Source organism: Ovis canadensis, chromosome 1, assembly GCF_042477335.2.
Source record: "Ovis canadensis isolate MfBH-ARS-UI-01 breed Bighorn chromosome 1, ARS-UI_OviCan_v2, whole genome shotgun sequence".
In the NCBI taxonomy this organism is placed as follows: Eukaryota; Metazoa; Chordata; class Mammalia; order Artiodactyla; family Bovidae; genus Ovis; species Ovis canadensis.
Genome location: NC_091245.1, coordinates 200,121,750 through 200,193,838, shown reverse-complemented (window position 1 = coordinate 200,193,838; position 72,089 = coordinate 200,121,750). Strand labels below are relative to the sequence as shown.

Genomic DNA, 72,089 nt, shown 5'->3' with positions numbered 1-72,089 from the left:
GGAGAAGGGGATGACAGAGGATGAGATGGCTGGATGGCATCACGGACTAGATGGACGTGAGTCTGAGTGAACTCCGGGAGATGGTGATGAACAGGGAGGCCTGGTGTGCTGTGATTCATGGGGTTGCAAAGAGTCGGACATGACTGAGCGACTGAATTGAACTGAAAGAGATGTACACGTCTTAGCAACTGAACAACAACAATGCTAGGAACCAAGGCCAGAGAACTAAGCTTGAATGTTTATGTATAAATATATATATGTATTTTTCCTATTGTCTCAAATACAGTATTTGTCTTTTATGACTGTCCTGTTTCAGTTAGTATAATGTTCTTTAAATTTATTCATGTTGTAGCAAAATTTACTTCCTTTTTTAGACTGAATAATACTTCATTGAATATACTACATTTTGCTTATCCGTTTGTCCTATGATAGGCACATAGATTGGTTCTAGTTTTAGCTGTTGTGAATAAATTTGATATGATCATGGATGTACAAATATTCTTGTTTTAATTCTTTTGCTTGTATACCAAGAGGTGGAATTACTGAATTATATGGTAATTGTAGTTTTAATTTTTTGAGGAACTGACACTGACTGTGTCATTTTACATTCGCAACAATGGTTCACTAGGGTTCCAGTTTCTCTACATTCTTGCCACCATTTGTTTTCCATTTTTTTAAAAAAGTAGCCGTTCTAATGGATATGATGTAGTATCTCATTGTAGTTTTGAAATTTGCATTCTCCTAGTGGTGGCATTGATTTTATTTACATGTGTTTATTGACTATTTATGTATCTTTTCTGGAGAAATGTCTATTCAAGCCTTTTGTGTTTTTAAATTGGATTATTTGTGGTTTTTTGTTGTTAATGAATTTCAGAAGTTACCTATACTGTTTGTCTTTCGTATCTGTTTTATGATTTGCAAATATTTTCTCCCTTTCTGTGCATACCTTCTTTATTCTATCAATATTATCTTTTGATGCACACATTTAAAATATTCATGAAGTCCATTTTGTCTATTTTTTCTTTTGTTATTTATGCCTTTGGTCATATCCAAAAAATCAAAGTCAAATCTAATGTAAAGCTTTTATCTTGTGTTTTCTTCTAGGAATTTTGTTTCAGGTATTATATTTAGGACTTTGGTCCATTTTGAGTTACTTTTTCTATATGATATTAGGTAAGAGTCCAACTTCATTCTTTTGCATGTGGATATTGTTTTCTCAGTACCATTTGTCAAAAAGCCTGTCCTTTCTCCACTGAATGGTCTAGGAGCAGTTAAAATCATTTTTACATATACAAAAGGGTTTATTTCTGGTCTCCCTATTCTATTCCTCTGGTCTAAATACCTGTGTTTATGTCAAAATCACATTGTTTTGATTACTGTAGTTTTTTAGTAAATTTTGAATTCAGAAGTGTGAGTCCTCCAGTTTTATTCTTCTTTTTCATAATTGCTTTGGCTATTTAGGGCCCCTTGATATTCTATTTTAAGATAGATTTTTACAAAAACCATCATTGGGATGTTGATAGGGATAATATTGAGTCTATTGATTGCTTTGGGTATTGACATTTTAACCATATTAAATCTTCTAATCCATGAATATGTGATGTGTTTCCATTTATTTGTGCCTTTTTAATAGTAACATTATGTCTTAGTATTTTATCTTCTTTATTTTAGCAATGTTTTCTCGTTTTCATTATACTAGTACTTTACTTCCTTGGCTAGGTTAATTGCTAAATATTTTATTTACTTTGATGCTATTACAAATGGGCTTGTTTTGTAATTTTATTTTTAGATTGTTCATTATTATTTTAGAGGAATGCATTTTTTCCATTGACTTTGGGTCCCACTACTATGGTGAGATCATTTTAGTTTTAACAGGTTGTGTGTATATATGTGTGTATGTGTGAAATCATTAGGGTTTTCTACATGAAAGATCATATCATCTGCAAACAGAGATACTATTTACTTCTTCCTTTTCAATTTGGTTGTCCTTTATTTCTTTTTCTTACCTAATTTCTTAGGCTAGAACTTCCATTAATCTGCAATCTCTATCTTTGCCAGGACTAAAGTAGTCTTAGTTCTTTTCCTTGTTTTTATTTTATTTTTTCTATCCTCATCTCAGTTATTCTTCCACACTTTACTTTGTTACAGAGTAATCGTTCTACATTTTAAACATGATCTTTAAGGGCCTCTGATATCCCCAAAGCTGAAGTCCAATTTCTTAGCACTACACTTAAAGTAAAAGGACTCCTACACCACACCCTACACTCTTTGGACATAGATGGCGTTTCTATTTTCTGACTTTGGTGCTTTACCCATGGTTTTTTCTGTCAGCCTAGATTTCAAGTCTTTCTCTTTCTTGTCATTCATAAATCTCTTCCTTTAAATTCCAGTTCAAACATCTTAACCTGTCTAGAACCATCTCTGAGTCTCCCCGTCACTTACATTTCTTTCTAATTTATCCCATGGCACTGTATACTGGTCTCATGGCTCTTTTCACACTTTAATCCATATTAGCATTAGTTTATCTCTCTCTGCCACACCCTTTAAATTCCTTGAGGGGAGAAATTGCTTATTTTACTTCTTTTCCAGGTTATAGGGAGTAGCACGTAGGCCTGTTAGTATTATTAGTAAATGTTCAATACATAGTTGCAGATTGGGATTCTAAACATATTTATACCTGTTGAGGAATAAGAAGTATAAAATAGTAGGGATCTGAAATTTTTATTTCTGTTCCCTGAGTTCCCTCATCTTTACATTTCTTTCACAAATGAGACTGAATATATTTTTTCTTGGTGATACGGGAAAAATTATTTTCTTCTTGTTTCAAATTCGTCTTTTGTAAGCCCAGAGAATGACTGTGAATTTTATATCATAATAAGGGCCACTGAGAGATGCTATAAAGATAAACCAGAAATAGAATATATTTTATAAAGCAAATTTTCTCTCACAATGTAAGAAGAATATCTAACCACCAATGCATTCATTTCTCCAGTTCAGCAACTTTCAAGAAGTTCTGCATATAACTGAATATGTAAGTAGAATAAAAATCTGACAAATCCCTCCTGGGTACAAAAAGATGGATCAGTCAGAGAAACTCACCTTATAAATTCTGCAGCACACACAAAAGTTGGATTGGAAAGTCAGAGCATCTCCAGTGATACCACCACTTGCAAGAGGGTTGTAAATTGTGTGGGATTTTGAGATGAGAGCTAGATGCTTATTCCCAGGGTGTCATAATTAATCTCTGCAGTGAATTTTTCCTGAGAAATTCAAACATAAGTCTATTGTTTGAGACTTTTAAGAAGTCAAGATTGTATTAGAAAACAGATGATGGCCTGACCCATTGTTATTGGCCTGTCTAAATTGAAATTCAAAGAATATAGTCTTTTAATTAAATCAAACTCTAATACAGATCAGGTGTATTTCTCCCAGTTGTCATTCCTGGAAAGGCTTCAGTAGTTATTGAAATTTATAGTTCAATTTAGTTGGTAAATTTACCTGAATGAAAGATATTATGGCCCTTCCTTTGGAAAATATTTAAAAACCAGAACATTACTAAAAACTTATGTATTATTATTCTTTTTAGAATACAATTTTACAAATCACAGGTTGTCTCATTCTGGAATAACTTCCTAATACTGTTATTTTGATACATACATGTATTCAAATTAGTTAATAAACTGTTATTGAATAGAAGCCTTTTGAACTCACAGCACAGTATGTTTTATAATAAGGGTATCAATTTTCTGTATATAATTGGATACTTTTAAATGCTAGAATATGTTGAAGTGTTATTTCCTCAGTCTTGTTTGTAGTACAGTTTGCCCTATCTGTGCAAAAGTTTTAGCAAGGAATCATTATTACCAATTTTGCTTTTGAACAAACATACTTCAGATTCAAGTTAAGTTCAGACAGAGAGTAAAGCGTCTGCCTGCAATGCTTGAGATCTTGTTTCAATCCTTGGTCAGGAAGATCCCCTGGAGAAGGAAATGGTAACCCACTCCAGTACTCTTGCCTGGAAAATTCCATGGAGGGAGGAGCCTGGTAGGCTAAGGTCCATAGGGTTGTAAAGAGTCGACACGACTGAGCGATTTCACTTTTTTTTTATATACCTTATATGAGAGACTTATAAATTTGACCTCTATCTATTTTGTATTATTAATCATAAGTTCCTTCCCAAGACTCTTGGACTCTAACGCTATGTAAGTTCTTAGTAAATTCTGCTTGAATTAAATAAGTGAATTCAGTGTAACTTTCTTGTGCTCCTACAGTTGTTTCTAACCAGTTGGTGGATATAACTCTTCATTGTTTTTTTTTTTTTTTGAATCGTTTTCTTGTTCTAGACCTGACAAGATACTTGTTTCCTCGACTATTATTTAGTGAAAATCTTTTAAATATTAATATCTGCATTAGTATTAAGAGCAAAGAGGATACAATGATAAGATCTTGTTCCTCACAGATTGATGGTTGGAGCAGGCATACAGTTCTTTACGATTTAATGTGACATGTCCTAGTTCAAAGTAGCTTGGGACACTGAAGAAGAGAAGGTAGTCTGACTCTGTTTCTTATAGTATCTGTGAGATTTCAGCCATGATTTAGAGGAGCAGTAAGAGTTCCCAAAGCAGAGAAGAGAGTTAGGGTATTTCAGAAAGAAGAGAAAAACATAAAAATGCAAACAAATGACATGGGAATCTTGTCCAGGGGATTTCTGAAATTTTGTAGCTATAAAATATAGTTTAAGAAGGAGCTGTGAAGCATGACATGAAGGAAACCGTATAGTCGAGTTTTGACAGTGCAACATTTTTGAATTCTCTTGCTGGGTTCGATTCCTGGGTTGGGAAGATCCTGTGGAGGATGGCATGGCAACCTACTCCAGTATTATTTCCTGGAGAATCTCCATGGACGGAGGAGCCTGGTGGGTTACAGTCCCTGGGGTTGCGAAGAGTCAGACATGGCTAAGTGACTAAGCACAGTGCGTGGCTGGCCAAGCTAGTGTATTCTGACCAAGGATGGGATTTTGAACTGGGTTTAGCTGCCTTTGTTGGGTTGGGCTGAGTTGAAATTGCGGCTTGGTTAACCTTTGGTCTTTAATTATGGAGCAAAGAAGAAACCGACTGCAGTATATAGGACAAAAGAAAACCTTTAGGAAACCTACAGGAAACAAAGAAACCTTGCAAGCCAAGTATAGATGCTCAAAGAACTAGAGCAGGCACTCAGAAATCTAGTCCACAATAAAGGGTCTGCAAATGCTGGTATTGATGTAGCACGTGAGAAAGTTGAGACAGGATGACCATTTTAGAAAGCCTTCTCAGTCGTTAAAATAGAGATGATAAGAAACGGAACTGGTATAATGAGAGAAAAAAATGGAGCGGACGAATGAGGTAAGAACAATACGTAGCTAGAGCTTTCAGGCCACTTACATTTAATACAATTATTAGTTTTTAATCTTTCTAAAAGTTTTAATTATTTTTATTTTAAAATTTTAATTGGGGTATAATTGATTTACATTGTTAGTTTCAGCTATACAGCAAAGTTATCAGTTATACGTAAATGTATATCCACTCTCTTTTAGATTCTTTTCCCAAATAGGTCATTACAGAGTATTGAATAGAGTTCTCTGTTATACAGTAGGTCCTTATTAGTTATCTGTTTTATGTGTAGTAGTGTGCATTGATTTTGTGTGACTTAAGTCTACCAGCATTCTATTTTTTAAAAAAAATTTTTCCTGTTTTTAAGGCCTTTTCTCCCTTTGCTGCTTTCTTTAGATGAGCTATTTTTTCTTAGAGTTTCATGTAATTTTCTCTATTACTTTTTTGACTGTGTCTTTTTTATTTCTTTTTTCCCCACCAATTACTCTAGGGATTAAAATATATATTCTTAAAATATCATAGTCTTATTGTTGCTGTTCAGTCACTATGTTATATCCAACTCTTTGCGACCCCGTGGACTGCAGCACACCAGGCTTCCCTGTCCTTAACTATCTCCCAGAGTTGGCTCAAACTCATGCTCATCGAATGGTTGATGCTATCGTACCATCTCATCCTCTCTCACCCGCTTCTCCTCCTGCCTTCAATCTTTCCCAGCACCTGAGTAGTTTCCAATGAGTCGGCTCTTCTTATCAGGTGGCCTAAGTTTTGGAGTTTCAGCTTTAGCATTAGTCCTTCTAATGAATATTCAGGGCTGATTTCCTTTAGGATTGACTGGTTTGATCTCCTTGCAGTCCAAGGGACTCTCAAGAGTCTTTTCCAGCACCACAGTTCAAAAGCATCAATTCTTCAGTGCTCAGCCTTCTTTATGGTCCAGCTCTCACATCCATACATGACTACTGGAAAAACTTAGCTTTGACTAGACGGACCTTTGTCAGCCAAGTGTTGGCTCTGCTTTTTAACATGCTGTCTAGGTTGGTCATAGCTTTTCTTCCAAGGAGCAAAAGTCTTTTAATTTCATGGCTGCAGTCACCATCCATAATGATTTTGGAACCCAAGAAAATAAAATCTGTCACTTTGCAACTGTTTTCCTTTATTTGCCATGAAGTGATGGGACAGGATGCCATGATCTTCGTTTTCTGAATGTTGAGTTTTAAGCCAGCTTTTTCACTCTCTTCTTTCACTTTCACAAGAGGCTTTTTAGTTCTTTGCTTTCTGCCATTAGAGTGATATCATTTGCATGGCTGAGGTTACTGATATTTCTCCCTGCAATCTTGATTCCAACTAGAGCTTCCTCTAGCCTGGCATTTCACATGATATACTCTGCATATAAGTTAAATAAGCAGGATATAAATATACATCCTTGACGTACTCCTTTCTCCATTCAGACCCAGTCAGTAGTTCCATGTTCAGTTCTAACTGTTGCTTCTTGACCTGCATACAGATTTCTCAGGAGGCAAGTCAGGTGGCTTGGTACTCCCATCTCTTTAAGAATTTTTTTATGGTTTGCTGTGATCTACACAGTCAAAGGCTTTGGCATAGTCAATAAAGCAGAAATATATGTTTTGTTTTTTTTTTTCTGGAATTCCCTTGCTTTCTCTATGATCCAGTGGATGTTGGCAATTTGAGCTCTGGTTCCTCTGACTTTAAAACCAAGATTGTGTATCTGAAAGTTCTCAATTCACATACTACTGAAGTCTGGCTTGAAGGATTTTGATCATTACCATGTTAGCATTTTAAATGAGTGCAGTTGTATCAGTCTATTTTGGGATAATATTATAATACTTAGAAAAGTAAGACATTTACAAAACATACATATATTTACCCCTCCTCTTCTCTGTGCTATTTTCAAATGTGATAAATCCCATATTAATTTGTTACTATTCTGCTTTAAACCATCAAATGATTTTTAAATAAATTAGTTTAAGGCTTCCCTGGTAGCTCAGAAAGTAAACAATCTGCCTGCAGTGCAGGAGACCTGGGTTCTGTAGAAGGGAATGGCAACCAATTCCAGTATTCTTGCCTGGAGAATTCCATGGACAGGGGAGCCTGGTGATGGTGTCACAGACTTGGACATGACTGAGCTACTAGTGCACAAGGAATTTAAGGTGTTAGGTTTAGTGTGAATTTTCTGAGAGGAACGAATTCCCTCAATTTTTGTTTATTGCAAATGTCTTTTTTCACCTTACTGGTATTTTTTTCTGATAAAGGGCAAATATTTATTATTATAATCACACAGACATTAAACACTTAAATGTAATGAGATTCTTTCATTCAGCTAGTATTTATTGAGTGCCTACTACATGAAAGTCACCTAATTAGGCACTGACATCTTAGTCTTTATACTATTGATGAAATGCCCATTATGAATTGAACATTTGGGCACAGACATCTAGTCGGTCTAGTCAAGGCTAAGGTTTTTCCAGTAGTCATGTATGGATGTGAGAGTTGGACTAGAAAGAAAGCTGAGTGCCGAAGAATTGATGCTTTTGAATTGTGGTATTGGAGAAGACTCTTGAGAGTCCCTTAGACTGCAAGGAGATCCAACCAGTCCATCCTAAAGGAGATCAGTCCTGGGTGCTCATTGGAAGGACTGATGTTGAAGCTAAAGCTCCAATACTTTGGCCACCTGATGCAAATAACTGACTCATTTGAAAAGACCCTGATGCTGGGAAAGATTGAGGGCAGGAGGAGAAGGGGATGACAGAGGATGAGATGGTTGGATGGTACCACTGACTCGGTGGACATAGGTTTGGGTGAACTCCAGGAGTTGGCGATGGACAGGGAGCCCTGGCATGCTGGGGTTCATGGGGTTGCAAAGAGTCGGGCACGACTGAGCGACTGAACTGAACTATCTTACTTAGTTCTTATTTTAACTTCATGTTAGAAGACTATTTTAATTGGATTAAAATTATAATTTGACTTCTTGTTTTGACTTGCTTTGTTTCAACTCTTAATATGTCCTTCTATTTTTTTTTACTTGTATTGTTTGACTGAGAAATCAGTCATCAAAATAGTCATTCTATTTCCCTATACATTATATATATTTTATTTATGTTTCTTTTTTCTTTGCTTGTGTCTTCTTTCAAGATTTTCCCTTTATTTTTGGTTTTCATGAAAAACTTGTCTAGGTGTAGTTCTTTTTGTATTTTTCCTAATTCAGTTCAGTTCAGTTGCTCAGTCGTGTCCGACTCTTTGCAACCCCATGAATCGCAGCACGCCAGGCCTCCCTGTTCATCACCATCTCCCGGAGTTCACTCAGACTCACGTCCATCGAGTCCGTGATGCCATCCAGCCATCTCATCCTCGGTCGTCCCCTTCTCCTCCTGCCCACAATCCCTCCCAGCATCAGAGTCTTTTCCAATGAGTCAACTCTTCACATGAAGTGGCCAAAGTACTGGAGTTTCAGCTTCAGCATCATTCCTTCCAAAGAAATCCCAGGGTTGATCTCCTTCAGAATGGACTGGTTGGATCTCCTTGCAGTCCAAGGGACTCTCAAGAGTCTTCTCCAACACCACAGTTCAAAAGCATCAATTCTTCAGCACTCAGCCTTCTTCACAGTCCAACTCTCACATCCATACATGACCACAGGAAAAACCAGAGCCTTGACTAGATGGACCTTAGGTTTATTGAATTTTGGGGATTTGTACATTGATATTTTTTCATCAAATTAAAAAAAAAGTTGAGCAATAACAACATATTTTTGCTTGCAATTTATTTTTCCTTTCATTCTATGTGAACACTTACAACCATGTTACACACTGATCATTTATTCACAAGTTACTAATACCTCAACCCCTAGCATTTTTTCTGTTTCAGTTTAGGTGATTTTTATTGACTTATCTTCAAGTTTGCTATTTTTTTTCTTTTACTTTCCAGCATGTGAGCCCACTCAGCATTATAATTTCAAATATTGATTTTCTCAGTTATAAAATTTCCTTTAATTCTTTTTAGAGTTTCCATTTCTTTCTCTCTGACTGTATCTATCTTTACCTATAAATGCTTTATCATATTTATATTATTATTTTGAAGTCCTTGCTACTTCCAATAAATAGGTTTGAGTCATTTGTTAGACTGTGCCTATAGTCTATATTTTCTTTCTGTTATCAGTCACAAGTTTCTACTTCATTGACTGTCTCATACTTTTTAATTATGTTTTTACCTATACTTCAGATATTGTGAATAAAAATGCAGACTAAAGTATAATTTTGCTTTGTTTTGTTTCTCTCCTCTGACTGGAAATTAGAGTGATATACTGGTCAGTTAGATTTCTCTAAGTCTTGAGTTGAGGCTATTGCTGGAAACAAGTTATACTTCCTAACTGATGTCAACTGCCTATTTGGTTTTTCTATTGCCTCTTTCATGACATATGTTTTCTGGTGCACGGTAACAGATGATCCAAGAACCGCACTTTGTGCCCAGCCCCATAGACCTGTCCCTAGACCTCTTTTTCCCCAATCTAACTTTCTTCCAGTCTCCTAGCCAACGATTTGCTATTGTTCTTGAGTTTATGTATATTCTTACTAAGAAATATTTCTCTTATCATACATAGTGAATGATTACTTGAACCACCTGAAGTTCTGCCTATAGGAGGATTTCTCCTCAGTGCTGTTTTTAGTGTTGCCCTGAATAAGGCTACAATGTGAAGTGGCCCATTTTCATTCTTACCACATGTTGAGCCAAACTATCTGTGATGGAAGCTTGTCCTGTTTTCCTCTTACTTAATCCAGCCAGATGTAAGAAGCCTCCATGTGAACATAGTTTTGACTCAAAGACAGGTGCCAGTACTCTAGAAATGTGTGGCTTGGGAGTCTAGGCCACCTAGCTCTGACCCTGTTCATGCCGTCTTGGACGTGCCTCTTCAGTCTAACAATAAAATTACTGTGCATATTCCTGATATTATGACCCTGCGGTCCTGATAGATATAGTTCATGATGGGTTGCTCTGGTCAATTGTCTTTTTATTGTCCCACAGATATATATTCTTTCTCTACCAGGCCCCAGTAGCACATAAGGACTATTCTCCAAAAGGTGTTTACTTGCATGGTCTTTTACCAGAACTTGCTTCATAAATCTAGGTATTTATATGTTATTCTCTTTTTGGAACTTGTCATACTTCTAATAACACTAGAGTTTGCTTGTTCATATGACTCAGGTGATAAGATTACCTTCACTGCTCTCTAAATAACAGAATCCTTTACGATCCGGGCCCATTCAAAGCTGGCAGCCTTGCAAATAATTTGGTAAATGAGGAAGTATGTTGCCTTCAAAGAAGGCTGCTCAGTGTTTTTTGTTTGTTTATTTCAGAGAAGTCTTAGAAAGTTATGGGCTTCCCTATTGGCTCAGATAGTAAAGAATCCACCTGCAAGACAGGTGAACCAGGTTCAACTCCTGGATTGGAAAGATCTCCTGGAGAAGGGAATGGCTACCTACTCCAGTATACTTGCATAGAGAATTCCATGGACAGAGGAACTTGATTGGCTACAGTCCATGGGGTCGCAAAGGGTTAGACACGACCGAGTAACTGACACTTTTGCTTAGAATGGCATGCACCAGAGAGTCCTTCAAAACTCCCCTGGATGTTTTTTAGATGTTCTCACTGGGGCCTTGTCTCTCATTTCTTTCCTTTAGCCAATGGTTTATGGTCTTGAGAACTGGCTCAGATCTGGAAACTAGGACTTTTATTGGACAGTTGCCCCCAGCCCCTATTTCTTCATCCTTGATTTGTTTGATTGTATAAATTAAGCAGCACTCTTTTGACGACCCAACTATCTTGCTCCTGAGAACACTATGGCCTGTTAATCATGTTTGTAGGTGTGCACATCTCTCGTTGCCTCTGGCTGCCACTTTGAGCTTTGCAACAATGATCACTTTGCCTCAGATGGTCAGTTGCCACCACTGGGCTGTGGTCTTTTGGAAATCCTCATTATCCTGTAACTGCCTCTCCTGCCATCAGTTTTGATCTGACAGCCATGACTGATCTTTTCAACCATGCTGATGCCTCACTCATCCCTTAGTATATTGGTAAATGGAGCATCTTTTAGGCTTTTCCACAGAAAATAGTTGGGTGGTGGGCTTCCAGCCTGAGGTAGTATAACTATTCGGGCATGCTCACGTCTTTGAACCATTTGATATCTCCTGCCACCATCCTTCGTGAGAGTTCTCATATTTTCACTTCATCTAATAATGAGCCATTTCTTTCCTCAAGCTTCCTAGAGCCATTCTAGAAGCTTATTAGTATTGACAAAAAATTAAAACTTGTATCAAAGGATGGCGATCCCATATCAATCAAGCATTGAGTTCTGCCCACCCTCTTTGATTTTGCACGCTTAGGGCTTTGTCCTCTACCTACTCTTTCAGCTCCAGCTCCCATCACTGTACTTTGGATAAATCTAGCAATTTTTTTCAGCATTGTGTCTCATTCCTCTCTTTTGAGACCCAGTTCTTCCCAACAAAATTATGTTGGTATTATTGGTCTAGAGGAGAAACCTTGATAATATTCAAAGTTAGAGAGGGTATATGTTGCTTTGCAAGCCAAATATCTCTACATAGTTCTTAAATAGGGGTAAACTGAGCTTTTAACTTGGAGGAGTGGCTACTCTTACAGGTCCAGAGAATTCAGGTTGGAGAGTTGAGTTTTTCAAGTACACCAACTTAGTTATTTCCATTTCAAGTCTAAGGCTCATACTCCATCCCAGTGAAGACCCTGATCTTGGCATAGAACACTCACTAGTCAGCAGTTCACTCTTTGGAGCTCTTGAGTACTGAATTGCTCTTACTGTATCAAACTTCCAGCTATAAGAGATAAGAATCTCTTTATATATTGCAGCTGCTTTATAATTTAAGTTGATCATTTAAATAAATAATGACCTTTGGCTTTTAGTTGTCTTTCTCCAAATGTATGATAAATTATACCATCAGGGTATTCCATTCCAGTGTTATGCCATCCAAGTTAATCACCAGTGAAAGTTTTAACCATTTCACTAATGTAGTATACCAAAGACTATACTTACTCCATCAGTAGGCCATCTGGCTTCTAAAGTCCCATTGTCAAAATCTGTCTTAGTCCCACTCTGAATACTAATAGTCTTAAGTTCCCCATGAACAATGGTTCCAAGATGGAGAGTGGAAATCAGTTTACTAAGAAATACTCACTGGAACATCTCTGTAAGCGGTGAGGAGAGAAGATTGGACAGAGGGAGAAGCTGAACTGTGATGTAGTTGCAGCAAGGGTTTGGCTAATCCTATAGGGAACTCCTGACTTTGGATGCCTGGATTGTCCCAAGCTAGGGAAAGGGCCCATTAATTTGTTTCCCTACATCCCAAGATGTGAGCTGCTTCCCTGGAAGGAGTATGTGTTTGGTTAGGAGCTCCCTATAACTGAGAGAAATACTAAAAGAGGGGATTAGTTAGCTATGATCCACCAGTGTCCAGCACTCCCAGAAGCTTAAGGGAATGAATGCTTTATTTTTCAAGAAGGTTTGGGCAATATACCACAGCTTCCATTATATTTGATATGACATGAGCTAGGGCCTCTAAAAATAAGAATGTTTGAGGATTGCAAAAACCTTAAAATTGCTCTAGGGCAGGATGTGGGAGTGTTCAAGGAACAAGATAAATGAAAACATACAAAATGTTCAACACAAGATTTGAAATCCTGAGTTATTTTTTAATCTTCTTATTTAAGTGAAGACTATCTTTCATATCCTGCTTCCTTTGAGTAGGAAGATGAATTTTTCATTCTGAAAGAAAAGTTCCTTTTCTTCTTTGTTTTATGATGGGGTAATACATTCTGTCCTGATAACTACAAATGTTTGTATTTGACAATGGCTATAAAAGTGCATAGTGGAACTTAGAGTGTGATAGAAAGCAAGATAATATATATCATTATTACTTCCATGCAACAATCTTTCCATCCTGTGACCTTTTGGAAAATTGATGATGCCTAGGATTTTAAATTATAGGCGTAAATTATCTTCCTTTAAGAATTTACTCACACATCAGCCGAAACCTAGCAAATAGTGAAACTTGGCATGTGAACTAGAGACTCAAAACTACTATTCTGGTATGAATTTCTCCACTGAGAACATTCAAGTCACACTTGTTGACTAATCAAGGAGTATATAATATTTTAGGATTAAAGGGGAAATCAAAGTGAAAATGTTCTCCAAATGTCCAATTAAGTTTTGCCAAAGAGAATTTCATAGAAAACAGAGCCTACAGAATGTTTTGTTTAAAAAGAATTTTAATATCCCCAAAGAAACATGCTAATTTTGTTGCTTGAACCCTTCTGTTCACAGACATCAGTTTATTGTGGAACTTACAACCCATTAGAATTAGAGTTTCATGGGAACACAGTGAGATTTAATTATCTTAGATTCCTGCATGGTGTTATAGAAGCTGATGCTGCTCCTGGCTACAGAGTGCTGATTATGATTGTGGTAGCCAGACTCCAATAAGCCCCCACTTTTCTCCTTGCTCCTGGTATTTATATCCTGTGTAGTTTCCTCTTGCCTTTTACAGGTCTGTGTGACTGGCAAAATTTGGCAGAATTGATGGTACTTTTGAGATTAGGTTATAAAAATGGTTGTCACTTCTTTCTTGAAAGCACTGTTTCTTTTTCTCTCCCTGACCACTCATCTGTAGGCAGTCAGCTGCTGTGTCTTGAAGACACTAGGAAGCCAATGGATAGGCTCATATCATGAAGACCTGAAGTGATCAGAACTAGGGCCTGCCAAAAATAATGGAGTAGAAGCAGATTTCTAAACTTTGTAAGTGTTTCATGATGTATGAAAGTCGGATCATTATGCTATACTTAAAATTTATAGAGAGCTGTATGTCATTTGTATCTCAATAAAACTGGAAATATATATGTGTGTGTGTGTGTGTGTGTGTGAGTGAGCCAGTGAAAAGATATACTGGACCTGGAATGTTAGTGGCAATCACCACAGAGAAAAGAAAAGGGATTGTCAGGGTGAATGGACCTGTACAATAGACCTGACTTCAGACTTGGCCCCTCAAAGGAAGTTATGATCAAGACATGCTGTCTGAATTAGAGAGTGGAATACGGAAGCAAGATTTTCTACTCAGGACACAACTTAAATGGGAGTGAACAACAGTGTTTTATTGAAAGGAATTCTTCTGTCAAGAAGCAAGCCTCAAGACAGTCTAATCCAGAGGAAGGGAAATGTGAGCTAATCAGGTTGCCAAACCCTCTGACCAGATGTTTGAGATCCAGAGACTCAGGATGTTTTACAAGACTACTCTTTGTGCTGTAATAATAAGTTATAAGCGAAGACGCTTGTTAAGGTTTAGAGACATGGTCTTGTCTTTGCCTGTGTATACACTGAGATCTTTTTCTTCTTTTGTTATCAAGTTGACAGAAATCCCAAATCAGTTTAAACAACAAAAGGGTTTGGTTCGCTTGCATAAATGAAAAGATATAGAGCTAAATGCAAGCTTTTTTTAAAAAAAATTATGGTTCTGTGTACCTCTCCATGATTCTTTCTGTTCTACCTTCTTAAGAATGACAGCTTTGTCCTCCAGGTGGATTTCTCATCCTGACAGAATTCCTCCAACATTTACACCTGCATATTTTACCGTCTGGGACATAGGGGACTCTCCATGTACTTGAATTCACACTAGGAGTTCTGAAAATCACCCTGAATGCACCAACTCAGATCAGTTCCCACTTCTAATTCTATCACTATGGCAGAAGAATGAACTTCACAGATTAGATTAGCTTAAAATATTGCATTAGGTATCTACTGTTTTGTAACAAATTATTCTCAAATTAAGCAGCTTAAAACTCAATATTCAAAAAACTAAGATCATGGCATCAGGTCCCATCACTTCATGGCAAATAGATGGGGAAACAATGGAAACAGTGAGAGACTTTATTTTCTTGGGCTCGAAAATCACTGCAGTTGGTGACTGCAGCCATGAAATTAAGACATTTGCTCCTTGGAAGAAAAGCTATGACCGATAAAGGCAGCATATTAAAAAGCAGCAACATTACTCTGCAGACAAAGGTCCATCTAGCCAAAGCTATGGTTTTTCCAGTAGTCATGTGTGGATGTGAGAGTTGGACCACAAAGAAAGCTGAGTGTCAAAGAACTTGATGCTTTTCAAACTGTGGTGTTAGAGAAGACTCTTGAGAGTCCCTTGGACTGTAAGGAGATCAAACAAACCAATCCTAAAAGAAATCAGTCCTGAATATTCATTGGCAGGACTGATGCTAAAGCTGCAACTCCAAAACTGGCCACCTGATGCAAAGAGCTGACTCATTAGAAAAGACCCTGATGCTGAGAAAGACTGAAGGCAGGAAGAGAAGGGGGCAACAGAGGATGAGATGATTGGATGGCATCACTGACTCTATGGACCTGAGTTTGAGCAACCTCCAGGAGTTGGTGATGGACAGGGAGGTCTGGCATGCTGCAGTCCATGGGGGTCACAAAGAGTCAGATATGAGTGAGCAACTGAACTTAAGCAGCTTAAAACAGTAAACTTTGTGTCCATGGATCAGGAACATTGAGTCAGCTTAGTTGGATGGTTCTGATTCAGGATTGGTCAGGGGTGCAGTCTCATCTGCAAGCACAATTGTATTTAAATGTATATGTGTGTGTGTGTGTGTGTTTTGAATATTTGCTGTTCAGTGGCCAGGTCATGTCCAACTCATTGCGAGCCCAAGGACTGCAGCATACCAGGCTTTTCTGTCCTCCACTATCTCCCAGTATCTGTTCAGTACAGTCACTCAGTCATGTCCAACTCTTTGCGACCCCATGGACTGCAGCACGCTAGACTTCCCTGTCCATTACCAACTCCTGGAGCTTACTCAATCTCATGTCCATCGAGTTGGTGATTCCATCCAACCATCTCATCCTCTGTCGTCCCCTTCTTCTCTCACCTTCAGTCTTTCCCAGAATCTGGGTATTTTCCAATAAGTCAACTCTTCGCATCAGGTGGCCAAAATATAGGAGTTTCAACTTCAGCATCAGTCCTTCCAATGAAAATTCAGAACTGATTTCTTTTAGGATGGACTGGTTGGATCTCCTTGCAGTCCAAGGGACTCTCAAGAGTCTTCTCCAACACCACAGTTCAAAAGTATCAATTCATTGGTGCTCAACTTTCTCTATAGTCTAACTCCCATATCCATACATGACTACTGGAAAAACCATAGCTTTGACTAGATGGCAAAGTTTAGATTTGCAAAACCATAGCTTTGACTTTGTTGGCAAAGTAATGCCTCCGCTTTTAATATGCTCTCTAGGTTGGTCATAGCTTTTTTTCCTCGGAGCAAGCATCTTTTAATTTCATGGCTGTGGTCACCATCTGCAATGATTTTGAAGCTCAAGAAAATAAAGTCGCTCATTATTTCCGTTGTTTCTTCATCTATTTTCCATGAAGTTGTGGGATCAGATGCCATGATCTTAGTTTTTTTTTTTTTAATTTTGAGTTTTAAACCAACTTTTTCACTCTCATCTTTCACTTTCATCAAGAGGCTCTTTAGTTCTTCACTTCCTGCCATAAGAGTGGTGTCATCTGCGTATCTGAGGTTATTGATATTTCTCCCGGTGATCTTAATTCCAGCTTGTGATTCATCCAGCTCAGAATTTTGCATGATGTACTCTGCATATAAGTTAAATAAGCAGGGTGACAATACACAGCCTTGACCTACCCCTTTCCCGATTTGCAACCAGTCTGTTGTTCCATGTCCAGTTCTAACTGTTGCTCCTTGACCTGCATACAGATTTCTCAGGAGGTAGGTAAAGTGGTCTGATATTCCTATCTCTTTAAGTATTTTCCACAGTTTGTTGTGGTCCACAGAGTCAAAGGTTTTGATGTAGTCAGTGAAGCAGAAGTAGATGTTTTTCTGGAACTCCTTATCCAGCAAATGTTGGGAGTTTGATCTCAGGTTTCTCTGTCTTTTCAAAACCCAGCTCAACCATAAAAAGAATGAAATTTTACCATTGGTGTCAAGAGTGATGGACCTCAATAGTTTTATACTAAAAGAGAACTTCTGGCTGTTTCAACTTTGGAGTAAATTATCCTAGCCTTTTTTAAACAAGACTGTATATTTACTTTACAAAAATGAACCTTTACTATTGGGCTTCCCTGGTGGCTCAGAGGTTAAAGCATTTGCCTCCAATGCGGGAGAGCCGGGTTCAATCCCTGGGTCAGGAAGATCCCCTGGAGAAGGAAATGGCAATCCACTCCGGTATTCTTGCCTGGAGAATCCCATGGACGGAGAAGTCCATGAGGTCGCAAAGAGTCGGACACGACTGAGTGACTTCACCTCACCTCACTATTTATTAATTGGCTTTTTGTCATTTAAAATATATCTTGAATATCTTTCCATGTCAAAAGAATATAAATATGTTAATTTGTTTACTGAGTTCAATGTAATAAAAATCATTCTGTTATTTATTTCTTCTATCTTTAGGAAAAACAGTGACTCACCCTCCTTATGATAAACAAAATCTTATGACAGAATGGATGGGAAAATGACTAAACCAGCTTTGGCTTTGTCAAGACTTGCTAGAGGGAAGTACTAATACTATTTTTCTTTGCTCAAATAAAAGTAGGTGTGGGTAAGTGAAACCCGTGAAGCTTCTGTGAACTGAGTCAGAATTAGCACAAAGTTTCAAGACAACTTTTATACTCTGAGAAAACCTGAAGCATAGAGACGGCGTGCTGAATCCTTCACCCTAAATGGTGACATTCTCTGTATGAAGGTCATGGTAACATAGTGGACAGAGGACCAAATGGGCCTTCAGAAATCTGGTTTCTGAATCTGGGGCTGTCACTTGCACTTCTATAATGTTGGAAGAGTCTCTTTTCATTTCCCATGCCTGTTAGAGGTGTTCTAGCTCTGCTAGTTTATGAATCTTTAAGGTTTGTTTAAAAGATGTGGACTTTTTTCTTTTAAAAACATGTGGAAAGTCAAATTTTGCTTCTTCAAGTATTTTTATTTAATTTGAAAGTTCCTCCTTTCACTTGCATAAAGACAGAAGAAATATGAAATTTCCTCAATTTATGCTTTATTTTTAGCAGACTACTTTTCAATTTTCAGTTTTTATTATATCTTATTATAAGGTATTAAGGAAAATTCCCTATGCTATAAAGTAGGACCTTCTTTTTATCTGTTTTACATGTTATAGTTTGTATCTGCTAATCTAAAATTCCCAATTTACCCCTCCTCATCTTTTCTCTTTGGTAACCTTGTTTTCTATATCTGTGAGTCTTATTCTGCTTTATAAATATGTTCAGACTGAGAAAGACAAACAACAAATGATACATTTATATGTGGAATCTAAAAAAATTATACAAATGAACTTAATTATCTCTTAGAAAAGTTTAAGACTGCTGTATATGGCCATTCAAGCTGTGAGCTGCATATCTGTAAGGATGTAATTCACATAGACTACGATCTGAATGATGAACTAGACTTGTGTAATGTGTAACCTGCCTTAATTTCTAGTGTGTCTATGGATGTTCTCATGATCATTGAACTAATATAGGCAACCAGATAGATATGAATAGGTCATATGCGTGTGAGGGTTACATTATTCACAATGTTTTTTTTGTTGTTGTTCAGTCACTAAGTTGTGTCTGGCTCTTTGCAACCCCATGGACTGTAGCACTCCAGGCTCCCCTGTCCTTTACTGTCTCCTGTGGTTTGCTCAAACTCATGTGCATTGAGTTGGTGATGCTATCTAACCATTTCATCTTCCGCCACCCCCTTCTCCTTTTGCCTTCAATCTTTCCAACATCTAGGTCTTTTCCAATGAGTCAGCTCTTTGCATTAGTTGGCTAAAGTATTGGAGCTTCAGCTTCAGCATCAGTCCTTCCAATGAATATCCAGGTATGATTTTTAGGTTTTGTTGGCTTGACCTCCTTGCAGTCCAAGGGATTCTCAAGAGTCTTCTCCAGTACCACTATTCAAAAGCATCAATTCTTTGGTGCTTAGCTTTTTTATGGTTCAATTCTCACATGTGTACTTGACAACTGGAAAAATTATAGCTTTGACTATATAGACTTTTGTTGGCAAAGTGATGCCTCTGCTCTTTAATATGCTGTCTAGATTATTCATAATAATTTTTAAAATATACACTCTGACACCAGTAATGACTTTCCTGCTGTTCTACCCCTCCAAACTCTACACTTTACAGGTTCAATATCATTCTAGGATTTAAGAACAAGTATGGCTTCTCTGGTAGCCCAGCTGGTAAAGAATCCATCTGCAATGCAGGAGATCCCGGTTCAATTCCTGGGTCAGAAAGATCCCCTGGAGAAAGGATAGGCTACCCACTCCAGTATTCTTTGGCTTCCTTGGTGACTTGCCTGGTAAAGAATCTGCCTGCAATGCGGCAGACCTAGGTTCAGTCCCTGAGTTGGGAAGATCACCTGGAGGAGGAGGGCATGGCAACTCATTCCAGTATTCTTGCCTGGAGAATCCAAGGGACAGAGGAGCTTGGTGGGCTACAGTCTATGGGGTTGCAAAGAGTCATACATGACTGAGTGACTAGGCACAGTGCAGCACATGTTCCTAATAGGAAGAAGCCTTTTAAGTCTTAGGATAATATTTCAGGCTAAGAGAATAGACTCAGGCTCTCTGATGTTCTCAGTTTGCCCAATAAAACCTGCTCTTCTAATTACATTCTTGCTTTGTTCCGTGGGACCTGAATTACTTGCTACTTTCTTTCTTCCAGTGGAAGGTAAGTTCTATGAAGGTGGGCGTTTTTGTCTGCTTTGTTCACTCAGATTATCACAGGCTAGAACAAGAGTTTGAAGTCAGTAGATACAAAATACATTATTGATTTGAATTACTGGATGCATGCATGTGTGCTTAGTCCTGGCTGATTCTATGTGACCTTGTGGACCGTAGCCCACCAGGCTCCTCTGTTCATGGGATTTTTCAAGAACACTGGAATGGGTTGCCATTTCCTACTGCAAGGGATCTTCCTGACCCAGAGATCAAACCCACATATCCTGCATCTCCTGCATGGCAGGCAGATTCTTTACTGCTGAGCCATCAGGGAAGCCCCTAATTAATGGATAGAACCCTGGATTATCCTGTCCAGGTCAACTGGCAGCAGGGATTTTGCCCACTCCTAAACCTGAGTTCTAAGTCAGACACCCAGACATCTGCCCTCACATCTGCCATTCTTGATCTGCATGTTTCTAGACCCCAGACTCTGAGAGTGGAGCCTATGTGCATGCTGCCCCAGGTAGTTGAACATCTGCTGAACTAAACTGCTCCCTGTCCATGGCCAACATGATTTTTTTTTTCTGACTTATGCCTTCTGAGCTGTTTACCTTGTTATCTCTGAGGGCTTAATCTGGCCCTGAGCACCTACTGTAATGTAAAGCATGTCTCATCTCTGGGTCCTAGGCCTCCTCAATTCTTCCCAGCCTTCCTTATTTCCTACTTAGCTCACACCTTGGCAGGACTTACTATACCTGAAGTCTGATTATTGTTAGATTTTAATTTTGACAGCATTTGAAGTTATTTCCATGCCCTCCCCTCAACCTAAAGAATTGAGTGAAGTCACTCAGTCGTGTCCAATTCTTTGCAGCTCCATGGACTGTAGCCTACCAGGCTCCTCTGTCCATGGGACTTTCCAGGCAAGAGTACTGGAGTGGGTTGCCATTTCCTTCTCCAGGGGATCTTCCCAACCCAGGGATCGAACCCAGGTCTCCGGCATTGCAGGCAGATGCTTTACGGTCGGAGCCACCAGGGAAACATTACAAAAAGAAACAGGGTTTACTTTCAACCAAAGGGCTTATCACCAGATCTTTTCAGAATGGACATCCAGCTCTTTCATGTTCCCTGAACCTTGGGCCAGCTGGCAACATTCTCTGAACCTCAGTTTCCTCAAAAGCAAGTGGGAATTAAAGAGCTTACTTTTGTGAAAGGGCATAACATGACCTTTGACACCTAACAATTACATGCAAGTTACTCTCTATTCCTTTTTTTTTTTAACTTTTCTTAAAAGATTTTTTTTTTTTTTGATGTGGACCATTTTTAAAGTTTCTGTTGAACTTATTACAATGCTTCCTCTGTTGTTTATGATTTGGTTTTTTGGCCAAGAAGCATGTGGGATCTTAGCTTCCCAACCAGGAATCATACCCCCACCCTCTTCATTGGAAGGTGAGGTTTTAACCGCTGGACCACCAGGGAAGTCTCTCTATTCCTTTTCTTAATTAGAAACACGATGAAGGCTTGGGATTTGGCAAAGGCCAGCCTTAGGTATTAAGGTCTTCCAAATGTAGCTGACTTGTTTCTGGTCTGTGGATATGATGCTTGCCAGAGCCTGCTTCTCAGGATTCTATTCCCTAACTATTGGCATTAGCCTTTGACTGCTCCCCTCTGGTATTTCTGTCTGCCTCTCATTCCTTATTGTATATGCTGAATATCTGCCCATTTCTCAAAATGCAGCCCTTTTGTTTTGTCTGCCTCCAGTCTCTGACATCACCAGCCCGACTTTCTCTGTTCCCTTGTCTGGTTTAGGAAATTAAATTTAAAATAAGACTTTTATGTAGCTGAGAACTCCCTTCCTTTCCTCTCCTTGCTTTGAAAATGAGCCTGAAGGTAATGACGTAATTTAAAATAATGAATATACATCTGAATTGGTGCTGAAACTTGAGTCCCTCAGAGCCTTGTCCATTGAGTGATTCGCTTTGCTCCCTGTTCCTCATTCATAACTTAGCTCCATCTCAAGGGTGTCACTGAGACTATTAGCTGGCAAATTCTTACTTCATACCTATGACAGCAGAAACACTTTATTAATGATTCCATAAACCATACAGGCACAGAACATATTGTATTTTCAGGAGTGACTCATTTATGAAAAAGAAATATGTTCCGTGATTCCTAGTCTGCTTGGCAAGCTTGAGTAGAGAAACTTTGACTTTTAGCTATGTTTTTAACGGAAGTCTTAAGAGACTCTTCTGTTTTGAAACTTCTTAAGTACGAGGAGTATATAAGTATCAAATATAGCTGTAACTCATGGTATTTAATGTACATTGCCCCAAGTAAAGCTCTTATGTTCAAAGTAGATTGTGAAGTCCTAGAAAACATTCTCTTAGTCATCTGTTTGTTATTCAATAACTCACACAACGCTCAGGCAACATTTTTTTCTTTATGAATAAATTTCTCAGAACAGGTCATTGACGTAGAAAATCTATGACTAGTTCTTCAGAACCAATCAGTGACAAAGAAAGTATAAGACAGTTCAGAATACACCCATACTTTTATAAATATTAGGCAATCAGAGTATTGTTTTCATACTTTGGTTAGGGATCTAAGAAACCCATATATATAGTTACCCTGCAATTAAAAAATCTTGTCTTACTTATTAAGGAACTCCTGACTCCCCTTTTCTTTCACTTTTGTTAAGGAGAAACTTCCCAAGGGTCCCCTTGGATGTTTCTTCTCTCTTATGGGTGATGGCAGTAAGAAAAGGGATTTTAGGCAGGAGAGTTTGAGCTTGTTAGTTTGTATCTTTTGTAGTCATAGAACTCAGACACAGAAAAGTTCTATTGAGTCAAAAATGCAGGTAAAAACCTCCAGATAACGAGAATCTATATTGATCTACCATGTGATAGGTGGGACCATCCATCCCTGGAAGCAACAATGAGTTTCTCCATTTTCTTTCTAACACTGAAAATAGCCTGTGTGTGTGTGTGTGTGTGTGTGTGTGTGTGTGTGTGTGTGTGTGTGTGTGTGGTGTAGTAGTAGTTTCCCCTGAGGCGGAATCAGGTCCTTAATGCCTGTAGGGCCAAACTTGTAAGTTCTCAGCAAGTTCCATGAATTGCGTTAGAGCTGAAAAAGTTCACAGCTCTGAAGGAGGCCGCTGAAAGGAATGGCATGTTGACTGTTTACTTTCTTCTTCTCCTGGTCTTTCTAATATCACAAAGCACTCTATTTCCTATCTCTCTGCAGGACTGGACTCGCTGTTGGCCATCTATTTGAAAAAAAATCCTCTCGTGGTTGAACAGAATATGTGCAGCACATGGAGGTCAGCATGTAAGATTCTTGAGCTCTCACCCATATCTAGACACCAACTTATCTACCTAGATCCAGGTACATCACTTGTTAGACTTCATTATTCAGTTGAAACTATTTTTAAAAAATTCAGCAATACCAGAAAAGAGTTAGAAAAGAGTTTTTTTATTGTTGTCTTTTTTAAAAGACTGAAGGCTACAATACCTAAAAGAAGATTTTAAAAAGTTTATACACACTATATGCTGCATTTTAATACTAGATTTGCTATAATTTAAGCATTTTTAATAAGAATATAACCAAAGATTAATTAGAGTTAACATTGTATGTGGTATCTTCAGATTAAAAGTAGCAGAATAGGGAACAGTTAAATAAGTTTAAGTGGCATTACAGATTTATATCTAAGCCATGTTTCTTTATTAAAAGGGGTGTATGTTTACAAAACTTTCAAAGACCTCTTGTGTGTTATTGTGAATTACTCTATTTCTGTTTTTCTCCTTCCTGTGTCTCTCCCTATCATTTTTATACACTCAGAATGAGTGTTCAAACTTCAGTTCAGTGAAACACACTTTAAGGTAAATGGTAAGTAGTCATACCTTTTCCGTTCACATATAATTCTCTAAGGTCAAATAAATGGTATTTGCTTGAAAACTTAACTGACAGCATTTTTGCAAATGTTAACTGACTAAGGGGATTTAGGCTGTGTTATTCTGTTTTGAAGACTTAGCATTTAATTTTGTTTCAACCCCTACATTCTTTGGAATGTCAGGATTATGAGTATAGCCTCATTAGATATCTGAATTAGGTCATACTGGAAAAAACCCTTGGCCACGCAGGAGCTCAGGAAAGGGAGACCCACATGAAGCAAGGAAGAGAAAATGCTTCAGATATGAATGGGACTTATAAAGGAAGAATCCAGTTTGTTTTGTGTTGTGGCCCATTTACATTTAAGAGATTTAGACTTTTCTATTTAAAGAGGATGACAGAAAAGAACAGAGTGTAATGGTGCTACTTAAAATTATGGACATTAATTGAGCCAAATGATCTTTCACGCACTTATTAATTATTTATCTCTTTATTCAGCATTTAGTTGATTCCCTTCAAGCATCTACTCTCTACCTAACAAGGTATTTGTGAGTTAATCCAAAAACAAGTGCCTCATATGTTTTCTAGTTTTAGTCGATTCACCTTTTTCAACTTAAATGTTACCTTCTTCTGGTTATGTTTGTTCTCTAAACCTTGTCCATTATTCACTCTTGCTTGAGATTAGCTTTTCCTTTTACAAAATCCTTGATTGGTTACCTAGTTACAAATTTATGTCTCTGTTGTCTCAGTATTTTGTTTCAGGTTTTCACATCTGCAGCAGTAAACCCAGTAACCACTTCCTTCACTTCAAGTCTCACAAGCTAGTCTCACTTACTGTTTTTACTGACAGGTCCTGCTTGACATAGTTTAGAACTGAGGAGACATTAAGTTTGGCTGATTGAGGCACAGTTTGCAAACTAATCCACATCACTGCCTTCAGAATAAATTTTACTGAAATCATCTCTTACAGATTTACTTATTATTAAGAATTTATCTCCCTGTTCTATTACACTGATTACGTTCTAGTCCAAAGCTCTGAAACCTCATCTCTCTTCCTGTTGGAGATGTGTGTGTGTGTGTGTGTATATGTATGTGTGTGTGTGTACGTGTGTATATCTTACATATTGATATGAGTGTGCTCCTCATAAAGTTTGGGAATCAAAACTCTGCATGTGAGATCAACTTTAAGATTATTGGATATATTTCTGCCTGTTATATGTTATGTAGTCATAAGGCTTTTATTTATTTTAGGAATGTGAAAGGTTAGAGAATTAAATAAAATTTTGGTTTAATTCAAAAAGTATAGGTAGGATAAACTGATCCCAAAATTGAAAAAGACTTAGTCTCTAACACTGAGGGCTCAGAACTCAGTGGGAAAGATATACAAATACATAAATATAAGTCAGGCTAAAAAGTGTTACAGGGCTTCCCTAATAGCTCAGTCAGTAAAGAATCTGCCTACAATGCAGGAGACCCGGGTCCAATTCCTGGGTCGGGACGATTCCCTGGAGAAGGAAATGGCAATCTACTCCAGCATTCTTGCCTGGAAAATTCCATGGACAGTGGAGCCTGGTGGGCTACAGTTCATGGGGTAGCAAGAGTTGGACCCAACTTAGCGACTAAACCACATAAAGTGTTACAAGAGAAAAAGAAAAATATCTGCCATAGTATTATACAGCAGGAAAAGATTAACCAAGAGGATCTCAAAAGGTTATCAGAAAATGAAAGCATATACATGCTTATGTGTAGGCAGAGAAAACAATTTAAGCAAAGAAATGGATGATTTGCCAACTTCTTTTATTCATTTATTCCTCCGGTGCTTATTACTGGTCTAATGCTAGCTGGCATCAGAGAGGTGGAAGGAATGTCTTTGCTGATAAGGAGCTCTTGACCTGGTATGGAGGAGAGATTAAAAGGCAAGTTATCTATGACAGTGATTTCCCAGAAACTCCAGGGGATATTTTAAGAAATTATGATTCCTGTAAATCACAATCTCTCTGGGTGTCTGCTTTTTGGTAACAACTATGCAGGTGATTCAGACGAGCAAAGTTTTGGAGTCAACCAGCTATGAAATAATGAAACCTGAGTCTAGAAGGAGGCAGAGGGAATTAGTTAAGTGGTGAGGAGAGGGGAAGCTCAAGGATCTTCCAGGTAGAGGGAAGAGCATTTTCCAGGTCTTGGAGAGATAGTTATTGGTTCAGAAGAACATGCCTGCACCTAAGAAGTCGTAACAGGTGAACCTAGAGAAGCAGAGAAGTGTCAAATTGAGAGCGCTCTTGTGTGCCATTCTAAACAATTTGTATTTTATCCACAGAGTGATGAGAATCTTTAAAAGGGTAGTGGAGAGCAATGTGGTAGAGGAGGCACAAGGAATTACTGCTAATGTATTTGATTCTGAAAGCTTTTTTTTTTTTCACTAATGTTTGAATTTTGTAGTTAAACATTTCACTAAAATGGAGGAGTCACATGATTGATCTTCTGTCATAAGAATTTCCATCCTTGGGCTCCACTTTGGGCTTTATCACTTTTAGTTAGTTTCATCTCTGTGTGTCAGTTTAGCTAAGCAGACTTCAGTTGGTCCATGGTTAAGTAAATAAAATCACACCTAATACCAATGTTTTGCTATTCTGTTTAAAGCCTCCTTAGATATGTAAGTAAATTTATTGTTATTAGTTTGTATCTACATATGTAGTTAATAATCATGATATGCTAAGTGAAAGTGAAGTCACTCAGTCATGTCCGACTCTTTCCGACCCTATGGACTATAACCTGCCAGGCTCTTCCATCCATGGGATTTTCCAGGCAAGAATACTGGAGTGGGTTGCCATTTTCTTTTCCAGGGGATTTTCCCAACCTAGGAATCGAACTCAGGTCTCCCGCATTGTGGGCAGACTTTTTACCCTCTGAGCCACAAGGGAATCACAATATGCTAAAATATGTGTATTCTAATTAGTGATCTCTGATTACAAAACAATCCAATAAAATTAAATTCTTAAGCACTTGCTATAAGCAAGATGTCTGTGCAATACTGCAGGTGATAAGAGGATGAGGTTCTCATTCTAATCATGTGTTTCTTTATCCATAAATGTATACTAGAACTACCTCTTGCACTTGTTGGGAGAATGTAAAAACATAACACTCAAAAATCAACCAGCTTAGTCCATAGCATATAATAAGCCCCCAATAAGTCTTTTACCAGCTAAGAGCTAATTAATATTGATTCAAAGAGAGATTACATACAATTGAGCCTCTCAATACACTCAAACGATGAGAACATTTGAGAAGATCCTGGAAGATGGAAGAAGATCTCAGTGGATAGGTTTGGGAGACAAGAGAGAGAAGAGACAAGAGTGGGAGGAGAAGATTTTTCTGAAGGAGGGTAGAACTTCACAGCATTTATACATGTGCATAAAACAGGACATAAAGTACATCAGAACTGCCCATCCTTCATGAGTGATGTCACTGCCTCCCTGAGGGCAGATTGGTTGAAACTATATCACTGATAAATTCAAATGAGTAAAATGCCTTGCTTCGTAGTTTCAGTAGAGAGCTTTCATTGTACCAGTATGATGATACAAATACCATGACTGCCAGGTCCTGATTCTTGCCTATTCAATGGTGGTTATGATGGATCTTACATCTGACTCGTGCTTGAGGATTAAGGAGTCAGGATGTTGGACAGGTGACAGATAGAGTGGGATTGTCCCTGAACACTTGCCAGGTTTGAGTAGGCCTGTTCTCCTCGGGAGGACTTCCATTTCCCTGACTCGTCTCCATTGACTCTTAGAGTTTCCACTGGATGCTTGCCTGTGCTCCACTTTGATGCTCTTGGATCCTAACTCTGATTCTGCCACTTTCTAGCTCTATCGAGATGGGTAAGTCACTGATCAAATAGCCCTTATGTTCCTCACCTGTAAAATGGTGATATGATGCCTCTCCAATTGTGTCTTTAATACAAAATGAAATAATATAAATGAAAATATCTAAAAACTGCAAATAAATATGACTAAAATTAGAAATGTTGATACAGTTTTTTCATTAATTATTTAAGCACTGGTATATAGACATTTTTGCTCATTTGAGGCATAGCTAAAGAAATATACTTGAGATTTTGTCTTAAAACTAACATGATGTCTGACACATGCAACTAATTCATTTTTTCATTCAACATGTATTTATTGAAACCTAGCATTTAATAAAGCTAGTCAACACAGTTCCTATTTCCAAGGGGGCATACATTCTTAAATAAACAGATAAACGTCCCCAGCAAGTGTGCTTCTACAATGATGCCATCATTGCACTGGATATTGTGGGACATTTAAAACACAGGCAAAAACAAAAAACAAAAAAAACAAGGATTCTTGCTTGCTTACTGGTGTTTGCCTCAAACTCATTTCTCAATAATGTGATGCACATTCACCCTCCCTCTTTTTTTCCAAGATGTTTAATTTGTCTGCTCCTTTCTTTTATGTTTAATGAATTATCATGATATTAGAACCAGATCAGCCATCTTGTCTTTCATGAAGCATTTTGTAATTGCCTAGAGATACCAATCACTCCATCATTTATACTCCTAAAACATTTTTCAAAAACAGATATTTCAACAAAGGATTGGTCTTCCTTTCTATATTTATGTATCTATCTATCTCTTCTCCCAAACAATTGCAAACTTCATGAATGGTGCTTTATTAATGTTTGGATATGAAGTACTTAATGTGTGCCTGACATTTTCTACTTGGTAATTTTTTTGTGTGTGTTTGTTAAGCATCATCTGGAGACATTAAGCTAATATATAGAAACCTTGAAATAATGGCATGCTAAACTGACAACCCACTCCAGTGTTCTTGCCTGGAGAATCCCAGGGAGGGGGAGCCTGGTGGGCTGCCGTCTATGGGGTTGTACAGAGTCGGACACGACTGAAGTGACTTGGCAGCAGCAGCAAACTATGTGGTTATTGATTACATATCAAACAGAGGAGAGTGAGCTAAAAATATCACATCAGGCTTTGTAAAGTTAATATTCATCCCTTGATTGAATATTCAGTTCAGTTCAGTCGCTCAGTCATGTCCAACTCTTTGCAATCCCATGAACCACAGCACGCCAGGCCTCCCTGTCCATCACCAACTCCCGGAGTTTACCCAAACACATGTCCATTGACTCAGCGATGCCATCCAACTATCTCATCCTCTGTTGTCCCCTTCTCCTCCCACCCTCAATCTTTCCCAGCATCAGGGTCTTTTCAAATGAGTCAGTTCTTTGCATCAGGTGGCCAAAGTATTGGAGTTTCAGCTTTATTAGAGTTATAATAAATGGCCAGAAAAATAAAAAACATTCCATCCAGAAGAAATAGCACAAACATATGTTCAGAGACAGAAGTGACCACAGGTTAAGAAAAAATTGCATAATGTCTAGAATGAAACTCTATTGAGAAAGATTGAGTGAGCAAAGAGGAGTGAAATATAATCTTCTTCAGTTCAGTTCAATTCAGTCGCTCAATCGTGTCCGACTCTTTGCAACCCATGAATCATAGCATGCCAGGCCTCCCTGTCCATCATCAACTCTTGGAGTTTACTCAAACTCATGTCCATCAAGTCAGTGATGTCATCCAGCCATCTCATCCTCTGTCATCCCCTCTCTTCCTGCCCCCAATCCCTCCCAGCATCAGGGGCTTTTCCAATAAGTCAACTCTTCGCATGAGGTGGCCAGAGTATTGGAGTTTCAGCTTTAGCATCAGTCCTTTCAATGAACACCCAGGACTGGTCTCCTTTAGAATGGACTGGTTGGATCTCCTTGCAGTCCAAGGGACTCTCAAGAGTCTTCTCCAACACCACAGTTCAAAAGCATCAATTCTTTGGTGCTCAGCTTTCTTCACAGTCCAACTCTCACATACATACATGACTAACTGGAAAAACCATAGCCTTGACTAGACGGACCTTAGTTGGCCAAGTAATGTCTCTGCTTTTGAATATGCTATCTAGGGTGGTCATAACTTTTCTTCCAAGGAGTAAGTGTCTCTTAATTTCATGGCTGCAGTCACCATCTGCACTGATTTTGGAGCCCCCCAAAATAAAATCTGACACTGTTTCCACTGTTTCCCCATCTATTTCCCATGAAGTGATGGGACCAGATGCCATGATCTTCGTTTTCTGAATGTTGAGCTTTAAGCCAACTTTTTCACTCTCCTCTTTCACTTTCAACAAGAGGCTTTTTAGCTCCTCTTCACTTTCTGCCATAAGGGTGGTGTCATCTGCATATCTGAGGTGATTGATATTTCTCCTGGCAATCTTGATTCTAGCTTGTGCTTCATCCAGCCCAGTGTTTCTCATGATGTACTCTGCATGTAAGTTAAATAAGCAAGGTGACAATATACAGCCTTGACATACTCCTTTTCCTATTTGGAAGCAGTCTGTTGTTCCATGTCCAGTTCTAACTGTTGCTTCCTGACCTGCATATAGGTTTCTCAAGAGGCAGGTCAGGTGGTCTGGTATTCCCATCTCTTTCAGAATTTTCCACAGTTTATTGTGATCCACACAGTCAAAGGCTTTTGCATAGTCAATAAAGCAGAAAGAGATGTTTTTCTGGAACTCTCTTGCTTTTTCCATGATCCAGCGGATATTGGCAATTCGATCTCTTGTTCCTCTGCCTTTTCTAAAACAAGCTTGAACGTTTGGAAGTTCATGGTTCATGTATTGCTGAAGCCTGGCTTGAAGAATTTTGAGCATTACTTTACTAGTGTGTGAGATGAGTGCAATTGTGCCGTACTTTGAACATTCTTTGGCATTGCCTTTCTTTGGGATTGAAATGAAAACTGACCTTTTCCAGTCCTGTGGCCACTGCTGAGTTTTCCAAATTTGCTGGCATAATGAGTGCGGCACTTTCACAGCATCATCTTTTAGGATTTGAAATAGCTCAACTGGAATTCCGTCACCTCCACTAGCTTTGTTTGTAGTGATGCTTTCTAAGGCCCTCTTGACTTCACATCATGAGATATCTATTAGGGTTCTCCAGAGAAACACGCGCACACACACACACACACACACACACACACACACTGGATTTTGGAGGTGGGCAAGTCAAATTCCAAGATCTGCTTGATGAGTAGGCAAGCTGGAGACCCTGAAAAATCCTAGGTCCAATGTCCAAAGCTCTGAAAACCAAGAAAGCCACTGGTATATTTTTCATTTTAATGTTGGAAGTCTCTAGACCCAAGTTTAGCTTCAGTCAAGATGCTAACAGATGAGGAAAGCTAACATTCCAATTCTATTGCAGTCTGGCAGGAAGAATTCTCTCTTTTTTTGGGGATGACCAGCCTTTTTTGTTCTACTCACGCCTTCAATGGATTAATAAAGGCCCACTCATGTTAGCCCCATGTCTGACATAAATCTGCTTGATTTAATGCACTGATTTAAATGTTAATCTTACCCCCAAACACCCTCACATTTGGATATTTTTACCAAATGTCTGGTCACTCTATGGCTCAATCATTTTGGTAGAGAGAGTTAACTATCAAAAGATGTATAGAGGAAATAGTAGAAAGATAATTTCATTCAGTATTATTGATAAGAGGTTTTATGAAAAAGATGTCTTGAAGGATATGTAAATTTGAGATAAGTAGATTTTGGATTTTAGTAGGGGTCATTCCTGATGACAAAGCAGCATGAACAAAGGTATAATTCAGGAAAGGAGAGGATATTTGTGGTTCTGGCAATAGTCACTTACATGGAGCATCGCTTAGGATGCAAAGAGGGAGTGGCAGAGTGACCCAACCTTACCTCCTCTCCCCTGAACAATCAAGACCTTTGAGTTTCTATTTTCTTCTCACTCTCTCCTGCTTTTCCTGATCAAATTTGACCGTGAAAATACTGTTGGAAAAATTATGAAGATTAAAAAATGTAGGACTGCAAATTTACTTCTAAATTAGTAGAATTTTAGCTCACCTGCCAAAGAATCAGAGAGACAACAAAGGCCTGGAGGTACCTTCCCTCTGTGGACAGAAGGAAATAAGTCTGCAGATTAACTGATACAAGATAGGGTCCCTGGGGCCAGAGCTGAGTAGAATACAATGGAGGTTATTCAGATTGGCAAGGAGGGTGGGCATGAGCTGTGTCCTAGGGAGCACCAAAAGCTAGGGAATACAGTCAGCTTCTAAGTCTGAAAGGTCCATGGTGGGATTTCAATGACAGATAAACTCCAAAGACTTTGAATCCAGGAAGACAGGGCAGTGGTACAGGATGATGTGGGGCAAAGTGCTAGAGACAGAGTGAAGAGGGAGGACCCAAAATAGTTTTCTGAAATATAATTAATTGACTAGAACTTGTTTCTATTAGTTTCTTCACACCTGGTAGATCACTCTGGTTTAAAGGCTGAAGATTAGGGCAGATAGGAATTAATTTTATATATAGCAGTAAAAAGAGATGCTACCTGACCTGCCTACTACTTGACCACTTGTGCCCCCTTGTCTAAAACCTTCAGTGGCTGTCAATAATTGTATGTTGATCCATGCTCCTTAACCTAGGATTGAGGATCTTCTGTGATGATGCCACTCCAGCTCTCTTTTCCTCTACTGTCCTAAACATACACATAACTCTGGGCATAGCAGAGCACTCAGTGATTCTTCATCTTATACTTTGTCCTTCTGCCTCTAGACCCTTGATAATGTTATTATCACTGATATCATCTCTCACCAGTATATTGAATGAAACCCCAAATTTGCCATCTGCTGTCTTAGATAAGGGCTTTGTGCAATTTTCATTCCAAATGAGCTAAGAATACATCAGTTAAGACAACTGGATTATAAAGCTGAGCACGAGGACAATGACAAGGACACAACTCAACAGTGTATAAGCGCATCGCCTGCAGTTTCAGTCTTTTCCTACTCAGTGTGGACTAAGTATACAGTGAACTTTCACTGCAAATATGTTCATCCTTAATATGGGCTTTGTGATTTAAAAAAGATGAAACTGATTCATAGGTGAATGCTTAAATATGTGGAAAGGAAATAAGAGGAAGTAGAAAATGATGAGAAAAAAATTGTAATAGTTGAATGTGCTTGAGTCAATTAAAAGATGTTCAAATTGTAAGATAACTGATTTTGATATATTTATTTGAAACCACTTTAGTAATGAAAATAAGGATATATGTGGAAGGATACAAGCCATTCAAGAGAAAAGTTTCATGTTAGGATGGCTTCCTGAGCTACCAGTTAACCCATAGGGAGTAAAACACTACCATTTGACACTGGGTTTATTACGTTGCGGTTCACCCGAAGCACCATTGATATCTTAATCGTACTGTACCATAATGAAAATTTTGGTTTTCAAGGGGAAATAAGTTACAGAATGAATAATGATATATGCATGGCCGCTGAATTTGAGGTGTGGTTATTGATGAATGATTCACTGAGTCATCTCTGAGGTTTGGCTTAAGAAGGCCTCATATTCTATGTAGGGTAAGAGATAAATTAGGAATACAAATTTTATAGAACCCCATGCTCTCCAAGCATTCTCCGAATCAGAGTTCAATTATCCCACCATGAACCGACACAGGAACCTTTGTCAATGGTAATCCTTTCTGTTTGAACATCTCCAGTATTAAAGAACCCATCACACCAGACCAGACCACTTTCTTTTCAGTCAGTTCTGATTGTTGGCAATTCTTCCTGAATTGAGGATAGCTCTTCCTTTCTGTGCATTTACAATATTTTGTTATGTTCTCTGAAGCCTCCTGGAAAGATTATTATTCATTTCCCATTTGACAACCCTTCTACTATTTAAAACTGACCGTCATGTTTGCTCTCCCCTTTATTAAGATTTTAAATATCCTCTTCTTCCTAACTTCCTTCAGTTATAATTAATATAAGATGGTTGTCAATCTCCTCACTTACTTCACTAACTGGAACCTTCTCCTCTAGGTGAGCTTAGGTCCATCTTAAATGAGACTCATGAGCAGACACATGAGCAAACACAGTAAATCCAGTTGGGGTCTAGCTAAGATGAACACAGGAATTTCAGTTTAACACAAAGAAAGCCTGTGTACTAGGTTTTCCAGTTGGAACTGTTTTAGTCCCAGTTTCGACTGAAGTCACTAGACAGTAAATACCACATTCCAAAATGAGATGAGGGACCCCATGCAGGAGTTGCAAAAGAGTTGTCTTTGAACCAGTTTTGCAACTCTTAGTGGGCTAACTATCTCCACCCTTCTTACCCTTCTCAATCTCGTCACACACATACAAAAAAAAGACAGTTATCTCCAAGAAAAGAAATGGATATTAGGAGAGATTTTCAGAAAGTTCTTGATATGTATTGAGCCCCACTTCCCTGCCTCCAAGGAGGAGAGTTCTTGCACCTTAGTTTAAGCCCAGAGAAAGGAATTTCAGCTCATCTACACTGAGAACCTGGTGTTTGTTCCCTGAACCTGGAGAGACCTAGTGGACTGCTGTCCATCTTTGGGTCCAAGAAACCTAAGGGGTGGAGACTGTGGTAGGCACATTGCTATGAGGCCTGCACAAAGGAGGATTAGCTGCAAAAGGTTTGGCCATTGTGAAGAGTACAGATGTTTATATAACTGGAATGACGCTGTGTCTTTGTGCCTTGAAATGACTGCTAGAATTTATATTACCCAATAATGACAGCAATATCACGGGACTTATCCTAGATTTTATCCAAGTGGTAGGCAAAGAATTGGCTAAAATGAATGTATTTGAAAGGACTGTGGGAGAGAAAAATGAGATTGCTTCATGATTACACCTTCTGTTTCCTCTGTGTTCAGTGGACTAAGTTGTTTTACCTATCTATATATCTATCTATGTATGTATTACGTCTATGTGTATGTACATAGATATGCATAGGCATACACAAATACATACCTGTACACACATGTATATCCATATATATGGCACATCTGAAGAAGAGCAAGATTGTAATGTAAAAAAATAGTAGCTATAGTTTATTGATTATTATGTTTCAGGCCCTGTCTGAAGACCTTTACAAATATTTTTTATTTTTCATAGTCAACTTAAACAGAATTTGTCATTTTCATTTTATTGAGCCAGCTATTAATTAAGTAGCAAATAGTGTGCCCATGAGCTCACGTATGTTAAGTGGCTTAGCCTGAACTTGAGTCTGCTGACTCTGAGGACCAAACTCTTTTACCATGGATTTATTTTGCCGTTAGAGGTAGGCAGTATGGTGTTTGACAGCAGCAACTGATTTTATTATGTGCATTTTTCCAGTGAGCATTGGGCAATTAAAAAATAGTGAAAAGATTATTCATAAGATGTGGTATAAATCAGCTTATTTTTCCTAAGAACATATAATGAACACAGAAGGAACAGCGTGTGATACTAACAGAAACAAGAGCACAAAAACAACTTGCTGTTTTTCCCAGCTGAAGACGCAGAGCTGCTTCCGCCTGCAGGCCAAAGGAGCAATTGCAAGATTTCCATCTGAGCTGAGATGCGGAGTCAGGGTGCTAGGCTGAGGGCACCGATCCCTTCATCACCAGGTGGCTCTAAATCTTCAACCGGGAGTCATTCAAATGCTGGGCCAGTGGGAACATGGTGTTTATGAATCAACCACAATGTCTTAGGGATCCTGAGGAATGAACAGCTATGGAGCTGCAAGTGTAATGGAGCCGCCCTTGTAGGCCCAGTATTTATCCTGAGGAATGCTGGTTGATTCTGAAGGACAAAGTCTACTATTCCCTTCTCTTCTGTCAAATGTGAGAGCTGTGAGAAGTAAATAGAATGTATCACCTAGTTGCTGAGAGCTTGCTATGAGGGGTGGGGGGGCAGACTTTTAAGCACTTGAGGGTAGATTGGTCAACAAAACAAAACTGTCTGTCTTCATGGAGCTTAGATGAGACCATGGGTTTGAAAATATTTTGTAAACACTGCTGGGTCCCTTGCAGAGTGATGACTGTCCCTCATGTTTATACTACACTGGGAAACCCCTGCATGTTTCTAACCAATGTGCCTCTATATTACACTTGGAAGCGGTACTGTCACTCAGTTGGCTGAACAGAACGCTTCACTCCCTCTCGTGTGCCAGGTTCCAGGCCACTCACTGCACCTTCTCAAGGATAGGAACCAGAGCTTCCGTACTCTATTTTCTCTGTCTCCAGAATCTAGCATAGTACTGCTCGGAGTAGGCTGTATGTGTGCTGAATGGAATGGAGCTAACCTAGGATTGAGTTGATAAAGTTAAGTATTAGAATCTAGAGCATGGGGAGAATGAATGGATTTAATTATATAGACTCATGAATGGTTTTTTGCTTTTGTTTTTGTCTTATTGAAGTGTAATTAATTTACAATGTTGTGTTAGTTTCAAGGTAAAGAAACTCCCTGCATTGCAGGAGACCTGGGTTTGATCCCTGGGTTGGGAAGTGAGTAGTAACCCACTCCAGTATTCTTGCCCTCGTCCCTGTCCTTGAGAAGCTGCAGTGAGTGGCCCGGTGAGTGGCCCAAAACCTGGAACACAAGAAGCAGTTAAGTGTTCCATTCAGCCAGCTCTGAGTACAACCTGGAGAATTCCATAGACAGAGCAGCCTGGCAGGCTACTGTCCACAGGGTTGCAAAGAGTTGGACATGACTGAGTGACTAACACTTTCACACTTCACACACATACACACACACACACGGGGCTTCCCAGGTGGTAAAGAACTTGCCTGCCAATGCAGGAGACATAAGAGATGCAGGTTTGATCCCTAGGTCGGGAAGATCCCCTGAAGAAGGTCATGGCAATCCACTCCAGTATTTTTGCCTGGAGAATCCCATGGACAGAGGAGCGCAGCGGGCTACAGTCCATGGGATCGCAAAGAGTTGGACATGACTGAAGCAACTTAGCACATATTTTGTATATCCTTTTTTTCAGATTTTCTTCCATCATGCCTATTATAAGATACTGAATATAGTTCCCTGTGCTATATAGTAGGTCCTTGTTGTTTACTTACTTTATATATAGGAGTGTGTATATGTTAATCCCAAGCTCCTATTTAGCCTCTTCCCCTCTGCTATGCCCTCTGGCAGCCATCAGTTTGTTTTCTGTACTCATGAATGGTTCATTCTGCACCTGCGCCTCCGTCCTCATGGCTCCCAGCACATCTGTCTTCTCCTTTGAGGTGCACTCAGACCAAACCTGTGATATCCTTCTTACTCATTGGTTAGTCCGCATGGCTCTCCTTTCTTGGATCTCCTGTCATATGATGGACTCACCCATAGAAATTAACCTTTAAACATGCTTGTCTTATGTTACCCTCTGAAAGTACTATACTTTGATTCAGGAATAAGTCTATGGTAATATTAGTAGTTGCCCAATCCTTAACCACATACAACATCCAGTACAACTTGGGGAATGAAATAAGCTACAGCCTACATTTTTGTTGTGAAAGAATCTCTGATTTCCAGATATGTGTGTGTGTGTGTGTGTGTGTGTGTGTACATGTATATGTTTGCATACATAGTGCATGCATGGTGCCCAGTTTGTTTTTTTCATTTCATCTTCTCTATTCAGTTCTGATATTTGAATTTGGGACCTAATATAGCAGTAATTAAGGAAGAGTTGGTGCCAAAGATGTGATTCTGGTATCCCCCTTTCCACAGCTTTGTCTGTCAGCTGTAATATAGTGTAAAAGTGTTAGTCACTCAGTCCTGCAACCCCAAGGACTGTGGCCTTCCAGGCTCCTCTGTCCATGGAACTATAGTATATGACTCTGTAAAGTACCATGCTGGTTTTAATGCTGATTTTTCTTCTCTTCCTAATCCTTCTAAGCATGGTTGGCTGGCTCAGAATCAGAATTTTGTATAAAACATTTACAAAATGTGAACTCTTGGCTTTCATTCCAAATTTCCCCAATCCAAATCTCTGAGGCTGGAGCTCCAAGGTCTGCATTTATAACAAGTGGCTTTGGAGATTCCAGTGTGTACTCAAGTTTAAGAACCATTGCCCTGGGGTGCATTGTTAGCAGGAAAAGTACATTGTGAAAGGTCCCAGGGTGGCAAGCTAGCAGCCAAGTCCAGGACTTTTCCTGTAATGGGCATGTGCTTCTGGAATTGGTTTCCTTGCCCAGATCAACAGAGCATGAGCATTTTAGATTTTAGGGCACAGGGACAGACTCACTTATGACTCACGAAGCAGCATGTGTTTGTTGTAGCTGCCTTACACTATAGGAAATTCCATTCTTTGAGGGAGCACTTTAAAAATAAGTATTCTTTTCTCCAATTATTAAGTAAAATAAGACAAATAAAGTAAATAAAAGAATTTGTAATGCACCAACTAATGACAACTACTGACATATATGTATGTATACATTTATATATATATATATGTATATACATACACATAGCCTTGTTTATGGCAATAAATAGACATATTCCACATATGGCTTTACAAAAGCTCTCACATTTATATTTACATTCTCTACTTCTGAACACAAATCAATTAAAGTTAGAAAACAAGAAACTTTAGTCACAAACGTATATTATTTTAATATATACTTGAAGAATATTTTATCAATACTGATTTTAGCCTTTTACCCTAAATATTATAACTGAATCATTAAGTGGAAAAAAGTAATCCCTTCCTCAGCTGTCACTAAAATAACTATCTTGGTAGCTGATTCTTCCCAGAGTAATGACCTATTTCTAATCCTTTTCTCTTGTTCCTCTTTCTCTTTCTCTCTCAGTCTCTCTCCCCCTGTCTTTCTCCTTCCTTCCCTTGCATTAAGACCCACATAAATTGTTTTAAATGTTGATTTACAAATCTGTATTTTAGTGTAGAAAGATCTGTCTGATGATGATTGAATGTTCTTTTAAGTATTTTAAAAATACCACTAGTTATGGCATATTTATCAGCTTTCCTAGGACTCAGATGGTAAAGAATCTGCCTACAACTCTGCAGGAGACCCAGTTTCAATCCCTGAGTGTCTGGAAGATCCGCTGGAGAAGGGAATGGGTACTCACGCCTGTATTCTTGCCTCGAAAATTCCCATGGATAGACGAACCTGGCAGGTTACAGTCCATGGTATCACAAAAAGTCAGACATACTGAATGCATTCCCTTTGCTTCTTTGAGCATTTATACTCAATAAGGCTATGAAATTCAAGTTACCCATGCTATATTGCACACTTAAAATAAATTCTTTTATTCTAGCACACACAGTTTCTTTTTCAAGCATCTTTTCAAACATTGGTTTATGGGGAAAAAGTAATCATATAGGGAATTCTTGGTCATGTTAATATTTACCATTTAGCTATTTTGTCTGACACTATTATAAATGATTTACAGACACAATATTATTTTGTTTTCCCAAGCACGTCATGATGTCTGCTTGTATTAATATCCTCATTTTACAGAAACTGGAGCCCAAGCGCCTTCAGCCTATAAACTTCAGAACAAGGATTTATACCCTGAGCTGTCTGGATTAAAATGCGTACTCTTTCCCACTGAATGATGTCAAAAGGTTAGGAGCCATGGCTCTACCTGGGGCCCAGGTGCTTGGGAACCCTTTATGGGCTGTTCTGCCCAGCACTTTGGAATGCAAACTCCCTTGAGCAAGCCCTTGTTGGCATAGTTTCACCAGTAGCCTGTCTTAGGTAGTTAGCGAATATTAAAATAGTCCTAATAATAAAATAGCGCTTGGTCAACCGTGTAGCCCCCTTACTGAGGGGAGGAGGAGAATAGCTCACTTTCCCTGGAGGGCCTGAGAAAGATCAGTTTACAGGCGTCAGCATGGGGTGTAACCCTTCTTCCTTCTCTCCATCTTGACGCTGGCACGTGCTTCTTGTGACCATCATCTCCCATTAGCCCACGGTCTGTGCAGAAACCATGAACAGGTCTCTTTTTCTCCCCCACCTAAAACACACTCAGTCCTTTCACTGACCTGGCTTCTGATTGGAGGCTGGTTGCTGCAGATAATGACCTCCAAGACCCCTCTGTGGGTTGCAGCCTGTTTGTTAAGACACCTGCAGCGGGGAGCGAGGAAAAGGAAAAGAGCAGTATTTTCAACATCCCCAGGAACCAGAAGCACAGAAGACTGGGCCCAGGGCCAGCAGCTTCCCATGTGTCCTTTCCAGACAGTCTGCTCGCTAGAATGAGGGATCTTCTTCAGTATGTTGCCTGCTTCTTTGCGTTTTTCTCCGCTGGGTTCTTGGTTGTGGCCACCTGGACAGACTGTTGGATGGTGAATGCAGATGACTCCCTGGAGGTAAGAAGTCAGTAGATTCTTTCACTGACCCAAGTCTGTCCAACTTTTCTCTAAGCCCCCTGTCACATTACATTCTAGGACTAGTGATTGTAGTACTAGCCAAAGTGGACAGACTTATTCCTTACTTGGTACTTACTAAGTCTTTACATTATTAACTTATTTAATACACACAGCTCATCTATGGGGTAGGTATTGTTATCCCATTTTACAGATGAGGTAACTGGATAATCTCCCTTTTTTAATAAAGATAAACTCATACGAGCATAATTATATAAGCTTTCCAGAACCACCTCTTCCACTGCTGTGTATACCCAATTGAATAACATTCCAGTAACATCCTTCCTCACAAATAGAAATTTGCTAATCTTGAATATAGCATTAAGGGTAATGTGATAGACTTTCTTAAGAAATGAACACCTAAAAGTTGATCAAGTGATTAAACTCAAGTCATATAAAACCTACCCAATTACTGTGTAATGAAAAAAATGTCCTTTTAAGGAGTTCCCAAATAGGATAAAAAATTCCACGTGAAACCAGATCTTTCCAGTGTGTCCCAAAGTGCAGGGACAGATATGGATTCAAGAAACCCTCTTTTAAAAATGAGTTGCTCTTGGGAATCTAATGTTCGTCCAAGAGATGAGTGAGCGGTTCATATCTGAAAATTTTGTTGTTGTCACTAGAGAAGTTCTGAATGAAGTAATTTTGAAATTTAGAATTTTTTTCAGTGGCTATAAGAATCTGAAAGAGGTAAAAATCAATTCTTCAGAACTATTCATTAGCAAGGCCTCAAAAAGTGTAGGTAAGAAAAAGAAGCTGTATCGGGAACTCAAATAAAGAATATATAGCAACCCACTATGTTCTCCTGTGTACATCCTGAAGAGAACAGTTTACTCTAACAAATGCTGTAACTTTATGAAGTTTAAGAAAGATACCCGAGGGCAAGTTTTTATATTTTCTACTAATTTTATTTGTTAAACTCTCATGTTGGAGTTTCAGATGGAAAGTAATAATCTCTCTGTTTTTCTGTGTATTATTATGTTTCTGTTTTATTTATTTTTTCTTTCTTTTAAATTTCCTCTGACTCCTACATGGCACTTCAAAGCCAATAGAGTTTTAAGTATTTCTTTAGCTAGCACTTGAAAATTATATTTCTGAAAATTGTAATAGAATTGAAATATTATAAAGGATGTCTGTTATATGTTAGTCCAGGGTGCATTGTCTGACCATGCCCATAACTGGTGACTGAAATAAAAAACTCTCCTTTCAACAGTACTCAGAAAGTACAGATAGAAACATTCTGCTACCATTAGCTTGCTAGAATATGGACTGTCAGTACTAGGTGATGAATACAAAAATATGCTGGACTTGAGCACACTTAAAATTACTTTTTTAAAAATATGCAAAATCACATCTAAAAATATTCTTAAAATATTTTCTAAATCAACTTGAAAATCTTTCCCCTTAAGCTGATGGAACTGCTAACTTCACTTGATAAGAAATAAAAATTTTAAAAGGGTCAGACCTTGCTGAGATAGATTGGAAGTCCTAGCACTTAAAGTGTCTCCTTGATTTCATCTCAGTACATACAAACAATCTGCCATCTGTTCTGTGCAAGAACACTTCTAGTGAAAATGAATGCAATGAGCAGTCCAGTTTACTCCCCTCCAGTAAATCCTTGCAAACTTTGGACTATAGTTAGTAGTTCCTAGCTTTTTTCATATATCTTGTACCTGAAATGTATCATAATAAACACTCCCTAAGAAGACTTCCCATTTTAAGAACCTTTAAAATTTCTCTCCAACAGTCTCTTTATTTGTCAATATTTTGTGGATCTCTCATAATAATTGCTCCTTCATTTGGCAACATGTAAAGTCATAACATTTTCCATAAGCGTCAATATGATACTCACTGACAATTATACTGTTCTCCCTCTTTGCTTCCTTCTCATGGATATATATACATATATAATTGGTCCATATTAACAACTCACTTTAAACAACTATTGGAAAAAAAGAAGTTGACACAATAAAAGTGCTTTAAAAAAAAGGCATAGCCATAGAAAATTTGAACAAGAAGGGATATAATGAATTTTTAACTTTGTTAATCTTTTATTGTGATGAAGACATCAAAGTGGGAAAATGGATGCTACAGTTCAGGATAACATAAACATGAAATGTATGCATGTAAAAAGGTGCTCTGCTAATCCTACTAGGGGAGGCAAAGATAAAACAAGAGCAGGTCCTACCTTTCATGAGTATACACTTAGGAACAAAGATGCCATGAAACTGTAATAAAGGGCAGAGGCCAACTCATATTGAGAAAGAAATGAAGTACCAAGGGAACAAAGAAGATAGGCGATTATTTCCTGTCAGGGACATTGAAGCAAGCCTTAGGGAGTAAAAGCCATTGAACAAAGCCTCAAAAAGATGCAAAGGATTTCAAAAAGTAGAAATGGCAGCACAAGTCTTCTGAGAGAGGACAAATAGCAAAAATACAGAACAAATGTGAGTAACAGGGAGCAGGAGGCAGATAAAGCTCAAATACCCCTTTGCCTTACTAGAGAATGCTCAAAATACAACAAAATAGTATTTTGTCTTATTTACACCTGCCCTGAAGAGAAAAGTTCTTTGAGTTAATAAAAAGAATAGATGCATGTGTATGTATAACTGAATCACTGTGCTATATTCCTGAAACCGGCTTAACACTGTTAATCAACGGTACTCCAATATAAAAAATAAATAAATAAAAACATTAGGAAAAAAGCACATGGGATTGTGTCGCGCACAGCCCCAAGTCAGGCAGCAGGGGTCCTGAGCCATAATGCTGCTCCTCCTTCATTCTTGGGCCACATGTGTCCTGGAAACACTGCAGTGTGACAAGAACTTGGGTTTTGAGATTTTTGTAGCCTGTGTTTGCATCTTAACTGTCTTCTACTGAGCAAGTCGCAGCTCGTGTCTTGGGCCCAGTTTCCTCAAGTATGAACATGAAGTCGAATTCAGTTGTTTTAAGGTCATTTTCAGTCTTATATCCTTCAACATCAGAACTCCCTGGCTATGACTCTGTCTAGAGACATGACTATGTCTTCCAGAGAGATGGCCAGCCAACACAGGAGGACCAATGGCATCTACGGCCTCCCCAGAAATTTCCACTAGGAAATCTAATGCTAATAGTCTTCCTTTTTCTGTAGCTTCATATGTTCTTTCTTCTTGTTTCCCACTCTCCTTCCATCCGTATTTTTTTCCTTTCTATTCTTCCTCCCTCCCTCCTTTCTTTCTCTTTCTTCCTCCTCTCATTTCATTCTCCCCTTCTCTTTTTTCCTCTCTTTTAAAAAGTCTTTTATGCTCTACTTCCCTTTTCATCTTTTTTTCCCTCCCCTACTCTTCTACTTTGTCTCTTTATCCCCTCTATTTGTGCTTCCCATTTTTCTTTTCTATCATCTATCATTCCACAAATGCTCTTTGATACCTATTGTCTACCTGATACTGTAGTGGGTACACGTTATGAAAGAGGATGAGTCTTGGATCTTCCTTACATTTCTCCCAGCGTATTGGGAGAGACAGAAGGGTGAGCTGATAGACACAGTATGCTATGGCCAGTGAACGCTGTGATTACAGGTACCTCTGAGTGGCCAGCTCACTCAATCATGAATAATCAGTGAAGGCTACCCAGAAGTATCCAATCCAGACTAGAGGAACAGGTGAAAGGGCCAGAAAAAGAAGAGAATATTGCAAGCACAGGATATGATATAGGCAGGGATCTAGGTATGAGAATGCTGTATGTTAATGGCTTTGGACATATTTCAGCATGGAAAGACTTTCCAGTGTAAGGAAAGAATATAGGTACTGGATCATCAAGGGATTTGTGTTCATGTAAAATATAATTCTTATATGAGGCTTTTCTTTATCTCAGTTGGTAAAGAATCCACCTGCAATGCAGGAAACTCAGGTTTGATTTCTGGGTTGGGAAGATCCCCTGGAGAAGGAAATGGCAACCCTTTCCAGTATTCTTGCTTGGGAAATCCCATGGACAGAGGAGGCTGGCAGGCTACAGTCCACGGGGTTGCAAGAGTCAGACACAACTGATCTAAACCACTACCATAGATCTTATATCATAGACAAAAGTGGTTCACTCTAAGCAAACATATATATGTGTTTTAGAAAAATCCATCATTCTGGCTAATGTAAGGATTAGAAAAGGTAAAATGAATTACAGGGAGACCAATTAGGAAGCTTTTGCCATAGAACAGGAGGACAACATTGATAATCTAAACTAGTGTGGCACCAAGCATTAAAAGTTGTGAAGATACGGGAAGCTAAAGAACTTGAATTGGTGGGATTGATAATTGATTGCAAGGCTGATGCACAAGGAGAAGTAAAATTTGAAATCCACTTTCCTGTTTTGGATCAACGGAAGGAAGGATGGAATCATTCACCTCGACCTTAAATGGAAGAAGATTAATCTTTATGCAAAAGTTATTAAGCAGAAATGTTCCTACACCATGCCATTTCTTTTTCACTTAGATTGTTGCACAGCACCTTGTGAGGGCCAGAGAGGTCATGCTTTCTGGGTGGATGTTTACAGGTTGAACCTGATGTTGGAAGGACCTGAGATGAAATCTCAACCTGCCAGGCAATAACTGTGTGAATTTAGACAAATGTTTTTATAAAACCACATTTCCTCTCCTATAAAGGAAGAATAATGATATGCACATCATAAGTGTCTTGTGAGGGTTAAATGAGCCTATGTATCTAAAGTATTTACCACAGTACCAGGCAAATATGAATCAGTCAATGAATGTTAGATATATTATCATCTATCTGCAGTTTATTGCTTTGTTTTTGTTCTGGAGGAGGAGATGACATTTTGTAGAATGTTCACTGAAGGGAAAAATATGAGATTTAAGTTCTGTTCCTATTTTCTTTATTGATTCTGTTGGACAAATTCTGTTTATTTCTCTGAGCTGTTGGTTTTTCCATTTTAGTTTCTATGATTGTTCCCTTTTTGTCAAACTAGGAGAATAAGGCAGAGAATAAAGACAAAATAGCATAAGTATTCTATAAATGCATTTTAAAAGAAAATAAATTGTGAATTAATAACATTATTAATATGTTATTATGTGTAATTCTTCATTATTCATCAGTTCAGTTCAGTTCAGTCACTCAGTTGTGTCCGACTCTTTGTGACCTCATGAATCGTAGCACACCAGGCCTCCCTGTCCATCACCAGCTCCCAGAGTTCACTCAGACTCCTGTCCATCGAGTCCGTGATGCCATCCAGCCATCTCATCCTCTGTCGTCCCCTTCTCCTCCTGCCCCCAATCCCTCCCAGCATCAGAGTCTTTTCCAATGAGTCAACTCTTCGCATGAGGTGGCCAAAGAATGGGAGTTTCAGCTTTAGTATCATTCCTTCCAAAGAAATGCCAGGGCTGATCTCCTTCAGAATGGACTGGTTGGATCTCCTTGCAGTCCAAGGGACTCTCAAGAGTCTTCTCCAACACCACAGTTCAAATGCATCAATTCTTTGGTGCTCAGCCTTCTTCACAGTCCAACTCTCACATCCATACATGACAACAGGAAAAACCATAGCCTTGACTAGACGGATCTTAGTCGGCAAAGTAATGTCTCTGCTTTTGAATATGCTATGTAGGTTGGTCATAACTTTTCTTCCAAGGAGTAAGCGTTCTTTAATTTCATGGCTGCAGTCACCATCTGCAGTGATTTTGGAGACCAAAAAAATAAAGTCTGACACTGTTTCCACTGTTTCTCCATCTATTTCCCATGAAGTGATGGGACCAGATGCCATGATCTTCATTTTCTGAATGTTGAGCTTTAAGCCAACTTTTTCACTCTCCTCTTTCACTTTCAACAAGAGGCTTTTGAGTTCCTCTTCAGTTTCTGCCATAAGGGTGGTGTCATCTGCATATCTGAGGTTATTGATATTTCTCCTGGCAATCTTGATTCCAGCTTGTGTTTCTTCCAGTCCAGCATTTCTCATGATGTACTCTGCATAGAAATTAAATAAGCAGGGTGACAATATACAGCCTTGACATACTCCTTTTCCTGTTTGAAACCAGTCTGTTGTTCCATGTCCAGTTCTAACTGTTATCCATAGTGAAATTGAAAAGTAGCTTCTCTACAAAGTTACTGGTCTCTCAATTATCAAAAATAAAAAATGTTTTCACAAGATTTTTTTTTAATTTTTCAGTTCAACTTTTCTTAGTTATTTACTGAGAAGATCTGCTATATACCAAGCAATGCTATGATTAAAATTTTATGACCTCAAATGAAAGGTAATCCATGTTTGGATTCATTTTATCTTCATAACCAGATTTCCCCTGGGATTTCCATTTGCATTAATGATGCTACAATTCTTTAAGACATAAGACAATTTTCAGAAATAAGACAAGCATTAATCATGCTACAATTCTTTCAGATATAAAGTAAATATTTAAATTACTATAACTAGCATATACTCTGATTATTTCTATACTAGTTGTACTTTCTAACTGATTCCAATTCCTTCAGCAGACATTCGAGGCTACAAATACTCTTTAATTTGCCTCATTGTCTCCTACAGTTCTTAGCACCTCCTTCTAAATAATGCGAACTTAGGAGGTATTTGTTGGTATAAACCGAATGGGTACCTATTATGATACTTGACACACTCACTAAAAGAATGAATAAATAAATGAAATAAAATATGAAGTACTATTTGGAAATCTCACATTGAATAAGAAGTATCTCTGTAGAAAGATCATTATTTTTTCTTAGGCAAGACTTTTTATCTTGTTGCAATTTAAATTTTTCCAATATGTGGATCTCGTTCCTCTTTTTAATCAGATAACAATAAAGATCCAGTCCCCTGAGATGTATAATAAAATTAGTGAAGAGAGTATTCCCATCTAGAAAATATAGCCTTTCTTCCTGGTGCTTCAAAGGCGGAAAGAAATGAAAAAAAGGAGAGATATAAAAGGAAATTAATATTTTATAATAATTCACTCAACATAAATTGTGATCTCTGTCACTGGATAGTAAATATTGCAAAATTAAGATACCATTCTTTCATAAGGAAAACATTCTAAAATGATTAAATATATGGCTTAAATTAAACAATACATATTACAATGAAAATACTTATATAGTCCATATATGTAAATTAGATGATATTATCATGAAGACCACAGACATTATATTTTACCAACTAAGTTTGCATTGTCCCATTCTTGCCATTTATAGCTTTAGCCAGTGCTTCACAGCTAAGTAAGCAGAGTTAACCAAACGTATTTTAGCAAATAAATTCATGGTATGTAAATGGAGTAGAAGGGAAAGATGACATTTATTAAGTTTATTTTAATCTTGCTTCCTCATCCTTATAAATACCTGTCTTGTGTTCTTTTAGGCCCTAGAATAGTAAGAAAAAGAAAATAAAATATAAAAATTAAAAGTTCAGAACTCTAGTATGAAAAAATTCAAAAGCCATGTTTGTTCAAAGTGAAAATGTTTCATGTTTTAGAAAACGTTGTTTACTATAGTATTATTAAAACTTTTGCATTTTAATAAATATATTCAAGTAAGTACTGGAAACCAGTAAGTTGCATCTTCAAAATTGCAATACACTAGCATGAGGTTGGCAAAGTGGTGTGAAACTATAAGTTTCTATTTTATCGTGGTTTTTAAAAGAATATATCTTCATGACTTATCCCAGTTTTCTTTTGGCTAGTGCATTATTCTTCCTATATTTTATATTTACACATAAATCCCAATTCATATGCATTTATAACATAATGCATAGTGAAAAAGAAAAATCTTGTTTGATAGTGGTCAGCCAAGGATAAATATTTACTAACTTGCTGTGTATAATTACTACATATGAAAAATGTAAATTAAAGTATTTTAAGTTTGTCTCTTCTCAAAAGATGTATAAAATATATAGAGGCAAGACACACACGCAAAACTGTAGTAAAAAGAGAATGTAGGCAAAATTGTGTGTTGCTGCTTGAAACACAGAGTGATGAGAAAAGAGAAACTGGCAAAGACTAGGATAGAGATGCCTTAATGGGAAACTGCTAAAGAGTTTAGAATAAGAAATCCCAGGATTAAGGAATTAATTTTTGCCATTATATACTCAACTTCCCCTGTGGCTCAGATGGTAAAGCGTCTGTCTACAATGGAGGAGACCTGGTTCGATCCCTGGGTTGGGAAGATCCCCTGGAGAAGGAAATGGCAATCCACTCCAGTACTATTGCCTGGAAAATCCCATGGACAGAGGAGCCTGGTAGGCTACAGTCCATGGGGTCGCAAAGAGTCAGACATGACTGGGCAACTTCACTTTGACTTTCATACTCAAATGGAAGAGAGATTATCAATCTAGTTTCCTTAAGTCTTGTCTATGTGGTATCCTGTTCATCCTTACCACCATGGTAAATAATTTCCAGAGTCAATTGAGTAGATAGGGTCCAGGCTGACATCCAATCAGTATAAACTCCTAATCTCAGTAATAGTTCTTAGACTCCTGGATTTGACTTTTCTACTCTATCCAGTCAAGCTGAAAGGACATATTAAGCATCAATTGTACATCTAATGTTTCAGTAACCATTTTCCATGGCAAATTTGAAATGAGAGTTAATGTGTATGGATTAAAAATAAATTGACAAATATTTTCTCTCAGTAAATATCTACTGAGCATCTATTATACACTGAGGAGCAGGGGTTGTAAGCTCCTTGAAGCAAGCTGCCATACCTGTCTTGGTCATTGGTGTATCCTCAGCATTAGCTGGTTGACTGACATGGGGCAGACATTGAATGAATGAACATAGTCTGAAAGACAGACTCGGGAGACTGATGCACATAAATGCATATGAAAAGGTAATGCAACAGTATAAATGCTATAGAAATATGGAGAGGTTGCTGTGGGATCCAAGAAGACATTAACTCCAGCTGGAGAGACTGGGAGAATCTCATGGAAGAAGGCATACTTTTGAGGCAAGTTTTCAATGATAGGCAGAAATTTGAAGAACCACTCAGTTCTTGCTAATTGTTGTTACATGGAACTAGGAATTCCTGGTGGCCAGATTGGCCAGAAATCTGTACTCTTATAAAATCTTTATGTTTTACTGTTGGCAAATAATACATATTAAGAAATTTATGCTGGCTTCATATTTGTGTCTTGTACTTTTACTGTCACACCTTGGGTAAACTGACTTCTCCTCACTTCAGGATCAACAGCTATTCATTGAAATGATATAAAAATTCATCAAGTATCAAGACTGCCCTAGTGGTCCCATGGATAAGGCTCTGCGCTCCTCACACAGAGGCCATGGGTTGGATCCTTGACCAAGGACCTAGACCCCACATGCCGTGACAAAGATGGAAGATGTGCCACAGCCAAATAAATAAATAATAAAAATAAAAACCCTTTAAAAATAAAATTAAAAAGTGAAAAACAAACCAGGGAAAACATTATTTACAGAAAAGTAAATGCTTTCTTTTTGCAATCGCCCTCTATGTTGTTTATCAGTTTAACTTTATGGAGGCTTTCAATGGCTAAGTCAAAGATCTTTCTTGGCAAATGTCACATTACACTTGAAAATATGTGGGTTATTTTCAAGTATCTCTGATATTGATTTATATCATAATTCCACAGTAATAAGAGAACAGGCTCTGTAATGATTTCAGTGCCTTTAGACCATGAAATTTTTGCTCCTTGTTTTACATCCTCAGATACGTTCCAGTGTCTCCTAGCTTGCAGTCTATGGGAACTTGAATAGAGTTTGTATTCTACTGTTGTGTAGAAATTGTATAAATCTTAATTGTGTTGAATTGGTTTACAGTGCTTTTCAGATCTATTCTATCCTTCTACTTCTCTCTAGATTCATTCTGTTAATTTTAGAATTTGATATTGAAACTCCAACTAAAAATCTTAATTTATCTACTTAAAAGATAATGGTAGCATATAGTGGCACTACATGTAACCTTGTTCTGTATTTTCCAAGTCTTCTGTAAATGTGTTATCATACTTTTATAATTAAAAAAATAAAAATTGATATAAATAAAAATTACTGCTTTTATTTTATATATTATCTATTAATATATGGATCACATGTTAACAGGACAAAGCTTAAATCTGGAATTGTCCATTTTGGACAACACTGTGAGATAAGATTATAGTTAATGTTGTTTTAGCCCTTTCAATTCTGTTCATTTCGGTCGCTCAGTCATGTCCGACTCTTTGCGACCCCATGAATTGCAGCACACCAGGCCTCTCTGTCCATCACCAACTCCCAGAGTTCACTCAAACTCACGTCCATCGAGTCCGTGATGCCATCCAGCCATCTCATCCTCTGTTGTCCCCTTCTCCTCCTGCCCCTAATCCCTCCCAGCATCAGAGTCTTTTCCAATGAGTCAACTCTTCGCATGAGATGGCCAAAGTACTGGAGTTTCAGCTTTAGCATCATTCCTTCCAAAGAATACCCAGGACTGATCTCCTTTAGAATGGACTGGTTGGATCTCCTTGCAGTCCAAGGGACTCTCAAGAGTCTTCTCCAACACCACAGTTTTGCCCTTTAAGAAATATTAACCATAATATTTTAAGCATCAGTCTGCTTTACAAGAACCTTTTCTTAAAACTTTAAGAATTATAGAGTTGCTTGCCTTCCTCAGAGGGTAAAGAATCTACCTGCAATGCAGGAGACCCAGGGTCAATCCCTGGGCTGGTAAGAGCCCCTGGAGAATGGAACGGCAACCCACTCCAATATTCTTGCCTGGAGAATTTTATGGACAGAGGAGCCTTGCAGGTTACAGTCCATGGGGTTTCAAAGAGCCAGATACAACTGAGTGACTAACACTTTCACTTATCTTGTGCCTTTTAGAGAGTTCTTAATAAGACATTATACAACAGAAGGATTAGTGAAGACTCTAAATTTTAGGCAAGGAGGGCTTTCCTAAATGTGATAAATAACCTACAGTCTTTTAACCTTGTTTTTTTGTGCACAAAGGCACCTTTAAGAGTGTCTCCAGTAAGTGCTATATTAACACAGAAGTTTAGTTAATTACAGCCACTATTCTCACGTACCTTGACTGAGTGTGAATACCAAACAATCTAATATTGTGCCCTAAAGCATTAATACCTAATGAAATTGGATTCCTTGTTTCCCCTAATGAGCTCATTGCTTTTCTAAATACGGTTATTGCAGGTAAATGATCAATAGCCTTGAAAAATGACAGCACTACTGGATTATTTTGGCAAGAAAAAAAATACTTTTTAGCTTAAAATAAGTATCCTCAAATATATATTTCATCTCATTTTCTAAATACCTCACATAGAATGACTAAATTAGATTTCATTAGTTCATTTTAGTAGCTGAGTTAGCAGGAAATTGGAGATTATTAGTCAATCTCTGATTATTAGAATAGTGACTTCAGGTCCACATAACCTACTTCAGGTTGTAATGAACCAGATCCAGTGTGTTTCTGTTCATTCAGACTCCAACCAGTAAAAGGCTATGAGAAGGCTTTTTTTCTGTTGTATTATGATAGTTTAGTACAAACCATCTCTACTATATCCATTTCCCCAGGCTGCCATAGCACATTACCACATTTTGTTGACTTAACACAAGAGAAATTTACTCTTTTGCAGTTCTGGAGGCCAGAAGTTTGAAGTCAAAGTGTTGGGAGGGCTGCACTGCCTCTGAAGGCTCTTAGAAGAGAATGAATGCATTCCTCGCCTCTTCCAGCTTCTGATGACCTAGGCATTCAGTGACATGAGGCTGAGCCACTCCGAAGTCCACCTCAGTGGTCACATGACCTCCTTCTCTTCTTTCTGTCTCTCCTCTGCGTTTCTCTTCTTTTTTTCAGAATTTAAACTTTTTATTTTGTATTGGAATATAGCCAATTAACAATATTTGGTAGTTTGAGGTGAAGAGGGAAGGTACTCAGCCATACATATACATGAATTCTTTTTCCCCCAAACCCTCCTCGCATCCAGGCTGGCACATAACTGAGTAGAGTTCTATATGCTATACAATAGGTCCTTGTTGGTTACTTATTTTGAATATAGCCTCGTGTACATGTGTGTGTCTCTTATAAGGACACTTGTCACTAGATTTAGGGCCACCCTGGTAATTGAAGATGATTTTATCTCAAAACTCTTAATTTAACTACATATGCAAAGTTCCTTTTTCCAAATAAGGTCCCATTCACAGGTTTTGGGGTTTAGAACATGGTCACATTTGGGGCCAGGTGTTGCCATTCAACCAATTACATCTACTTTTCTCAACTTTCCTATGGTTCATTAGTAATGCTGAACTTAGTCACTACTCAGGTTATTATGATGTTTAAGTACTTTACAAATTTTATCATTTATTGAGCAAATCACTTGTACTATGTATGTTTTGTAATTTTTAATTCTTATAGTCACTTTAGCATTAAAGTGAAAGTGAGGTCACTCAGTCGTGTCCGACTCTTTGCGACCTCATGGACTGTAGCCTACCAAGCTCTTCCCTCCATGGGATTCTCCAGGCAAGAGTACTGGAGTGGGTTGCCATTTCCTTCTCCAGGGGATCTTCCTGACCCAGGGATCGAACCCAGGTCTCCAGCATTCCAGGCAGATACTTTAAACTCTGAGCCACCAAGACAAGGAGTTTGAGGTTCAAAAAGGTAAGATCTTGCTCAAAGAAACAACACAAGTAATGAGTGTCAATTTAAAGTCTGTTTTGTCAGTTATAGTTTACATTTTATGTGTATATAACTTTGGGCTTCCTTGGTGGCTCAAACAGTAAAAAGTCCGCCTGCAACACCGAAGACCCAGGTTTGATCCCTGGATCAGGAATATGTCCTGGAGGAGGGAATGGCAACCCACTTCAGTATTCTTGCCTGGAGAATTCCATGGACAGAGGAGCCTGGTGGGCTACAGTCTGTGGAGTCGCAGAGTCAGACAACTTAGCAACTAACACTTTCATTTTTCATATAACTTTGTATGTACAAATCCTCCTTCAGAAACATATATTAGATTTCATAAGATGAATTTTCTGTATTAAATTATTAGTCTCTGTGGTGTCTCAGATCAGATGTGTGTACAAAGTCACTTCAGTAAAGAGTCTGCCTGCAGTGTGGGAGACCCGGGTTTGATCCCTGTGTCAGGAGGGTCCCCTGGAGAAGGAAACGGCAACCCATGGCAGTATTCTTGCCTGAAGAATCCCACAGATGGAGGAGCCTAGCAGGTTATAGTCCATTGGGTCGCACAGAGTCAGACACGACTGAGGGACTTCACTTTCAGCCAGTAGTGAAGTCTTATTTGCTGCACAAACAACTTCAAAGCAGAACATGGGGCAGGGAGTTTCATAGCACAGTTATCCTCTGATATAATTTTATTTTGCAAATAAAAATGTTCTATATTCCTTTCTTCTCCACATCAGTTATAATCTCCCTGCCTTTCATTTCTCTTCCCACTTTGCTCTGTTATTTATTCTTTCTTTAAGGAAAATTTTAAGCTTTCATTTTCCAAGATAATTTTTGGTTAAATCTTACTAAACTATTCCCAGATTGCCAAAATAATGTGAATCTGTAATTGAATCAGAATAAGCAATCATATTAGCTCTGTTCCATATGCAACAGTTCTGTCAAGAATACTTGAAAACATTTCCTGTTGGCATGTTTATAATTCTAGGAAATCTATTTTGACTTACAGCTTGTAAAGTATGAGAAGTTTCAGGACACTGCTACCTTTTAGCTTTAAAGTGGATATTTAGAATCATCTGTACAACATTTCTAAGTAGTAGTGGTTTACAGCTGTCAGGTTTATGAAATTAATGTTCAGTTTGTTTACATCCACATCATAGCTTAAGCATTTGTAGTCTGTCAGTCGAGCAAGGGGGAAGTCATGTGGTCTTTATATTTCATTTATTGTTGTCTTCATGTATAACTTTCTTTGACCATTATTTTAAATCTATGAATTTCATGTATAATAACGTGTTTCTTCATGGGATTCATCTTCATGATGAAGAAAAACTAATGTACATTCCTAATAGATTCAAGATGTCAACAGTGATCATCTATTGTTATATTGATTTTTTTTTTTTTTGGTGAGTAAATGTCAGCATAGCAAAATGAAGTGCTGCCAGATTAGATCGACTTGAAGATGGAGCCAACCATAGGCATCTGAATGTGTTTAATTCTGATTTTATCCATCTTCAGCATGACTTACTCCCCCTCCACTCCCAAATCAGGAAATAAGTTTACTTTCTGTTGAGAAAAGTCTTTATTGTTAGTGCTTAAGAGAAAATACTCTAGAATGTATGGTGTTTGTTGTCAATGAAATGTGTGCAGTGCTTGTAAGCACTGTGCTTTGCTATTAGTCTCATAACAGCCAAGTTCTTCCTTTGATCAAGGTAAACTGAAGTGTGTCTGCCTGGCTGTTTCACATATTGTCTTCTCCAACATCTAGGTGAGCACAAAATGTCGAGGCCTCTGGTGGGAGTGTGTCACAAACGCTTTTGATGGAATTCGCACCTGTGATGAGTATGATTCTATACTTGCTGAGCACTCCTGTACGTATGCCTTACACATCCCTCCTTGTCAGGGCAGGGAGACCAAAGGAAATTGAACTCAGGTTTCCATGATGTGTTTTTGTCTTCTACTATACTATAGTAAGGTTCTGTTCAGGTCTAAATGTTTCGATTAAAATTTTAGCTTATTATTTCTGAAATGTGAATTGAAGCATTGTTAGCATATTTAATCTTTTCCCATCTATTTATAAATTCTTTTAGGGTAAAATTGTTACCTTATTCAGCTCTGCTATCTCACAAACAGTCTGTTATAGTGCCTTATACACAGTAGGCTCTTAGTAAACAATTAAAAAATGAAATTAATTCTTTAAGGGCAGTGATTTTTATGATTAGAGTTGATAGGTTAGATGAAAAGATTTCAGAGAAGTCTTTTAGCAATGACTTAGGTCAGATAGAAAATTTACAATATTTCAGTGAATGATTTGCTAAGAAAGAGAGAAGGTCGAGGCAGAGGGGCAGATACAGAGACAGAAGGATAGGGCGACAAAGAGATAGGCAAAGAGACACAGACTGTGGGATCAGGGAATGAAAAAAATTCAGATATGTGACACATTCTTAGCAGATACAAAAAGCCAGTTCCTTCATCTTCTCTACCTTTAGCTTTAAATTATAATTAGGTGTTAACAAGGCCCTTGTTTCTATGAATAGAGACTTCACAGATTGAAAAGCCTAATTACTGATTTCTCTCCACTCTTCTCCATACTATTTATTTATTTACTTAGAACATCAAATTGTGCTAAAGTACTGGTGTAGTCACTAAATTAAATTTGTTTTAGTCTCTTTCAAATAAAATGATGGGTGGTGGTACAACATGGCAACTTCTTTTCTTAAGATAAATGAAAAGTAAACCCTTAGAATGTGACTTTTCCCCAGGACAGCTATTTCAGTCCAGGAAAAAGCACTTAAAAGGAGTTGCACTCTAAAAACAGCATTCTCTGCCATTTAGGATTTGAGTGACTGGAATACTTTTTAACATAATTCATAAGGCTTTTATTTCACTTTTTTGGTAAAAAAAAAAAAATCTTTTATGTTTTCTCTTTTTCCTTGCACTAACCTAGAAAGAAGCATGATTTAGTCTAGGAATGGACATTTGTGTTCATGTGAACACTAGGTTATTCTAGAAATTCAGGGCTACGTTTAGAGCTGAGAAGAACATAGAAAGATACAATATTTCCAACTTTTAAAATATTGCTATGTATATTTATGCAAGAAGAAAATAAAATCATTCATAAGCCTACTACACAGAGAAAGCCACTGTTTGTACTTTAAAATGGTCCTGTATCTTTTGCCTATACTACTTCACATTTTCCTCTTGATATATTTTTATCTATTACTTTTTAAAAATATCCTGAAAAATCTCTTAATATTCTTTAAAAATTCTACCATATGCTTAAAGACAAAAGAAATAAAAATCTGTTCTAAGAAACTAATGAGCTGTATCCTCTAAGTTAACGATGTTACCTATAAGAGAGTAGGATTTTATTTTTAGTCTTTGATATCTTTTATACAATCACAATTAGATCAGCTTTCTCATTGCTCTGGCCTACTTAGGGTATTTAGACTCAGAGGCATTTTTTAGGACTCTGTTGATACTGTTAGTCTGAATCCATCTCACCCCTTCAATATTCTGGTAGCCCAATCCCAGACAGTCTGCAAAAGGAGATTCCTGACGGGCCAGCATTAGCAACATACTTGCAGAGCTGCCTTCTTGAAACTGGATTAGTTATATGGTTATTGGGTGACACCACAGGAGTGAGTCCTCAAGTTCCACGGAGCGTCTGAAACACACTTTGTATAGGAGTTTAGGTCAGACAGGGGAAGACCAGGGCCCACAGTGATTTCAGGGCACTCTATCCAGATGACAATCCTGGCCCTGTTGACCTAAGTTTCAAAGGAGACTTACAAAACTTCAAGGGAAATACTCTAGAGTGTGGGACCACTTGGTCTGGAGTGCTGAACAGGAGGCTTATTTGTATATACCATTTGTGGATCAAGGAGATCTGTTGAAATATAAAAACTATCAACCTAACAAGTTACATATTTTTCTCTTTCTTCAATTTTGAAAAAAAAATGAAACTCAGATTTGGCCTAAATTTGAGTCAAATTTTTAAAAATATCATCACTTTTTGATATCTTAAATATTCACCTTTTAAGGTATAGATTGATTTTATGCATTGATTTCCTCTCTTAGAAGGATTACGAAAATATTTTATATTTGAAATGAGGAAGATTGGCCACATTTTTACAGGCAGTCTATAACTAAGTAGGCCCTAAAGTGGTCTCATCATTGGGGAAAAAATTATTTCAATAAAATGAAACCCCAAATCACTATGAAAGTAAAATAATTACTATAACATCAAAGCAATAAATTTTATTACTCCTCTCTACTAGCCAGCTAAAGTACCAATAGTTCCGACTTCAGATAATTAATCCTCCATTAGTGGTAACATTATCCTAGTTTTAATTTAGTATCACTGGGACTCACAATTGAGGAAACTTTCACAGTTGATGTTCCCATTACAGATGACTGCTACTATTCCACTTCTATTTACCTGATCTTCTCTTTTCTAGATTTTCTGCCAAATATTCTCATTGGTGATGGCTTTAAAATATGTGCAGTTGACAACACAAGGTGGATAGATTAATGCAGAATGTTGGCCAAGAGGGGTCACAACATAAAGGAATTAAAAGAAAATATGATTCTGGCTTACAGAAATAGTCTACTTAATAACAGAAGTTCCTTCTTCTAAAGATCTGCTGATGGCTTCCACCTGAATTGGCATGAGACATCTGGAAATATTTTATTCTTCTCCTCTATATTAAAATTTAACCAATTATTTACACTTTTTCAATAAAAATTAAAACAAATATAGTGATTAATTATTTACTGAATATTTATTGGATATCTTTGGAAGAAGAAATACTCTACTTTCAATATAGCTTTCAGCTAATACTTGTGAACAAGACTCATTCCAAACAGGAGGCAAAAAGAGAAATAGTTATTTAGTCTCTGCCATATGCCAGGCATTTTGCTAAGAGGCCAACAGGATCATAATAAGCAGTGGTTAAACAAATAATGTTTGTTTAAACAATTAATGTCAGTAGTCTTATAATACTTTTGAATTTTATCAAAAAATTAAGTAAGAGTATTTATTTTCAAGTTCATGCACGTTTAAAGTGTGATTGTATTCACTGGGCATGTGTTGACGTATGCAGTTGTTTTTTTTTCTTTGGTGCACCTCTATGTATTAACATGTCTCCTTCCTCTGATTATGCTGAAACCACATGCTCTAATCTTCTAGTGAAGCTGGTGGTAACTCGGGCGCTGATGATTACTGCAGATATTCTAGCTGGATTTGGATTTATTACCCTGCTCCTTGGACTTGACTGCGTGAAATTCCTCCCTGACGAGCCATACATCAAAGTCCGCCTCAGCTTTGTTGCTGGAACCACATTACTAGTAGCAGGTACTTATCTGGACTAGTGATGGGGAAAAAGATACTCAACTAAGGTTTTGGGATGAAGAAGGGTGTTGTTCTGAAGGAGTTCATTTTAGGATCATATGTGACTTGCTTTTCTAGAATGAAGGAATAAGGAGCACATCCACCAACCCTGCTTTCCTTAGTTTTGTAATTAGATATTAATCTTTGGCTAATATCCCCAATCAAGGTTTTTGATGTCCTCAAACAATTTTTAACCACTTAAAAAATATATAAAGCTTTAAGTTTTTAAAAACTTTTTTGGTGATTATTCTTGAAGTTAAATCCTAAAGTAAGCCCCAAGCTGCCACCACCTTGCCTGTACACATCCTCACCAATTCTTTGCAATGACCTAAGTTGTATCAGATGACACCACCCTTATGGCAGAAAGTAAAGAGGAACTAAAAAGCCTCTTGATGAAAGTGAAAGAGGAGAGTGAAAAAGTTGGCTTAAAGCTCAACATTCAGAAAACGAAGATCATGGCATCTGGTCCCATCACTTCATGGGAAACAGTGGAAACACTGGTCAGACTTTATTTTTTTGGGCTCCAAAAATCACTGCAGATGGTGACTGCAGCCATGAAATTAAAAGACACTTACTCCTTGAAAGAAAAGTTATGACCAACCTAGATAACATATTGAAAAGCAGAGACATTACTTTGCCAACAAAGGTCTGTCTAGTCAAGGCTATGGTTTTTCCAGTCGTCATGTATGGATGTGAGAGTTGGACTGTGAAGAAAGCTGAGAGCCGAAGAATTGATGCTTTCTAACTGTAGTTTTGGAGAAGACTCTTGAGAGTCCCTTGGACTGCAAGGAGATCCAACCAGTCTATTCTGAAGGAGATCAGCCCTGGGATTTCTTTGGAGGGAATGATGCTGAAGCTGAAACTCCAGTACTTTGGCCACCTCATGCGAAGAGTTGACTCACTGGAAAAGACTCTGATGTTGGGAGGGATTGGGGGCAGGAGGAAAAGGGGATGACAGAGGATGAGATGGCTGGATGGCATCAGGGACTCGATGGACGTGACTCTGAGTGAACTCCAGGAGTTGGTGATGGACAGGGAGGCCTGGAATGCTGCGATTCATGAGGTCGCAAAGAGTCGGACATGACTGAGTGACTGAACTGAGCTGAACTGAACTGAAGTTGTATCAAGTTCTATATTAGACTTTTCTCATGTGCCAACTCATATGATCATATCTGTAACAATAAACAAGTATGATCTTATCTTTACTTAAGCAGAGAATAAGTGGATTTCTGAAGACATAAGTCAAGCAAGACTAAAAAACAATAAATCAAGATGCACTTTATATGGGGTTTATTAGTGAAACAGCAAAACTGATATTTTCCTGAGGTCAGCCATTAATTTCAAATTAGTCATCCTAAATAAAACCCAGTGTCTTTCTTGGATTATAATGCAAATTGAGAGTAAGTGCACTATGAAAAAACCAAAATGTAGGAAAATTGAAAACCATCTTATTTTTTGATAGCAGCAAACAGTCACCAAAGCAAATTTAAGTGGGAACCTGACTGGGACGTGAAGGGTAAATTGATGAGAATTTTAAAACTAGAAATACTTGGAGATATGTATATATGTGTAATGTGGGACTTTATGCCAGTTAACTTAATCTGTCTCCTTTTTTTGGTCTGCAAATTAGGGTAGAGCCCCAGCAATAGTATCCATTCTTAATTGTTGCTGTAAAGATCCCAAAGTGGGCAGAGTAAGCTCATAGCAGAAAGTCTCACCCATCACATGGTAAAAAATGGGACCTCCCTGATATTTTCACACAAGGCGCTAAGGATCCTTAGCTTGCACTAAAAAGTCACAATAATTTATTAGTTTTTTTTTTTCTTTTCAAAATATCTATTCCCATATCCAGCTTAGTGAAAACATAAACCTTTTGTATGTAACAATGTACTTTATCTAACAAATTTAAACATCATTTAATGCTATGCAATTTTGTTCTAGAATTCTTTTTAAGACATCACTAGATAATCTACTCTATTTTTCATAAAATATCAAAACTAAATTTAAAGAAAAATAAGTCAATGAAGAAAATTCCTGCAGGAATGGCTAAAGAGATGACTGAATTAAATCACCCAAGATGACCAAAGCCTTGGAATTACTATTTGAAATTAGTATGACATCTGTTTTAACTTAAAAAAAAAAAAAGAATTTTCATGCTAAACCTATATGTTTCAGTATTATAGAAAAGATATAGTAATTTATGTCCTGTATTCTAAAGGTTACTATGTGTTCACAATCAGGTCCTTCTTAAACTTGTTGCATTAAATAATTGTGAAAAGAGTGCAATGAAATTGTGACTTAAATGGAAATCACAGACTTACTAGGAAAAAAGGTGAGAGTTTCTTGGGGGCTTACAGATTTCAGAAACACTATTTTCATATATCTTTTGTTCTACAACTGCCCATGATATTTTCTTCCATCTGAGCCCTGACATGCAATTTATACCTGTAATTTATACATGTGAAAGGACTCTAGTTGCATCATTTCAAACCAGTCAATTTTCAGAAAGACAAATCTGTGAGGATTAAATTTTATTTGAAATAAACAAAATATTTAGTCTGTTCTTACATGGTGGGTGTGGTAGATAAATTTTCAATTTCTACTTCAGTTATTTGTTTTTATCCCCAAATCACTAAAATTACAGATGCTGATTATGTAGTTGACGTAATTTCAATCATGGGTCTGGGTGGTGGGTCAGGGGAGTCATAGACTACTCTTAAATACAACATGATAGAATACTCTTAAGTACAATACAATAGAATAACTTAATCTTCTTGGATTTATATTTGGAAAAGACATGAATTATTTTTAGCAATTTCCATTTCTTTCAGGTGCTCCAGGAATAATTGGCTCTGTTTGGTATGCTGTTGATGTTTATGTAGAACGTTCTTCTCTGGTTTTCCACAATATATTTCTTGGCATCCAATATAAATTTGGTTGGTCCTGTTGGCTTGGAATGGCTGGTTCTTTGGGTTGTTTTTTGGCTGGTGCTATCCTCACATGCTGCTTGTACCTCTTCAAAGGTAAGGACAAAATAAAATAGCACACTTCCTTGCCTCCAGTGTTATTTTTCCCAACCTAATGGAAACACATCTCACCAGCCCAAAGTAATATTGATAGCTTGATACTTATCTATTACCATTAGAGATTTCCATTGTTCAAGGACAACTGACTTGTAATACTAGAACCTTACTATCCAGTTAGAGATATATTTGTTGAAAAAGGTGGGGGGTGGGGTGGGGAAAGCAGATACAGTTGTGTTCAATACCCAAATAGATAATGATTATTTCAATGTGTCATTATCTTATATATCTCATTTCACACAACCGACTAAATTTATATTTAGAGTTAAACAGAGAAGTAGATGCAGAGTCAAATCAAATGTACCCTTGTTGTTAAAGAATGTAATGTGTTACTAAAAAAAAAAACTAGGAAATTTCTCTTTTCATAAAAAAAATAAAAAGGAAATTACTTGGCTGAATTTTAAATCTAAAAGCAACTTTTAGATTGAAACTCAGACTTTCTTCTAGGGTTCTTAGATGATTCCTTCTTAAAATATTTATATTCTTGCCTCTTTGAGAGAAGAATATATAACTACATTTTCCCAAAATTTACTGAGCCATAATTATTTTTATATCACTATGTTTATCTCTCCCAAACAGATGTTGGACCTGAGAGGAGCTATTCTTATTCCGCAAGGAAAGCCTATTCAACCACAGCTGTTTCCATGCCCCGGTCACATGCGACCCCTCGAACACAGACTGCCAAAATGTATGCTGTCGACACTAGGGTGTGAATTGACATGTATCAGTCTGTATATATATTGTTTAACTAATCAAGTGAGTTCAAATTAACCAAATAGCAGGTCTATCCAGGATCAGACATCTAGGCCTCAAGTCCAACTAAATTAATTGCTCAGCTTACTCAAAAAATTAGAGTCTCCTATTGCTTCTCCTCAATTATTACTTTCTTCCGCATTCTTTTACCATCTCTCTTTCTCTCTCTCTCTCACACACGCACACACTTCCCCTGTATTTGATGATAAGGTTGCTGGGATACAAAACGTTTGTTGTGATTTCTATATTGCTACTAGAGATAGTGACATGGTGGTATTAAAATGATATGACTCTTTTTAAGAATGGACAGAAACTTTCAAAGGAGGCCAGAGATTCTAATCTTTGAAGGGACTGACAAGCTCTTAGCTCTTTCCCTGGCTTTTGGCTCACTTTTTGTATTCTCCACTGAGTGAGTTATTTGATAACTCTGAAGAAGATGATTTTTCCAAATTCAAACCAGTATATCAAAGCTTACCATTGCTCTGATTCTGTTAAAATAGAAAAAGAAAAGAACAGCTCCGTGTACCAGCCACTGGTGGGAGTTAAAGATGAAAAGTGCCCTCTCTATGCTCTAAATGTCAAAAGCAAATGCTGAATTAATACCAAATTAATATCAGAGTCAGTGCTGCCTTTCTTCCTCATTAGGAACATAAGAGATCTGTGTATTATTTTATCACTGCTCCAAGTTTGCTTGTATATTGTCAAACATTAAACCACAGCAGTTAATAGCTAAACCAGGGAGTTTGCTTAGTATTGATTACTTGGGCATCTAAACGCCTTTCAAGAATGTGCCATATTAGAATTCACTGGTTCAAGTGTCCTCTCACCACTGGATTCTCAGTACCCAGCAAAATAGCCAACATATGACAAAATGCAATAAATATGTTTTCGCTTGAAAGCAATAAAGGCTTACAATTCTCTACTGAAAAAAAGTCAATTTTCCTCACAAAATGTGTGCTTTTCGAAAAAAATAGAGCTATATACACATTTAAAGATATCAATGAAAGATTGCTCATGGATTTTACTCATATACATAATATAACCATTCTTCAATTTTTAAACTGAAGAGTTTTTTTAAAGCTACAAAATTTTAACCTTAGTTTTTCTGCTTCCTTGAAAGTCACATGAATAGCATTAATAGTCATGCAGTACCTTAACAGATTATAAAACCAAAATACTCTGGAAAATGGGAATACAGTTGTGAATTTCTGAAGCCCTCAAAAGAAGTGTTTCCAATTTAAAAAGCTAGATAATGTAAAAATGAGAAATAACATCTTGCTCATATATCCTTGAAAATGATGTTCATACTTCACAAGCATCTCTTTACCAATATCTCAGGAGAATTACTAATCTAATCTTAGAATTAAGAGTGATTGATTCACTTTCACTTCATGGATATTATTGACTGTTTAATTGACATTTAGCAAAATTAATTATTATATTTATTAATTATATGGATTTTATTCTAAGCATTTTAAAATTTATTCTGTGTTCTTTTTACTCAACATTGGCATTTAAATTTTTTATTCCCACATTTATTTTATGATTTATTTTCTGTCATGTTTTGTATATTCTATTAAGTCTCTTGAAATATTTCTGGGAAAAGGCAGCGTAAAATTAATTATGATTAGTTAAATTTTAGAGATACAAAATTTTCCCTCCTGAAAGTTTTTGTTTCTATGAGGAAATATTTCAGAAGATTATGGAGATAATTAAAATCTATGACTGTTTTGAATTTTTTCTCAATAAAACCATTTTTGCATATCCTAGGAAAAATATTAGTAACTTTTTGAAAATTCCCTTGGGAATCTTTATTCCTAATCTATAGTAATTCAATGAAGCACCCCCAAATAAAGCAGCTAGTGAACAGCAAAGCAAATGTCAAATTGTGAAGAAGCAATAATTAACCAGTGATAGATCAACATGCTTGGAAAGAAAAAATAATATAAGCCCAAAATATATACACATCTGGTTATTAGATTGAAATATTAAAATAGCCCACTCAATCTGTGTACTATAATTTAATTATGTCCTGTTAACTGTGATAAGAAAGAATAAAAAATAATAAAATGGAAAAATAAAAAATGTATAAGCAAAAAAGATTTAATAAAAATTTATAAATTTATACAATTTATAAAATCTTTAATATCACATTTTAAACTGGAATTAGCCTTTTGTTATTAACAAAGTTATACGTGTGCATTGTATAATAGAAAGTTGGAAAGCACAAATAACCAAACTTTATCTTACTAAAATATAGTGGGACCATATGCTCTCTGCCTATATCACTACTCCTAAAATCCTACTGAACATCTGCACATTCTTCCAGATATTCTGTTTATGCATATATGTACGAAGATAATATATTTATTTTTTAAGAGTGCATTCCATATGTGTGGCTTTTTAATCAAATTTTCCTCCATTAATTATCATAGTCTTTTCATAGCAATAACTTTTCATCTTACCTAACATCCAATCCATGTTTAAATTTACCCAAGTTTCTCAAAATGCACTGTAGTACTGATTTCTTCAAATCAATATTTGCATTTCCTCTGGTTGTTATGCCACTCAAGGCTCTTTTAATCAAGCTACATTTTCTTTCACCATTCCCTAATCTACTTAAAAGAAAAAAAAGGTGAACATTTTTTCCTAGTTTTTTCCATCTTCTGGATTGTCTGGTGGTTATTTAGCTTGTTTTTCTATACCTTGTATTTCTAGCAAATTGAAATTTAAATCAAAAGGCTTTGATGAAATCAAGTTAAATAGTTTCTAAAACATACTGTTGGTGATGTGAAGTGTATTTGGAGACCTAATATCTGGTTGATTTAGATGTAATTATGCTAAAATTGTCCACTGGATCAGGGTGATGCTTATCTGATTCCTCCATTCTTCAGTTGTATGTATTTTTCCTTTAGTGACAAATACAAGTGATTATTGTGGTGTTATTTTAGAAATTACAGAAATATTTTATTCTTGATCAACCATAATAATAATTTTAAAATGATAGTTTTAAAATGGGTAATCTTGATTGGAGTCAATACATTGCTTACAGTTTGTAGAAAGATGGTTTTCTAATTCTATTCTATCTTCATCTGTAGTAAAAATTCTTTTATAAAATAAGCCTTAGTTTTTCTTTGAATTACCCTGAAAAGGAAGGATAAATGCTTAAAATTCTTCCCCTTCATTTTCCAATTCACTAGTACAAAATAAAGAGTTAGTTTATTAGTGAGATAATATGTAATTTATCATCCAAAGAGGGACAATTTGAAAGTAAAAGTGGGGGCCATTAATAATTAAGTCAGGTCTTTCCTGGAAAGGTAAGAAGATATGGCCCTTCTTTTAATAGTTCAAAAAGTTATGAATATTGTTTTTCAATATTTGTTTATATTTAAGTGTCATTAAAAACCTACAAATTACCATTAATTCTATGTGCTTTAATCCTTAATAGTGATTATTATTATGATACTTAAATGCTTAAGGTCTGTAAATGATGCAGACCTTTGGTCTGTGTGGGCTCTTGTAAACTAGCTGTTGTGTTTTCTTGATACAGTAAAGATGATTTCCACACAGGGGGATTGGACAATACAACTATTCAGATGTCTCATTATGTCCTTCACCATATAATTTCCTTGTTTATAGTACTGTAAACTTTAAACTTTTCAGATATGCTGATATTATAATGATAAATATATTGTTCATTATCTTTTCTCTCTTTGATGGTTGTGTCAGCTTCCTCTTTCCCTTCCTCCTGTCAATGCTTTACACTACAGTCAGATGAAGCTTTTAAAAAATACATATTCAATAATGTTACCTTACATGTCTTCCTATTGTTTCTAGGGTAAAGGAACAGACATTTTAGCATGATTTTAAAAGGCCGGTCATAACCTGGTCCTTGGATACCTCTCCTACTTCTTTGAGCACTCTCTCCCTTTCTTCAGTTCAGTTGCTCAGTCGTGTCCAACTCTTAGTGACCCCATGGACTGCAGCACGCCAGGTTTCCCTGTCTTTCACCATCTCCCAGGGTTTGCTCAAACTCATGTTCATTGAGTCGGTGATGCCATCCAACCATCTCATCCTCAGCCATCCCCTTCTCCTCCCACCTTCAATCTTTCCCAGCATCAGAGTCTTTTCAAATGAGTCAGTTCTTTGCATCAGATGGCCAAAGTATTGGAGTTTCAGCCTCAGCATCAGTCCTTCCAATGAATATTCAGGACTGATTTCCTTTAGGATGGACTAATTGGATCTCCTTGGAGTCCAATGGACTCTTGAGTCTTCTCCAGCACCACAGTTCAAAAGCACCAATTCTTCAGTGTTCAGCTTTCTTTATAGTCCAACTCTCACATCCACACAAGACTACTGGAAAAACCATAGCTTTGACTAGATGGACCTTTGTTGGCAAAGTAATGTCTCCACTTTTAATATGCTGTCTAGGTTGGTCATAACTTTTCTTCCAGAGAGCAAGCGTCTTTTAATTTTATGCTGCAGTCACCATCTGCAGTGATTTTGGAGCCCAAATAATAAAGTCTCTCACTGTTTCATTGTTTCCCCATCTATTTGCCATGAAGTGATGGGACCAGGTGCCATGATATCTTACCACCCTCCAATCAAACTGCACTTCAGCCTCTGCCTTAGAAACTGCATGCTTGTCTTGCCTCAGCTCTAGAACCACTTTTCCCTTTCCAGTTCTTATCCCTGTCATCCTTCCTGTCTCCAGGAACACATCACTTCTTCAGGGAGGCCTCCCTAACTTCCACTAGACTAGGTTCCCCAACACCCAAGGGCTCTGCTTTCATTACCCGCATTGCCCTTCACTATGAGTGCAGTTTCCTGATCTGTATCTCAATCTTGCAAGTTTGCAAATTCTGAAAAGGCAAAACACTTCCTACTTTGTGTACTGCTGTATTCCCGGCATGGTGCCTGATGCATTGTAGGTCAATAATGCATATTTTTGAATAAACGAGTGAATGAATGATGATAATACCCTAGCCTGGAGAAACTATTTAATTTATATCCAATGTACACAATTATTTGTTCATTGAATTGTTCCTTCCATTAGTCATGCACACATTTGTGCAGTTTTATTGAAAGACCATCTGTATGTTTTCAAGCAGCCTAAGGCATAGAGGGGACAGAGACATTAAAAAAATGAAACTTTAGAGTACAATAAAATAATTGCATAATGTCTCTATGAATGAAATGTCATGGGAAAAGTGACCCCTACTTCTACTTTTGGAGTCAGGGAAAGCTTCAGAGAAGAGTGAAATTTCAGTTGCATAAAGGAAGATGACAGGCATTTTCAAAGAAAAGAAATAACAGGGAAATAATTCCTTGTAAAGAGAAAAATGTGTACAAAGAAACAGAATCAAGAGAAGGGAGCTATTGTGCTAAAGATTGTAACTCCATGACCTCAGAACATAACTGGGATAAGGCGGTTTTGAAATTCACAAATTACTTTAAAATGAAAACCCTAGGAAAATAGTACTTTTCCCCCTTTCAAGAAAGAAAATGAAGATGAAGATATTTGCTAAAAAGCACTCATTAGAAATACAATCCAAGGTCATAAGGTGCTAGTGTTACTCTGCCAGTAACTATCCTGGCTTCCCTTCTACAGTCAGCCTCTTTGAAGCATCATCTATGGAGCAAAGTCTTATTAAGGCAGACTTCACCATCACAGAGATAAGTTTGATTCTCAAATTAATCTTCCTACCATATATTCTCCATTACACTTCAATCTTCTTTCAAATCAATTCTTTTACCTTTTTGGTTTTGTTTCTTTATCTCCACATCCTCATTCTGGAAAGAATAGTTCCAATTTCATTTTAAGGAAATAAACTGTGAATTATTTGTAAAAAAAAAAAAAACAACAAAAAACCATATTCTTAGAAGAGTTTCTGCAACTTTGAACTACTAAATACTTTCAAGTGAATAATTTTGGCCCCTGATATGCAGTGATATATTTGGAAAATAATATAATACATAATCCAATATTGGTTACCCTATGTTTCCATTAAAAAATGTGATTTTTCACTTAAATCTTTTATTGAAATAATCTATTTGTTTAAAACAGAAAAGAATAAAGAATAAAACATTAGACAAATAAAAATATCAATTATCTTCACACCCAAAGAGTGTCTGTTAACATAGAAACAAATTATACATGGGTAAGATTTTTCAAAACTTAACAATACAGAATGTAAATATTAAACAATATCTCTTTTACCCACCTTTATGGTTTTCCCCCACCATCTCTCTCCCAAGACATATAACTATCATGTATATCTTCTATCCTTACAAAGAAAAGGTTTGAAATTTATGGCATATATAAATCCTTTGAAAATATATACACCATACTGTTATTCTTTATCTTCTCTTTAAAAATAAAATTCATAGTTAACTATACTTATTGATGAGCTTCCTGGTAGCTCAGCTGATAAAGAATCCACCTGCAATGCAGGAGACCCTGGTTCGATTCCTGGGTCAGAAAGAAGGGATGATACCCACTCTAGTATTCTTGGGCTTCCCTGGTGGCTCAAATGGTAAAGAATCTTGCAATCTCCCTGCAATGTGGGAGATCTGGGTTCAATCCCTGGGTAGGGAAGATCCCCTGGAGAAGGAAATGACTACCCACTCCAGTACTGTGGCCTGGAGAATTCCATGGACTGTATATACATGGGATCACAAAGAGTCAGACATGACTGAGTGATTTTCACTTTCACTTTTCATGCTTAATAGCATTTTCCATATCAACCCATTCTTTTTAATGGCTGCATAGTTCTTTGTTCATATGTAACATTATTTGTTCCCTTAATCATCTCCATTGTTGCTGCCATTTTTCCTATTATTAAGCACAATGACAATGAATATGCTTTTGAAAACATCTTTGCCTTCTTGTAGGAGAAGGCAATGGCAACCCAATCCAGTACTCTTGATTGGCAAATCCCATGGACAGAGGAGCCTGGAAGGCTGCAGTCCATGGGGTCGATAGGAGTCGGACAGTACTGAGCGACTTCACTTTCACTTTTCACTTTCATGCATTGGAGAAGGAAATGGCAACCCACTCCAATGTTCTTGCCTGGAGAATCCCAGGGACAGGGGAGCCTGGTGGGCTGCCATCTCTGGGGTTGCACAGAGTCGGACACAACTGAAGCTACTTAGCAGCAGCAGATTATAACTATAAAATTGCCTTGTGTGTAGAAGTACCAAATCCATGAAAATATGTATTATCATTTTTTATACACGTAGCCATATTGGTCTCCAAGAAATGATATGCTAATTTGTACTTCCCTAGAGGTATATAAAAATGTTTATTTCCCCATAGCCTTGCAAACACATGATATTTGCAATGTTTAATACTGTTACCACTCTTATGGCTAAAAATGATACATTGGTTTTTTGTTGTTGTTTTTATTTTATTTTATTTTTTATATAAATTTATTTATTTTAATTGGAGGTTAATTACTTTACAATATTGTATTGGTTTTGCCATACATCAACATGAATCTGCCACAGGTATACACGTGCTCCCCATCCTGAACCCCCCTCCCTCCACCCTCCCTGTACCATCCTTCTGGGTCATCTCAGTGCACCAGCCCCAAGCATCCAGTATCATGCATAGAACCTGGACTGGTGATTCGTTTCATATATGATATTATACATGTTTCAATGCCATTCTCCCAAATCAGCCCACCCTCACCCTCTCCCACAGAGTCCAAAAGGCTGTTCTATACATCTGTGTCTCTTTTGCTGTCTCGCATATAGGGTTATCATTACCATCTTTCTAAATTCCATATAAATGCGTTAGTATACTGTATTGGTGTTTTTCTTTCTGGCTTACTTCATTCGGTATAATTGGCTCCTATTTCATCCACCTCATTAGAACTGATTCAAATGTATTCCTTTTAATGGCTGAGTAATACTCCATTGTGTATATGTACCACAGCTTTCTTATCTGTTCATCTGCTGATGGACATCTAGGTTGCTTCCATGTCCTGACTATTATAAACAGTGCTGCGATGAACATTGGGGTACACGTGTCTCTTTCAGTTCTGGTTTCATCCGTGTGTCTGCCCAGCAGTGGGATTGCTGGGTCATAAGGCAGTTCTATTTCCAGTTTTTTAAGGAATCTCCACACTGTTCTCCATAGTGGCTATACTAGTTTGCATTCCCACCAACAGTGTAAGAGGGTTCCCTTTTCTCCACACCCTCTCCAGCATTTACTGCTTGTAGACTTTTGGATCGCAGCCATTCTGACTGGTGTGAAATGGTACTTCATTGTGGTTTTGATTTGCATTTCTCTGATAATGAATGATGTTGTTGATTTTCATTTACTTAACTAAGTTGAGTACAGTTGATAAACTTTTTAAAATAATCACTAATTGTTTGAATATTTGTTTCTGCAGATGGAAATTATGAGTTTTCTTTTGTTTTTGGTTCCCTGCTATGGTCTATTTCCAATTTCACAACATGTATTTATTTTCTCAAAATGTGTTATATTGTGTTTACTAACTTTCATGTATTGGAGACGGAAATGGCAACCCACTCCAGTGTTCTTGCCTGGACAATCCTGGGAATGGGGGAGCATGGTAGGCTTCTGTCTATGGGGTTGCACAGAGTTGGACACGACTGAAGTGACTCAGCAGCAGCAGCAGCAATAGTATTTGAAATATTTTTAGGTGGTACATTAAATATATTTATCTTACAGCAACTTACTTATTTTTATGTGGATTTGAAAAAGCATGTTTCTACTTATGCAATATAAATATTTTATTTAAATATTTTAAGTTTGAAACTGAGTTGATTTAAAAAAAATAAAAATAAGTAAAAGTGTTTCTGTTAATATCAAAAATAGGTAAATCCAACTTTGAGTAGCTGAATTTTGACATAGAATTGTCTAACCAATGTAATGTTTCTAAAATAAAGTATGCTCTAAGCAAAAGCTGTAATAATAACTGAAAAATAGACATATGCTCAAATTCAGACAGACTGTCCCCAGAGCTAAATAAGAAAATAAGAATATGTATTTGGTTGTTGAAAATAGATCTTAGAATTCACATAATTTCACTCATAAAGACCACAACATCAGCAAACAAAATCAATAATTAAGAACTCAGTAATATCCATTTCCCAATGTCTCAGTTCAGTTCAGGTCAGTTGCTCAGTCATGTCCGACTCTTTGCGACCCCATGAATCGCAGCACACCAGGTCTCCCTGTCCATCACCAACTCCCGGAGTTCACTCAGATTCACATCCATTGAGTCAGTGATGCTATCCAGACATCTTATCCTCTGTCGTCCCCTTCTTTTCCTGCCTCCAATCCCTCCCAGCATCAAAGTCTTTTCCAATGAGTCAACTCTTCGCATGAGGTGGCCAAAGTACTGGAGTTTCAGCTTTAGCATCATTCCTTCCAAAGAAATCCCAGGGTTGATCTCCTTCAGAATGGACTGGTAGGATCTCCTTGCAGTCCAAGGGACTGTCAACAGTCTTCTCCAACATCACAGTTCAAAAGCATCAATTCTTTGGCACTCAGCCTTCTTCACAATCCAATTCTCACATCCACACATGACTACTGGAAAAACCAAAGCCTTGGCTAGATGGACCTTAGTTGGCAAAGTAGTCTCCGCTTTTGAATATGCTGTCTAGGTTGGTCATAACTTTTCTTCCAAGGAGTAAGCGTCTTTTAATTTCATGGCTGCAGTCACCATCTGCAGTGATTTTGGAGCCCCAAAAAATAAAGTCTGACACTGTTTCCACTGTTTCCCCATCTATTTCCCATGAGGTGATGAGACCAGATGCCATGATCTTCATTTTCTGAATGTTGAGCTTTAAGCCAACTTTTTCACTCTCCTCTTTCACTTTCATCAAGAGGCTTTTGAGTTCCTCTTCACTTTCTGCCATAAGGGTGCTGTCATCTGCATATCTGAGGTTATTGATATTTCTCCCGGCAATCTTGATTCCAGCTTGTGTTTCTTCCAGTC

At 37.5% G+C, this 72,089-nt stretch overlaps 1 protein-coding gene across 1 annotated transcript; it reads left to right on the top strand.

Moving 5' to 3' along the window:
- The first annotated feature begins 39,714 nt into the window (after positions 1-39,714).
- On the top strand, positions 39,715-63,086 carry CLDN16 (claudin 16). Its single transcript, XM_069557753.1, has 5 exons — positions 39,715-40,216; positions 54,656-54,758; positions 58,079-58,243; positions 61,111-61,302; positions 61,942-63,086. Exons 1-5 carry the CDS (start codon positions 40,103-40,105, stop codon positions 62,073-62,075), a joined length of 708 nt encoding a protein of 235 aa, XP_069413854.1. The 5' UTR covers positions 39,715-40,102; the 3' UTR covers positions 62,076-63,086.
- The last annotated feature ends 9,003 nt before the right edge of the window (positions 63,087-72,089 follow it).

Coding starts and splice junctions, on each gene's coding strand:
- CLDN16 (XM_069557753.1), top strand. CDS start 40,103: ATGAGGGATCTTCTTCAGTATGTTGCCTGCTTCTTTGCGTTTTTCTCC. Junction 40,217..54,655: donor ATGCAGATGACTCCCTGGAG/GTAAGAAGTCAG, acceptor TCCAACATCTAG/GTGAGCACAAAATGTCGAGG. Junction 54,759..58,078: donor TATACTTGCTGAGCACTCCT/GTACGTATGCCT, acceptor CTAATCTTCTAG/TGAAGCTGGTGGTAACTCGG.